The sequence below is a fragment of the Cyclopterus lumpus genome, chromosome 6, assembly GCF_009769545.1.
Source record: "Cyclopterus lumpus isolate fCycLum1 chromosome 6, fCycLum1.pri, whole genome shotgun sequence".
Lineage (NCBI taxonomy): Eukaryota > Metazoa > Chordata > Actinopteri > Perciformes > Cyclopteridae > Cyclopterus > Cyclopterus lumpus.
This window is the reverse complement of record NC_046971.1, coordinates 6,264,954-6,325,901: the sequence shown is the minus strand read 5'-3', so window position 1 is coordinate 6,325,901 and position 60,948 is coordinate 6,264,954. Positions and strand designations below refer to the sequence as shown.

Sequence of the window (60,948 nt, the reverse complement as noted above, 5' to 3'; positions counted from 1 at the left end):
AATACAAATATTTCAACAACATAGAAACACATCCAAATAACCCTTTATGAGTTGTACAATATTTGTACATGTTAAATGTCCTTTTTATCGTTATTTTGACTTCAAGTGAATAGACTGATGCTGAAGATGCTGCACTTTAATCGCAGAGGCCGTACCACGAAGAGTACTTGTGCAACATTTAGGTGGGTTAACTTGTGTTTATATTTGTGTTCATGGACATTTACCTTTTTTTACTGACTCCCCCGATCATCTGTTGAATAGAATTCAATAAAACAGGAACAACTTGTGAATTTCCCAGCACAGTTTGACTCTATATCTTTCTTGTTAGTTTCCTAACAAGAAATAATATCAGGCATTTCTTTTATTAGCCTATTTTTTTTTTGTATTATAAAAAGTAAACAATAGAGGAATATAAAGCGTACGCGATACAAATATAAATGCGTGTGGTATATGTATTCAGCTCTTGGATGTATAAATATACATACAAAAGTAAAATGTAAGTTATGTAAGAGCAAAAATAAACAAAGAAAAACATTCACACAGATAATTTGCATCTGTTTTAAATGTCACATTTAACAGAAACAATATTTGTTTTATGTCACGTCATGAGGTGTCTGGATTAAACTTCACGAGTCGCAGAATTTACAAGCTGCACTTTAACGCCCCATGGAACGCACGCAGTCACAGGTACGCTTCCAGGCCTCTGATTGGACGACGGACTGTCAGTTCAGGAGCACGTCTGTCAAACTCAACCAATCAGCTCGCGTCTTGTTGGCCAGTGCATCGGTTCGCCGGTCGGCTTTTTTTTCTTTTCTTTTTTTTATCTCGCAGGTTTTTAGCAGCTGAGGGGAAAGAAGAAGAAAAAAGGAAAAAAAAAAAAAAAGGGGAAGCAACTGGCCGAAGGGGCAGCATCGGCGGCGCGGTGCTATGGACCTCAGGGACAATGTCGAGACAGGGGAGACGGAAAACAACCCGGAGCCCTTCTACGTGCCGATTCCCGACGACGTGCCGTACAAGAGGGAGCAGGAGAAGCTGTCGGGGGTCGTCAAAAACGTCCACAGAAAACTGCGCAGGAAATACAGAGAGGGTAAGAAGCAGCCTCCGTGGGCCCCTCCGTCTCTCTCTGGCCCCGCAGCCGAGTGGCTAACACTCAACGTCAGCTCTTCGTTACTAAATTAAACCCCTTTTCTGTGGATATTAATTCACATAGAGACAACTTAACGCGCTCGGTAGTGGTGCTACTCCGAGCTAACGGCCTCGTTTTGAGTCTAGTTCGCTGTTACGGAGGCAGCAGACCGCAGCGAGGGTTGCAATCAGCAAGCGAGGCCTTTTTTTCTTCTTTTTTTTTTTTAAAGCTACTTAACAATAACATTTGGGCTTCTTACACTGGAGATGTCATATAGCCGTTTTATTAAATTAAGTCACGTGTGTAAACATGTATGTATCTCTCTTCTAAAACCATTTTCATTTGGTGTAGCATAGGTTACCAGTATCTATACTATCTGCTGGCAATAAATGACTTATTATTGGCAATAAATGATAACACTTATGGCCTGAACAAACATTTGTGCAACTTTTACATCCATATTATCTTTATTTCTAAGTATTGGGGTTATTCTGAAGTAGAGCACATTTCTCATTGCTTGGGAAATCAAAGTGCCCCCTGAGTACATAAGAGATGGATGTTTTTACTCTTTATTTCAACTTTTTTTTTAGAGGCATATTCTCCAGTTATTTCTCATAAATAAAGTAAAGATCCAAACTGAGAGGATACCACCTCCAGGACATATTTACTTCTGCTTTTACAATTAGGGGGAAGTACAAAAAATATGTTGCTTCGTGGGCGAAGATGATACTGTTTCTGTAAAACTGTGATTTCTCTGACAAAATGTTCCTCTTTGGGGGGGGGATGTAGGTCCTGATGCCCTCATCCGTCTTCACTCAGCGAGCCCACAAATATTTGCAAATAAAATGAGCAAGTCTGTAATCGAACCAGCTGCATTTTGTATTTTGCATCTTGTATCCGGATACAAGATGCAAAACAAAATGCAGCTTCATTCTCATTCTTTAATTCCCTCGTGTGCTTGTGTCCACAGTGACTGAAAGGAAAATCATGTTTGGATCCTTTTTTTCAAGCTGTAAAGATTGTATCAGGTTTAGGAGTTACACAATGTGTGTGTGTGCGTGCAAGACCGGCTTTCTGTCTTATGATTCAATCTGGACAAGATGTAAAATGGGAAGTTTGGGAAAACCCTTTAAAAAATAAATCAGCACGGATGTATGACATGTAGCCAGACTGCTCAATAAATAAACAAACTGACATTTCCCTTTACAGGGATTTATTCCAGCTATGAGCTTGAAGTTGAAGACCGTTTGTAGTTTAAGGTGCCTACCAATGTTGACGTGCCCTTGATTTTAAAGTACCTACACTTCCTACAAAGCTTAACCACACTGCTGTTGTTTACTCATGTTTTCTTTCTGAGGAAATACATGGAGACCGTGTGGGAGGGGAACACTAAAAGACAAGTTCAAAGCGGCGCGTGCAAAATTAGTTAACTTGAGAATAGCATTAGCTTAGAATTATTGCATAATTGGAGCAGAACAACAGCCGACAGTTTATACTGCTTTGATTTTATTTTATTTTTGCAAGGTTAAAAGGCACAAATGTAATTAACTGGGTTGTCTCCTGCTTGAATGCCGGTTTTGTTTTATTTGACTGCCTCTGACTCAAAAACATGCACGTGAGCTGTCCTCAAATCGTAAAGCAAGCGGTAAAAAGAGAAGACAACTTTTACTATTCATCATGTTTCAGTAATATTTATGGTGTTGTCCTGGAACAAACGTTGCCACATTCTCTACTCTCGGTTATGTAAAGCAATGCATTGAGAGATCAGATCTTTCTGTTAATTGTTTTCCCTCTATCCTACTTTTACACTCAGAAATGCCACACAACCACGATGCATTGTTTTTAAATGACGTTGGATCAAGTTCTACTTTGAATCAAACCAAAAAATACCAAGTAAATGAGAATAGTCGTTTGTTTTGGAGACTGGAAGTCGTGCTGCTAGCAGACCTCATGAGTGGTTAATAAGTAAAGCGTGATCTGGTCGGCTTGGCATCGAATCACAGTGGTCATGCTTCTCGAGCGCTGCTGTTTACCACCGCTCTTGTTGTCCTTTTCATTTCTGAAAAATCGGAATCAGAGTTTCTTTTTTTTTGTGGTCATGGGATTTCTCCCTCATCAGTGTGTTTGCCTATGCTCCAGGCTGTAAACTGTGGCAATACGCTAAAGGGCTTTTGCTCGGACTTTATTATAAAAATATTATTATGTGAAATGGCCACTTCTGTGGCGGCGGAGAGGAGTGGATTTTGTAGGCACTGACTGCATCAGCAGTTAATGTGGCTTAAGCTTTCTTCCAAAGGAGTACTGCCACGTTTTGGTGCTCAAGGGGAGGACAAAAGTTGGCAAGTAGGTTGCGAATGTTTGTGGTAACTTGCTGTGGATGAACGTGTCGGACTAATGGGAGATAAAAACAGGACTTCAGCATGATGACATCAGTAGCTTAAGCTAACTTTTAAAGTTTCACCTGACTCTTCCAGGTTTGTGAGGTCTGAGGTTTGTCTTTTTTATTTGTCCGCTCTGTCCTGATGTATTTTTATTTTTTTTAATGAATTTTTTCCTCAGTGGGCGACTTTGACAAGATCTGGCGCGAGCACTGTAAAGATGAGCAGACACTGAGCGAGTACGCCCTCGCTATGAAGAATCTTGCCGACAACCACTGGACCAAAAACTGCGAGGGAGAGGGACGCATCGAATGGTGTCGCAGGTACGGCCGACTGCAGTTTTTTTTTTTTTAAACCCTCGTGACAATGAAGTCTGACTCTTCCAAACCTGCAGGAGGTGCTTTTCACGACGTGTCGCTTTGTCACTTTTGCCGGTGGAGTTTGAGTCGTGTTTTTGATTCTTTCACAGCGTCTGTCAAGAATATTTCTTGGAAGGCGGGATGAAAAGAATGGTAGAAAAGGATGCGAAAAGCGCCATGCTTACCATGGGTCTTACTGCAGATTCTGTAAGTGCCCAACCGTACAGCACCATCCCCAGGTAAACACAGCGCAAGAGCCACTGAACTCTCTTCCATTTCCTAGGATGACAGTGACTGGCCTAAAATTTAAAAATGTGTTTATTATAAAATAGGTGTTTCTTATAAAGAAGCATTTTCAGTAATATTAGCAAAGTATGTGTGGACGTTGCTCTTTATCAAAAGCATTTCTCTATTTGTTTGTTGTGAAAGAAAAAAAAGAGAAGATGATGATGATTTTAACGATGTGGTTGTTACAAGACAAAGAGACACCATTAGACGCAGAAGTCACTTTGTGTTTTGACTTTTTTTTTTTCACTTTTGTGTTGTAGTTCCATCTCTCAGCTGGGGAAAATGCGCCTTCTTGACGTGGGAAGCTGCTTCAACCCTTTCTTAAAGTTTGATGAATTCCTGACAGTTGGTATTGACATAGTGCCTGCAGTTGAGGTACGGGTGCTTATTTTGCTTTTTTTTCGTTATGAATCCTTGATGCAAATAAAATGCACAGGGTTCCTGTCTGGTGATTCAGCGATGGCATTAACAGAGCAATAGCAAGACCGGCAATGACTCATGCAGGGGTATCACTGTTGTGGTTGGACAGTATGTGGGAACCGATTCTGCAGAAAGCGGAACAAAAAGCGCCTCGCATTCTTGCAGCTGCAAAAGATCGTAAATAGGACCATTTTAAAGTGCTGACACTGTCTGTTTCCCCCCCCCCACCATTTTCAGAGTGTGTACAAGTGTGACTTCCTCAACCTTCAGCTCCAGCAGCCTCTCCAGCTGGCGTGCGACGCGGTAGAGGCCTTCCTCCGCCAGCTCCACAACCCCATCGATACGCTGCCTGCTCAGCTTTTCCACGTGGTGGTCTTCTCCCTGCTTCTGTCCTACTTCCCCTCACCGTACCAGCGCTGGATCTGCTGCAAGAAGGCCCACGAGCTGCTGGAGCTGCACGGCCTGCTGCTCATCATCACGCCCGACTCCTCCCACCAAAACCGCCACGCCCTCATGATGCGCAGTTGGCGCGTCGCAGTGGAGTCCCTGGGCTTCAAGCGGTACAAATACGTCAAGTATTCCCACATGCATCTCATCGCCTTCCGTAAGGCGTCTCTGGCCACCACCAGCGACCTGGTGTCCCGCAACTACCCAGAGATGCTCTACATCCCTCAGGACTTCCACTCCAACGAGGAGGAGGAGTGCGGCGACGTCCCCGTGCAGGTGCGCTCCGAGTTTGAGGACGACCAGATGGCGTGGGGCTTCACGGAGCTACCTGACACGCCCTACGACTCAGATTCTGGGGAGAGCCAGAGCAGCTCGGTGCCTGGCTTCCATGAGCTAGAAGACCCCATCCTGCTTCAGAGCTAGGCTCAACCAGCTCCACCCCCCCCCACCACCACTCTCTCCTTTTCTCTACGTAACTGTCACCTCCCCTTCAACTGCTGCGCTGCCAAATTTAAACCTGCTGCATTCTTCTCCCACTTGTCCTCCCTTTCCTCAAAACAATGCAGTTTGCACAGTGCGAAAGCGAGAAGTTTACAGATTATTTTCTCATATCCACACTCCTCTGAGAGTACACACACACACACACACACACACACTCTCACACACAAAGATGGATATATTTTGATAAATATCTAGATTTTTTTAAAAGAGTTGGAAAGTGAATGCCCCTCAGATATCTAAACTCCCTGCTACTTGATTTCCATGCAATCTTCCAATCAGCTTTCAATAACAAAAGTCAGCTTGTCTGCATTCTGTACTCTGCCTTTATTTTAATAAGCTAGTGTGGCAGGCTGCTTGGTACAAAACACAAATGCAGCGACCCCAGCAGTCTGGCAGGAGTTTGATTGCACTGGAAAGACTGAGATGGAAAGACTGGACTGGTACGCTTGCTTCCGTCAGTCATGCAGCTAGACTTTCTGAAAAATCTTGATGTGCGTTTAGTTTTCCAAGACAAAAAAATAAGTTCCTTTTTTTTTTTTTTAGATATATATCTCAAAAAACAGTCAAAACATTGGTGTTGTCCAGTGTAAAGTGTGGCAATGCCATTTTAACTTGCCATCCTCTGAATGATTTGTGTAATCTTTTACAACAAAGTGGTATTTGTAGCATTTTAAACATTTTCAGAACCATAAGGTAGGAGTATTACTAGGTTTACTAATGTGAAACTGTAACTTGTGTTTACTCATTGCGTAACAAGGTACAAGTGCTTCAATGTAGGTATTAGTTGTTTTTTTTTTTTTCTCGCCTCCTCGTTGTCCTCACAAATATTACAACTTAATTATCTCCTGTTAGCTTTCCAATACATTTCTTGTTCTCTAGCAGAAACATAGTACAACACTGTAAGCCAGTGGCCCATATCAAAATGGACTTTAAAGCACCAGTATCCTTTGACACAATTTTGTAACTTCAATGTGAAATTACAGTAAGTACTCTGCCTCCAGAAAAAGGTCGCAGACGATTCACCTTGACGGAAGATATTTGCACTAATTTACTTTTTTTTTTTTTTTTTTTTTGTCAAACCGAAAACCTCTAGAGACGGGTGAGAAACAGTCGATTTTAGCAATAGCAAGCGAGAACAGATCTGAAGACGGCTGTGTCTGACGACGGGAGGTTTTAGCTGAAGACACTACCGGGTGAAACGTTTGGTGCGCGTGTGGTCCGGCCTCTCCCCGAGCGGGCTGAATGTGTGGTTGGATTTGTCCAGTGTGAATGAAAAGAATGAATTTGTGTTGATGTCAGTGGCACTTTATCATTGATCCCAAAGGGGTGTCACAAAATGTAATTATTTTCCTATGATGACCGTTTTACAACCAATATGATGGGCCCGCGAGATAACAGTCGGTCTAAGGTGCCTTCTTTGTTCACACGATGCTGTATGTTGCAAGTGGATTTCCATGCACCTGGAGAAAGTGGAACTCGTACCCTTTTTAAACGGGAAGATATCAAGCTTCTCTGGCCAAATAGTATCTACTAACTGTCCAGTTCTCCTCTATCATATTAATGGCTACCAAGAAACATTTCCAGTGTTGATGTAATGCAGTGTGTTCCCATTCCCATCTCGTTTTCCAGGTAACAAGACAGTTCTCTCTGCTTATATCTTCTCTGCGTTAACCGAAAATAACACAAACACACACACACACACACACTCCCAAAAAAACCTTTCGCAGTACCACACAAATTCAGAATTTTTAAGTTTTGTGATGAATCGGTGCTTTTTGTCTTCCAATGTTTCTTTAGGTGCATTTGAGTTGTTTCATCTTCATTATCAACAATGCAGAACAATGTGTGCTTATAGTATGGTTGTATTTCTCTTTTATAAATGAATGTAAATGTATGGCGCCTGTGTTTTTTTTTTTGTGTATTATACTTTTTAAAATTATTTTTAGGCAGTTGTGAACCAGGAGATTGAGAGGGACATTTATTGACAGGTCTTTTTTAATAGGCAATATAGCAGTTGAAAACATAAATAAAATAGGGACCGATGTATATGGAGCCAGGGTTACTTTGTTATACTGAACACTTGCGTAGTATATCTAGCCGTTAAGGCCATTTTGACACTGGGGCAATGTTGTCTATTTTTCAGGGATTAAAAGTTGACACTTGAAACTTACACTAGTATTTTTACTTGGGTGTAATAAAAGTAAATGACTATTGATAAAATGCAAAAAAAATACAAATATTTAAAGGCAATTTTACAGACTTTCTTATTTCATTATGAAGGTAGGATTGACTTTATTTATTTATTTTTTATCCCGACTATTGCCTTGTTTTCCCCTTTGCTTATTTTATGAGCACAGACTGTTTTTTTTTTTTTACAGTTTTCATGAGTACATTGAGTTTACTCTTCCGGTCATGGGCGTTCTTAACTTTACAGCCACAAACCAAGGTTTTACCCTCGAGGCTTGCCGTAGTCGGCGAAGCCACCCAAGCAAGCATCATGGCGTCTTGTCAACTCCAAACTTTAGACGCAACAAACTTTTTGAGCGGAAAAGTGCTTCACCCTACCGACGGCTGGCTTCGTCTCAGCGCCATTAAAACAAACCTGCATCGGACGTCAGATGACAAGAACACAAACGACGTAAATAATCAACATGTAAATATGTCGGCGTGCTAACTTTGGAAAAGAAAGTATTTAAGCTAGCCCCACTTTCAACAAGTTTGCTAGCTATTTAACTAGCGTGTCATCCCCGGATTTAAAATGTCGTAACGGATAATAAACCGGACTATAACTCATAAAACGTCCTCTTTTGGGGGAGTCTTCCGCGTCAAGATGTGTCGTTTTCTACGCTACTGTGTCAGCCACTGCCTCCGTGCAGCGATGACCCGGCTCGAGGACGTGAACGCAGAGGTGAGCGTGTGGTCGTCCGTCCGGTGGCTCGGCTACCTGTCCAGGCTCAACCTTCTGGTCGCCCTGTGTTTGGGGCTCTACGCCCGGTGGGAGACGACCGCGGAGACCACCCTCCTGGTCGTGTTCGTCCTGACTCTAATCGTTCCAGCGGTAGCGAGCGTGTCGCACTGCTTCACCGGCGCGGAGAGGCTCGGCCTCGGTGGTCTCCACCTGTGGTTCGGTTTCCTGCTCGGGCTGCAGGGTTTCCTCGACAGCCCGGCTCCGCAGGGCGACGCGAAGGCGCGCGCGGCCAACTACCTGCTGCTGGCCAGCGTGGGTTCGAGGACGCTGGCGGCGCTGCTGGAGCGGCTCCTCGGACTCGCCGGGTGCCGGCCCGCCTTCCTCACCTCGGCGGAGCGGCTGGAGCTGGTGGGGTTCGCCGTCGCCAGCACGGCGCTGCCCGTCCGGGACTCCGTGAGCGTGATGGTGCTGCTGGCGGCGCTGGCCGCGGTCATGGTCGCCCTCCGGATGAAGGCGTGCATGGCGCTCCCCAACTTGCTCTGCTTCGGCGGCGTCGCCGGCGCGCTGTTCTTCGAGTCCCTGCACGTCCCCATTAACCCCTTCGCCCTCGCCTGCTTCTTCGGCCGGCTCGTCTGCGACCCTCTGCTGGACGTCTGCTTCAGTGGGCATTCTGTGACCGAGCGCTGGCAGCCGTTCCTGGCGTGGCCGGCCCCGTGGCGCCGGCTGTCCCTCCTCCCTCTGACGGCGGTGGAGGTGACCTTCATCGGTCTGGCTGCCCAGAAGCTGAGAGACCTGGACCGGTGGTACCTGACGATCCCGGCCTTTGTGGTCTGTGCGTTCTTCTGGGCCGCAAGCCACATGGTGTTTGTCATCACGGTGTGGGGCTTTCACACCAAGCTCAGTGAATGCCGGAGGCTGTGCTCGTCCCAGGGTTCAGGGGTCAGCGGCCTGAACAAGGTTATGGCCTCAAAGGGCATGAGACATTTCTGCCTCATCTCTGAGCGCCTGGTGATGTTCTCGCTGTTGTCAACTGTTGCTGTGGCCGCACTTTGTTGGCAGGTAAGGGGGCAAGACAGACGCCGTATACATATATTTTATACTGATCAACTTAATATCACCTATCATAAATATAGTCTGCGGCCAATTTGTGAGCACAACAACAGAATTACAATATTGGGAGCAGTTAATCATTTGGAGGCACACACACATTCTTTGCTGGGTAATTTATTCTTCAGAAAACTACCTGTATACTGCAGTTTCTTTTTATACATGAACGTGACGTTCATCCATGTCCTCTGGAGAGAAACAAATCCTTTGTGGTTCAAAACAGTATTATGTCCATGTAGAATAAAAGAACAAGCTCGCAGTGAGCGGGCATTTTCTTTGTATTGTAAGACCAGCAGTTCTCAACAATGTTTACTTGTGATCCGCTGGTTGCTTACGTCTATGGTTTTTCCATGAATCCACAAGAAAAAGAAAAGTAAAGATTTGAGAAAAGTAATTTAAGATTTTTCTTGCTTTTTATCTTGTGACCCCTGTCGTTTTTCAATGACACGCTGAATGTGTCGTTTTGAGTCCTTTTATCCGAACAATACAACACAATACAATCTCTTCTTATTACTTATTGTCCTCAGCCGAAGTAGCGAATTACAATTCTGCTCAAATGTTTTCGTGGAAATGCAGATTCACGTTCGCAGTTTCTTCCGCAGCGTTTTATTTCTTCCTCGATCTTACTCTTGTGTTTGATTCGTGTCTGTGCTCCGCAGGCCTCCAGCAGCGTCTTTGTGAGCGTCTTCCTGCTCGTCCTGCCTCTGGAGTCTCTGTTTCACGGGCTTTTCCACGAGCTCGGCAACAGCCTCGGAGGAACCTGTGTGGGCTACGCGGTGGTCATCCCCACCAACTTCTGCAGGTTGTGTGTGTGTGTGTGTGTGTGTGTGAAGCACAGCTACTGGGAGCATGGGATTTAGTACTACCTGGGTATTCGTCAATACAACAACGTCCCAGGATATGTGACGGTTCAAAGAGGCAAATCCAAATATGATCCCCAGCTTTAAATCAGCCGTTGTATTGTTTTCTGCGTGTCAAACGCAGTAAGACGTAGCTATTCTGAGCCGTTTCCCAAAGACTGATCCAAGGTTAAAAACATGTCTACAGTTATGTTTTTTTGTTTGCACGCAAATACCACATTCCTGCAACATGCGTTGGCTGAATATTTAAAGAAACCAAAGCGTTGCAAACATTCAGACATTTGTTTCAACCGCGTGTAGACTTTATCAAAAAAAATCTGGGATTTGTCCAAATATTTTTTGTATACGTAGTGCAAATTTAATAAAAAACAAGGGTTTTAATAGACACTAATTTAAACTGTTCATTTACTAATGTGTTTGGCCAAATGTATAATATAACTATGAACATGGCGCCCTTCATACTCAGTTATTTTCATAATTCAAACAATTCAAAAGTGTCCCAGTACAGCTTGCATATGAGGATGTCCGTAATGAAATGTAACCGTTTGGTTTTTATTGACTTGGCCTACGATGAACAGCTACTCCGCCAATTTCTAGAGCCGTGAAGTTACGCATTTGTGGCCAAGATTCAGTCGTGATATTCTTTTGCTTTTTTACTTTTCTCTGACAACCTCAAGGCGAGCGTATTTCCTTTATACAGAGATAAATGGGGGTGTGGCCTGTCAACTTTAGAAAGATTCTGATCCACGGTGGTGAGAACCAAATTGAACGCGTAAGAACATTCCTACGCACGTATCCATGGAGGAGGCCCACTTGTGTTTTCGTAGAGTTGTCTTTGCCTCATCACCTGACCCGTGCTGAATGGAGACATGATCCCTTCTCTGTTTACATCTCTTCTGTCTCTAGTCTTGACGGCCAGCCCATGCTGCTGCCTCCAAGCCAGGTTCACGATCTGAACGAGCGCTCCACAGGCATGTTGAACAAAATACAGCGCTTCTTCGCCTACCACTTCATCGAGACTTTTGGCTGCGACTATTCCTCCAGCGGCGTGACCAAGGAGGCGCTGCAGGCGAAGATCACGGCTTTCTTTGAGCTCCATACGGCAGACGGACCTCGCCACGACACCTACGTGGTCTTCTACAGCGGCCACAGTCACCGCTCCGGAGAGTGGGCGCTGGCGGGTGAGAGGGAACTCAAGTTGACGCAGTTTATTAGAAAGGTTGATTTATATTGATCAATTCAGAGGAAAGTCCATTATAAGTGAGGCTGTACATTTTCATTTTTTAACAATTGTTATCATTTGTTATCAAAGTTGAAGAAAATGGATTAGTTGCAATATTTTTGTCAAGATTAAATATGATATATATAATTTTTAATCTTGACAAAAATATTGCATATATTAAATATAAATATATATTTATTTAATATATGCAATATTTTTGTCAAGATTAAATATATATATATATATATCATTTTTAATCTTGACAAAAATATTGCATATATATAATTATTAATCTTGACAAATATTGCATATTAAATAAATATATATTTATTTAATAAATGCAATATTTGTCCAGATTAAAAATATATATATATATTTTTAATCTTGACAAATATTGTATATTAAATATTTATTTATTATGCAATATTTGTAAAGATTTAAAAAAATATATATATATGTAAAGATTTAAAAAAAAATATATATATATATATATATATATATATGTAATGATTTAAAAAAAAAATATATATATATATATATATATATATATGCAAGATTAAATATAATATATATTACTTTCCTCGTACATAGTTTAGCTCATTGTGATTTTAAATGAGCTGGTCTCTGTGCTCGTCATCAGGAGGAGACAGTCTTCACCTGGATCAGATCCTCGAGTGGTGGAGGGAGAGAAACGGCAGCTTCTGCTCGCGCCTCATCTTTGTGCTCGACTGTGACAACTCGTTGCCGTGGGTGAACGAGGTGCAGAAGGTGGAGGGTCTGTACGTCGCTGTGCAGGGAGCGACGCTCATGCAGGTGACTGACGTCGAGCAGCAGGATCCCCCGCAGCTCGGAGACTTCACCTCTCAGTGGGTGGAGTACAACTGCAACTCAAACAGCAACATACAGTGGTCGGAGAGGGGCAGGGCGGTTTTAGCCACCTACGGCATCTCCAAATACTGGAGCGACTACACTCTGCACCTGCCGACAGGAAGTGACGTTACCAACTACTGGAGCATGTTCTTCCCTCGAGTGACCTACCCAGTGGTGCGGTTGGTGGCTGGCGGGTGGCTGTCCGAGAGTCTGAACGGGCTGGAGCTCTGCGGCAGAGTCCTGCGATACCTGAAGAGGCTCAAACTAAACTGGTATCCACCAGCGACACTGGACACTGGCCAAGGCTTCAAACTGGTCCGCTCATACAAAATATGAATATAAACTATTTCTTTTAAAAGTTTTTTTGGACCTTGAGAATGGGCAGCTATTGGATCGTTAACGTGCGCTAACGTCACTTAGTTACTGATTGGTCGGTCTGGAGTTTCTCTATTTTAGTACCAGCTTTTTTTTATATTCTTTTGCAAATGTTTATATTAATGTGTCTTTGTAGCTGCGATTTAAAGATGTTAACGTCCCTGTCGAAAAGAAATGTCAATGTGGATGAACCTGGGAAAAGTGGCTAAATTTTGCACATGTATGAATCATAGATTTGATTCCACCTTGATTTTAAGAACTTTTGTGCCTTTTACCGTAAAATCACCAAAGAATATTCAGAAGGCCAAGCTTTAAGCTTTTTACCTTTTTAACCATATCTCTTGTTTTGACTGGAATGATTCCCGTTACACTCGTCTGCGCCACACTATGCATTTTAATCTTTGAGTATTCAATGCACTGCTTTTTTTTGTTTTTGTCTGTTGTAACGGCGTGTTGTGATGCTTTGAGGGGTCGTCGTTCTTTTCAAACGCTCTCCTGCTGCTTCAGGGAGTCCAGAGAGTTTAAACTGTGCTGACGAGTGCACTACACACAGCTGTGTGTGAACGACAGTATTCATAAACCCCAGGAATTAAATGCATCACAGGATGAGATCCATTTTCTTCCTGGGGGTTGATCGCAGTTTACTGAGTTATAAAGATGACAAACTATGCAATAAAGGAGTGGGACTTCACTGCTAAAAAATCATGAATGTAACGTGCTCCTCGTTGGATGCATCCTCCAATTAACTAAACCAAAACAGGTTATTACAGGTTTCTGGAACTAGGAAAACAAATCTATCCAATACATAAAAAAAATCAAGTCTATTTGGGGAACACTTTTTTTGTGGGGCCATTATTTCCTAAAGATGTCTTGGAAAGAACTATGCAATTTCTAATTATAGGGAAACTAGACAATTATACTTAAGTTTTACTTTAAAGAACGTCTCCCTTTAAAACACAAGTTAGTATTTATATATCATATATATGTATTTATTTATATCATATGTTGACTTGTATACTTGCCTGGAGACAAATTAAAAATTTAAGACAAATTATATTAGTTGTCATGTTATTATACAAGTTTTCTCGGAAATTAAACTGTAAAATAGATTTTAATTTTTAAACTTGATTGGCATACATGTCCTGTCATATTGGTAAAGTATGTTACTCAACTTTAAAGTGGAGCGCGTGGTTCCCCGGGTTTCACAACAATCTCATCTACAACCAGTTTGCTTTATCAGTGAAATGTGTTTTTAATGAATAAATTATCATTAAAAAAAAAAAAAAAAAAGGTGGAAGAATTATATGCATACCATCACATGACCACAAGATGAAATGCGGTTTGAAAGCGTTTTAAAATCTAAACTGATAATTGCCTCGTGTTGTGATTTGTTAACCAGTTACCGCCTCACGGTATTATGCATCCGAAATGTCACATTTCAAATAATAATGAATGAATGCTTTAGGTATGTTGGGAAAAGTCAAAATGTTGCATGCAAAGTACAGCCTTTCCAAAAGTCCCAATTAACTCAGCGTGCCATTTAAAATGGTCTCTGTATATAACAAGTCATAGTATATTACTTTTTTTGAAGTCATAGTACAACCCTTCCAGAGCCTCTCTAGCGATGGCCGCCTCCGCCAGCACGGAAACACAACGATCCAGCACACTAAACTCAGGTTTTCAGTTTATTTTATTGAAAACATTATAAAATGATGTGGTGCAGCAGCATATTTCAGTTTTTTTTTAAGATCTTTATGATGTTCACATTTACACAAGTTGAAAATGGCTTTTACAGCAAGCTGCAAATGATCATTGTCGAGGAGACAAGAACAGAACAGCCGTCGCCCCCATGTGGCTGCAAGTGGAATTACACTAAAAAAGGAAAAGTCCCTTTTTTAATCTTAATGGGACCGGTTCCTCTTTCGTTCCACCGCTCATTAATGATGTTCAGCTTATGAATTCCATATTTTGTCATTTCAGACCTGATGTGCAAAGGAACCCCCCCCCCTCCCGGCCCAAAAGAGCCTTCAGTAAAGAAAGGAGGGGAACTTTCCCGAACTTCACAAGCAACTGAAGATGCACAAGTCCAAACTTTGACATGTCAGATTAACGTTCATTATTTTTTTTATTTTTTTTACGGGTTTTTAAATTTGCACAGCAATCTGAGAGAGGGAGAAAGATGCCGGGGGAAGCATGAAAATGAGCCGTGCGGAAAACGGCAAACTTTGGTTTGGTGTTCATGGCAAAAAATAAACTGATCCATAAAAATAAAAAAACAACAGGCTCTCTCGTTTGACATTCACGAGAACATTACTATATTATCATAGTTTTACCACAGGACGATTATGGAGCCAGATTCACAGATGGCGTCTACTTGGTCTTCAACTCGGTGGGATGAAGCCACTGGGACACAACAAGTGGCACACAGGAGTTTACAGCCGATCCTCTAAACAGCCACGAGACCCGAACAGGACGAAGACGAAAGCTTTCTGGGACACAGAATATCCAACCGGGCTAAAACGCACTATTTATATTTTCAGTTGGACTTCAGCGATACTTTTTTTTTTTTTTTTTTAAGCATTTGTAACATTTTAGGCTGCAACTAGCTAATCTTCGCTTAATCTAGAGATTATTTTCTAAACTAATTTTGTCAATGTAAAAAAAAAAAAAAAAGTTTAAAAAAAAATGGACAATGGCCATTTAAATGATCTAGTCGTCCTCAAATATCGCGTTTGATTTTCAGTCAACTAATTGATACATTTAACAACGACGTAATTGAAAAATAACTGAGAGACATTGAGGTCTCACATTTTGGACACAAGTACATTTGGTTTGAACGGGCTGACCTCAAAAGATTTTTTGGAAAATAAAACGGTATGCTGACATGATCCCGATGGCTTTGGGGACTCTGCTCGAGTTGAAATGAAAAGGAATCCAAAATGCCTCCCAAACCAAAACACAGCTAAACCTAAACCTAAACCCCCCCCTCTGATGAAAAGACTGGTTTTGGTTTCAGCTCATTCAGACGGCGCAGAGCTGAATGACAATGAGATCTTTAATACGTGTTAAATAAAAGAAGCATTTGGCATTAAAGATATTTTACCTTCACGGCCTGTAGTGACTTAAATCAGCCCTCTGTTATTCAACCCTGTAACAGTGGAACGTCCGTTACTTTTGCTGTATTTTGATCGTCTTTCTAGAAGTGTGATTGTCGTGGATGTGTTCGTTAAGAGTGCTGCAGATTCCTCAGTGCCTCACGTCACAAAAAGGAAAAGAGTACAATCTAGTGTTCATAATCGATTCACCCTAAAGAAATAACAAAAAAACATCGACAAATAACACCCAAACTGTACCCCATATATCAAGTATAATCAGCAGTTAAATAACTAGAATATGGTACATATTGATTTTGCTTTTCTTAGCCAGAGGGGAGATAAAAGGCTTTGGCCAGTTGTTCCTTTCCTTGAGGAACTGAGCGAGGACCCCCAGCAGTCACAAGGACCTCCGGGCTCAGTTCTTCCAGGAATGAGAAACTGAACTGTAAACAAAACCTAAGAAAAATAACAACTATCATGAAGCAAGTTACATTATTGTAGCCAAAATCCCAGGTTGACACTGAACATCAGTTACCTACACCTACAGAATACTCCCCTTTGTCCTCATCTGCACCGACGCGAGGGCGCATAACGAAGCATATTTACAGTGGCGGCCATGTTTCTGCAATCAACGTGTGCAACCAGGATGAAATCTAAAACTGCCGTCTATCGTTGGTCACAAGTCTATCTACTTCCCTGGTCACCTGTAGCCCTCCTTCTACTACTTCCTCCATCTTTGATTCAACGCTTTTGTTTTTCTCCTTTCCTCATGACCAGACGTCCAAAAATAATGTTTTAATAACCCAAAAAAATGTGTCCGTGTGTAATCCACCCACCCCCCCACAAAAAAAAATGCTCTTAAAAATTAGAATGAGGTAAATCCCTGTAGTAAGAAAATTCTCTGAAAGAAAAAAAAAAAAGAAATTGCACCTTCCAACCCCCGCCTCTGTTGAGTGACTACGTCATGGAGGCACAACGAAAAGGTCAACACAGCACAAACATGTGTCCATCCGTTTGGCTCTACGCGTGTCTTTGAGTCACAAATCTCCTTCAGTCATCTCCCCCTCCACACACACACATCAAACCTCGTCTTCCCCCCCCCCCCCTCAGTTGCACCTGACCGTCCGGTTACGACTCCGCCCACACCCACCCCCCTCCTCCTCCTCCTCCTCCTCCTCCTCCTCCTCCTCAGGACTTCCTCTGCCGCACCGTCTCCGAGCTGCCGTTCAGTTTGCTCCGCCCGGACGGGGTGGCTGTGCTGCCGTTGCCCAGAGGACGGTCCCGGTCCGCGGGGACTTCCTGTTTGCGTTGACGGGTCTCTTTGTAGCGGAGCGTGATGTCCCTGAGAGAAGATTGAAGAAGGAAGGAGGACACGCCGTGAATAGAAAACCAACTTTGGGAACAGTTCCTCCCGACTGGTCTCTGTTCCTCCTCATTTAAAAAAAAATAAAACACATGAGTATGATTTAACTTGTGCTATGACAATAAATGTACTTCCTCTCAAAAGATAATGAGCTCCCTCGCCTTCTCTCTTAACAATTAATTACATCTCTTTTCCACAACGTTCTCTTTTCACCATAAAGTGCATCACCGTGGAGAAAAGACGGACATCTTCTCTACGCTGATTGCAATCATCAAATATCGTTGTCCGTGTCTTTGGGGGATAATCCACAACAAAACTTTGATTTACTTCATTGCATGAAAAGTCAGATTTTGCAGCCTCTCTTGGACGCGGCAGTCCTGTTTATGTCTTTTATGTATTCCCAGATCAAGATGAGGGTCAGTTTGACCTCCTTAATGCTCCGGATGAGACTCTCAGTTGATGGAGGAGTGAAACATCCCCACAATACTCACCTCGGTCTGCTGATGCTAACGCCTCGTATTAGATAAGAGAGGCACACCTCAACAACTGGGTCAAATAGTATTTGCAGATAACTCTGGTGTGCGTTTGTTTCATGCTGCTTGATCAGACAGAATGAATATTTACCTTTAAAAAAAATAAATAAACAAAAAACACCATAATCTTCATAGGGGGTAGAGCCAGCATTCATGTAACCAAACAACAAAACAAAAGACATTCAAACTATTGGCAAATAGGATTTCACCAAGGTCTGAGTAATGCATGCTTTAGTGCCCGACGCCCTGCACTGGTTTTCATGCTGACTGGCACGTGTGTGAGGTGTGCAAACATTTCCTTTTTCTCTTTCTTTCTTTCACTGCGCTCCTCCTGACTGTTTTCTGCATTACTTAACCGACTCCTGCTGATGTGAAGGGAAATGCTCAAAATTAAAAAGATGACAAAATTCACCACAGCAAAAGAATTTTTTTTTTTTTTAAATTGAAAAAGTGCCATGCGGGAGAAGGACCCATGTGGAGTAATATCTGTGTAGTCGAGTGGATCCCAGAGATCTTCTGAATATAACTATGGATCCAAAACAGTGATGATTGAGAGGGGAAATAAAACAGAATACAACACTGCTGACAGAAGGGAGCCTCTCTCCTATACCTACCTCACCGGACACGGACATTACTGCTGAGCATGGGCAGGAAGAAGAAAGGGGGAGGGAGGATTGGGGGAGGAGAAAATAGACCAGAAGCTTAACATGCTGGGGGAATGGCTATGCTCAACAGGAACACTACTCAACATAAAGGGGGAAAGATATATTGCTGCATGAGGTCATGAGGAAAACAATGCATTTAATAAATCCCATTGGATGGGATCAAAAGCACATGAAGTTCATGTTCATGAAATTAAATTTATATTGTGACTAAACTGTATTTTTTGCAATGCAACAGGTTATTTATTGAAGCCAGTGTTGCCGGCCTGTAATAACATTTAAACCCGAAGTGTGTTAAAGGTTTCTTTATGAAAAAGTTTTAATCTATATCACCCTTTCTCTTCCTGTGTTGCACACTTTGCATGGCTGCTATAATATGCACTGACATATCAATTTTAAACTAAATCTGGATTATTACATTTCATATTTACAGACCAATGGCTCATTTGCACCAAAAATGTCTTTACCTGAATCGAATGAGCACAGAGTTTTATAATTTACATGACCTACGTCTTCACAGTAGGCTTAACCTCCCCCCCCCCCGCCCCCCAGTGTAGTACCCCAGCCCACTTCTTACCGGAAGAAGAAGCGCCATACGGTCCAGCCGAAGATGAGGACGATTCCTAAGAACCAGCACTGCGTGATGAAGAAGGGGAGGGGCAGCATGATGGTGTTGGGATCGTACTTGACCACAATGAGGAACTCCGTCACGGTGATTGCTGCCACCAGCCACGCCTGCTGGCCGAGCTTCTTGTGGAACTTCCTGCAGGGAAAACAAAACAAAAAAAAAAAAAAATATATATATATATATATATATTTTATTTTTTTTTTTAAATCACAAAGAGTGTCGTTATGGAAAAGTGAGTCGATTGCGAGAACTTGTAACTTGTACTTTTGGAAAAGAAACGACCGAAACTGTTGCGCCTGTCAATTGTTAAAAAAAGGCCAATGCAATAGTGTTTCCATATTTGTCCGACGTGCAGAAAGGCTTGTGATAAGAAGCTCAGCCCATCAGTGAGGTGAATACACTCCCTCAGCTTCCCAAACAACAAGCTCACATGCATACGGATACAAAATGTAGCACCGAACTAGAAATATGAGTTTTAATTGGCCTCCAGAGAACCAGCACCGACTGAACATCCTGATACAGTAATCATAAGCAAATAGTCCCTTTACTGAACACTTAATGGAAGTTATCCGCACTCCTAGGACATATTTTTAACCATTCATCCCCTCGCAGCAGATACGTATTGTTCTCTTTGCTTAGGAATGCAGCGCCGTTAACCTTTTTGACATTTAGTATAAAGTAGGCAGCGAGCACTTCCGTTAACCTGACTTGATGCTGTCCGTGACAAAATAAGACTTGAACAACATCTAGAACTTATTACAGCTCTGCGGTACACTCAAGGGGAATGCCGACAAGCTCCTAATGCAACAAAAGTATCGGTTACGAATCCGCATTGAAGACCAAGTATGGTCGAACGCTTCGACCCGGTAACGAACTCCTGCATTCCTCCTACGGGCATCTCGCCGCTACTCACGGGTCGTCCATGAAGTCGTAGATTTCCCTCATGGCGACGCCTCCGACGTTGACAAAAAAGACCAGGCGGAGCAGCACCAGGTAGTGCTCAGGGGGCATCCACAACACAAACTTCAGGTAGAAGGTGTTCAGCTCCGCCAGGAGGAACTGGGAAAGGAGGAGAGAAAGAAAAAGAAGCAAGTTTTTTTTTTGTTAATTTACGAGCACTGAGAATCTCATTAATTGAAGATAACGGAATAGGACATCACTTGTGTCCTGCACCAGTTGTAGAAGTACATCTTTATTTGGGGGTAGCGACTCATGTTTTGATCAATGAATACTGAGGATTTTTAAAAACAATCAATCAAAAATCCAGAATCCATGTAGGAAAAAGCTGAGCACAAGGTGATGTCTTAAAAAATTACGTTTTAGCTAATATAAGCTTATAAGAGTACTTGCTAAAGTTTCATTTTGTTCATTAGGACAAAAATCTAAATAAATTAAAAAAAATTTAAAAAAGAGATTTTTTACCATAAATATGATGCCTAACACAGCAAGCCAGCGTCGAAGATTTGAAGCGGGCTTCCACTCAAACTTTACCCAACTGTACGGCGTGAACTGGAATGCGATACGCTTTATCTTCCCCCTGGGGGCGGGCACAGAGGAGAGACGGTTAGAAATAAAAATGCACATTAATTTCTCACAGTCTTGGCACTTTATTGAAGTCGGAAAGAGGCGATAACCTCCCCACTATTTCAAATGTCAACATTATATCTGTCACACAATAAGTGTGGCGTTAAGTTCAAGGAATACACTTTGAATAAATTGTTTAAATGTTGTGGTTTGGATAGCCGATAGTGGGTTAATCCCAGTAGCACATTGAATAAGTCGTACTTGTATGTGAGAATGTTCCACAGGCCCTGCCACTGGTAGGGCTTCATCGACAGCCAGGCCAAGGTCTTCATGCCACAGTAGATCCCCAGACCGTTACACACCAACACATCCATGATCCACTAGAGAGAAAAAGAAAAAAAAACCACACACCTCAACTGTGATCCACCTCCACACGTTTGCTAGATTAAACCTTTTCTCAGGTCTGTGTGGGTTGGACAGCAGAAATAGATCTCCTTGACTCTCCCATTAGTGTTTTGTTGCAGGCTGGGAGGGAAAACTCACACTTTGGCATTCTTTTAACACAACTTGGTGTTTGGTTGACCGGAGAAGAGAATCCCAGCGTTGCCCCTCAAACATTAAAGCTTAAAACCTCAAATCTCGTTTCTTAATGTACATCCTCTGAGGCCCCTGAACATTCCTTCTCTTAAAATAAAAAATGCATAAAATATATTGTAGATTACGTACCATGAAGCATAAACGTGTACCGTAATCCATATTTACTGGTAATAAGCAGTTTAAGTCACAATTTAAGTAATTGCCCCGACTTTCTATTGCCGCAGTCTACCTAATGTGTTTTTACAGTCAACAGCCTGTCCTTCTTTAATACCCCACCACTTGTCTGCTAACATCCTATTATGTTGCTCTATTGCGTTATAATAGTGTTGATAACCACTTTAATTGTTTAATTGCACCCATAAATCTCAATAGCAGATTTACAGAACACTGCACCAGCAGTAACAGGATATTAAAAAGTATATATCAAAAGACACTGCTCCACATTGTGTACGGTGACCTTTGCAAACGTGAGCAATGTCGGCGCACGGTGAGAAGGGGTCCAATCCGTCCTGCCGAATAGCTCGTGAGAAAACAAAGCCGAGTCCCAGACACACTGAGAAACTTCTCAGCCTGGTTCACGTCACCCCAATCCTTCGATGTCTGCAACTCAATATGCAACCGTGTTTTGTTGTTGTTTACGTCTACGAGTCATTGTCTGCTCCCACTGTGACTCGCCAGGACTATACTGGGGTTTGTTCACGCCACCATTCTGAGGGGCACTTACTGATTCTTTAGTGAGCAAAGGAGAAGCGGTGCTATTTGTACGTACGTGGTCCCACCAGCACTCCGAGAAGTTAGGTAACTGGTGCTCCAGGCTGTATTCCAGGAACTCGAACATGACGCTGATTATCATACACATCCACCAATCGCGGATCATCAGAGTCTGAGGAAGCAAACGGAGCAAAAGGGGGGGAGGGGGAGTAGGAGGGGGTGAATGACGTGGAGTGGGAGTAGGTCAACAAGGTGCCACAGAGAGAAACTTTTTATACGTTGCGGCAAATGCAAAGAGCATCCCGGCGCTGTCAATAGTTACATACAACAATGCCTCAGTTGCCTATTGCACAGAATATTTTAAACATAGGAATCAGACAAAAAAAATGACATTAATAACACACAAGTTGGTATTTAATGATTAAGATGCTTGCAATCTTAGCGAGTAGGTTCTTCAATATATTGAAAAGTGTGTAATCATTGGCTCAGAGATTGTTGTCATTCCCAGGCCAACAAGACTGGATGGAGCAGGTGAAAATCAGAGAGGCCATTCTTTAATACATTTTTGGACAATAACAGTGTAGTCGAGGTAAATTCTTCATACATACCTTAATATACCATCCCAGGAAGTGAGCGGGAACAAAGCCATCGATCTTGTCCTTTAGAGACACCAACAAGGTCATTTAACACGTTTGTTTTTATCGTGTCAAAGTCTGTACTTTCACACAACATAACAATATTTTCACTATTTTTAAGTGTTTTATAGACCAAGTGAATAATTAATGGAAATAATCATCCGTTGCAGCTCTGCTCTTAACTAGATGTGCTTATGTTCTCATTAAGTACATCTAGTTCACATTGGTAGCAACCAGAAATGAGCACAGCGAGTTCTCGGTCACTGAACACAACAGAACTTGGCTGAGCATCATAAAGCACAGAAAAAAAAGAAAAAAAAAAGCATCCAAATCCAGTTCTCCTGTGTTTTTCCTTTTAAAAACAACATAGTTCAAGATTACATTTATATTCATTTCCTTCCGCCCAAAAACTCCAAATCAGTTTTTTTTTTCCCCAACGAAATATGTGGACAAGATTTGACATTTCTAAAAGGTTATTCACATACGTCGGCTAGTGTGGAGAGTTTGACCCACTCTCAGAGACTGAAATCAGGCCAACAGTAGAGATGTGGTCTGGGTCAATGAGGCGGCAGCAGCAGACTGCTTCGCCACGGGGAGGGAAGGCCCGGTTCTACTGACGGGCTATAACCAGACACAAGCTTCTGGAGCCAGTCAGCACACAGCCACACTAACTATGAGTTTGTGCGTGTGTGTATGAGGGAGAAAGGAGAGAGAGAGAGACAGAGAGAGAGAGAGAGAGAGAGAAAGTGACAGGGGGGAGGAGACAGGGAGGGAGAGCTAGAGTCAAAAGGAGAGTGATTGTGTGAATGGATGAGGGAAAGAAACAGACTCATTTAGGCTGCCATACGATGCGAGATCTGGGTCTTTTTCTTTTCAGTAATAATTGAGGGCAAAGTGTACCACAATATAAATAACACGACCGAGTCGGAAATCTGTGACCTCAACTTAAATAAAACGTCTTACCCAGATGTTGTGGAAGGGGTCGGTGGTGTTGCCCGGGTCGTACATGAGGCAGTTTCCTCCATAGTCGCGCTCCGGGAGGGGAACCCCAAGTTTGGGGTCAATGTACTTCATGAACTGTCGTCCATCGTGCACCGTCTGGATAACGGAGAAGCATAGAAACCATCAGCGCTTATTCTCCCTGAGAAGGAACTTTATCTTTATTTATGAATTACAAAATAAATAATAATTAATTAAATATATATATAAAATCCAGAATCAGTGTTATTGTACATTCACTCTTCACCTCTCACCACAGCATTTACTTTTGAAAGTTTCTTTTTGTTTTTGCTTAATGACACAACTTTGAGGCATGTTAAAGTTTTTAAATGGAAGATTTCACCGAGTTGCACTTTTAAATGTTGCTTGCAATGAGCCAAGAAAGTAGAAGGCTAAAGTATTTAAAACTCTTTTTAACAATGTCCCGGCCTGATTAAGATACAACTGTATTGCTACTTTACAAGGTCCGGCTCAGGGACATTTAAAAAGAGAAAAAAAGAGATGTGGTAGGATCACAGAGATCGGTGCAGCACTCTGAATAGAATCCAGTGTAATCCTGGTTTTAAGATGTCTGCATGTACTCCAACACTCATTTCTCAGGTTGAGCTACTTCATGTTGGTTTGTGGACCCAAATCCATGATCTAAACCAAGAAGTTAATGTGAATAGGAAAATAAATCTGCTGCCTTGTTCTGGGAGTGAAGATTGCGTCACTAAATGTTCCAACACCCCGAGAGAGACGGGCATGTGCTGTAATCGACAGACCTTTTTTAAATTTTGTGTGTGCTGTATGTTTTTCCCCTCCATCGATGAATGTTCATGGTTGAGTGTTTCAGCCCATCAAGGTATTAATGCCATCAACACACCAACCTGGAAGAGGATGAAGATGAGGAACAGCTCATAGACGACAGTGACACAAAGCCAGAACCTCCAGTAAGCTAGAAAAAGAGGGAAAGAAAACAAAAAAAAAAAAAAAAAAAAAAACTCTGTCTTGTTAATATTTCATTAAACTAATCACAACAATCTCAGATAAGCCCAGGATATCGGGACTGTGGCCTTGCAAAATAGATAGCAAAGATAGCGAAAGGGGAGGGCAATAGCGAGTGAGATATGCAGCCGATGGCAGACTTGTAGTCTTCATCCAGAGAGGGAGCCCATCTGGGAATTAATATGACTTCAGTTTTTGTTTCTCTGTTTAAAAAAAAGGCGGCATTGGAAGATTATGTCAGTCCAAATAGAATGTGAGTGATTCTTTATTTGGTCATGTCCGTCCCTTTGACAGACTTTGTTGACTTAATACTGAATGTAATACTGAAGGATTTCACAATGCATGACTTGGTGTGTTTTTCTATTACCAGGACAGCAAATTGCAACAATTGAGTACTACAGTCAGGAGCCATTGCAACAGATAATCTGGCTTCCATTAAAGCTCCATCGGTAGGTTTTCAAAAATAGTGACGTGAAAGGATTATTAATGGGTGTGGTAAAAGCCTGAAGCTATCGTAGCATTACCGCGTTATTAATGACCCACAAACGTGGTTTGAATTAAACGGCCGCTGTCATAGTAATTTCTTGTGAGTCTTTGTGTATAATCTCCCGGAGGGGGGGGGGGGGGGGGGGGGGGGGGGGTCCCTGAGGAGAAGCAGGTTGTAAATCCTAAAGTCCGTCTGGCTCTTTTCCCATTAAACAGATCTGTGGAGTTTCAAGCTGAACAACAACTGGACCTACTTGGCTGGCTCCACAGGTCAGGGAGTATGACGCAATCAGTTAATACACACACACACACACACACACACACACACACACACACACACACACACACACACACACACACACACACACACACACACACACACACACACACACACACACACACACACACACACACACACACACACACACACACACACACACACACACACACACACACACACACACACACACACACACACACACACACACACACACACACACACACACACACACACACACACACACACACACACACACACACACACACACACACACACACACACACACACACACACACACACACACACACACACACACACACACACACACACACACACACACACACACACACACACCAAAAAACACTTGTTTTTCAGTCCACAAAAGGAGAGCTCAAGAAGGCACAAGTAATGCAGCCTAAACTATTGGCTGGTCGCTCCACGCCTCCAATAACCAACAACATTCAGAGCGTGTGTCTCCATTTGACCTCCACACCCTGTTGTCTTCCTTCCTTCCTTCCTTCCTCCCTCCCTTCCTCCCAATCTGAAGTCAGTGGGAACATGTTGTGTGATAGATGAGATGCCTCTTTTGCATAACTGACCTGGTTAAAAACCTAAATAGCAAACTACTTTAATGAACTGCACTTCTATGAATAGAAGCATCCCTTTATAGAATGTAGCAAATTAAAGGAACAGTGTGTCACATTTCAGGGGGAGGGCATCTATTTGAAAGATATGGAATACAATTGTATCGTGTTTTGAGTGTAGGCAGAACTAGGACCAGGATTGTTTCATGCTTGTTGTTGGATGTCCCTTTTTCTGCATGTAAACAGCAGCTCACTGATCTGTGGGAGAGGTTTATGTGTTAAGCCGGGCTCAGAATGCCCTGCTTAAGGGGGTGCATCTTTTTCATGTTGAAACTATTAACAGAGCACCACAGTCCTTTAGATATTACAGTTAAAAGGCCAGTGGAGTCGTCAACAACGGTGACGAAGATGTTCCCCAAGTGCGTTTACTTTGTTCTCTAAGGGGTCTGCTTGGATCCACCCCCTGCCATGAAAACTCTCCACCTCCTTTCCTTTATCCAGATGTCTCCCTTCATTTTCACAATTACATTTAGTGAGCCATTGCCTGTATTGATTGCCTGCACTCAAGAGGATGTTCGTGGTATAGTAGGAGCCAACATGAGTCTAAAATGTTGCTATTGATCGAATGAGTGGAAACGTCGCTCAGGTACTCTTACCCCTCTACACATGATAGGCATGGAGAAACAAATAATACACCATTAACAAGGTCAGAGTCAACATCACCAGCATGATGCACAACAGTGTAAAGTTCCCATCAATTACTGTAATATAATATTTATTTTAAATTTGGTTTACGGCGTGGAATAAAACAAGCTTGACCTACTCAAATTCTTTGAAATTGAACCTGCTTTGCTCCTATTCTGTAGGGTTTAAAAGCTGAGAATTGAGATACTGCACATGGAAGACCGGAAGATGAAATGTTGCCATGAAACTGGGAAAAAGAAGCATTCTTACCCGGGTGTGGTCTGGTGAAGGGTCCATCTTTGGCTTGTGTCACTCCAAAACAGAGAAACACCAGGATGCTCGCCACAATCCCCCTACGGGACCACAATTAGAAACAAAAGGAAGATTCAATTTAAGGTTGCGTTATACGATCCTATTATTAGTGTAGACAAATCCAGTGGCTGATTTATGCGTTGCGCACTCAAGTGCAGCCGCCATTACTGCAGTGGCAGAGTGGAACTGAACTTATGTATGCCGACAGGGAACGCAGAATCGTAGTCTGTGTGAATGGGGAGATTCTTCAGGCTCAAAAACACCAGCCGGAAATTGGTTATGACAATGAATTTGGGGAGAAAATAACATAAAAAAAAAAAAAAAACAATGTGCAAATTTCTGTCTGCATGTTAAAGTGCTTTGTACTGGAGTCGCCAATTAAACCCAGCAGGAATGATGTGCTAGCTGAAGATTTGAATTGTTAAAGAAAAAGAGAAGAAAAAAAAAAAAAATCAGAAGAAATGTTAGACTCTCATTACAGAATACGTAGTACTGGGCCAGCCAGAGATATGCGGGGAAGCAGCTCACCATTGGCCCCTTGTGGCCCTCACTGATTGGCCCTTTATTGGCAAAATGCTGAGAATGTGGTAAAAACATGAGGATTTAATAATAATGGAGATCTAGCCGAATAAAATCAATTTCATGGAGCAGAGGCTTGTGGTTTTTACTTTTTCTCTTTTTTGAAAATAGTCCGTTTGATGTTGAAGCTGCTGGTAACGTTACGGCCCAGAAAAAAAAAAGAAAAAAAAAAGGGGCAGCTGTCTTTTTAAACATTATTATACACTTTACAGCCAGTGCCACAGGATCTGGTGCACAGATGTCTTGGCAAAAAGGGAAATAGAGTGTTATCATCAGGACTACAAGAAAGGTGCCAAAGGTGGCTTGTCTGCTTCCTCCTACAACCTAGTTGTGTTTATATATTACACAAACAATGTCTAAACGTAGATACGAAAGCAGGAAGGGGAAAGTATTGGCACGCCTTTTGATTTGGTGACCCGTTTTAGCAGCTGACCATGGGTAATTACCACCTATTACAATTCCCTCTTAGAGATTAGACCAATCTGAACCTTCTACTGTCAACCTTTAAATCGCTGCTGTGTTGATTTCTGAAAACCAGGACACAAGCCAAGGACGCTGCTCTGAACCTATAAATGAACAGGGGAGGCTTAGCAACTGGACACACAATGTGATTTCAGCTTGTGCTCGCCAACACGGGTGGGAGCATAAGTGTGTGCGATCAAATGATTGTATGTGTGTGTGTAGGTGGGAAAGTGAGTTTTTACGTGACGACAATCGTGTGTCAAAATGAGGGTACAGGTGTGTTAACTAGTGAAAGGGACCGACTAGTAAACACGACTGATTCAAAAATGGACGAGTGTGTCCAACAGTGTAAATGAGCGCACAGTCTGTACATGACCGAGATTTGGACTGTGTGTGTGTGTGTGTGTGTGTGTGTGTGTGTGTGTGTGTGTGTGTGTGTGTGTGTGTGTTCCTCTGCAGGGAAGAAGCTCAAGGGTCTTTAACCGGATGAGCCGGACTACGGTGACGGCAGAACATCCAATTAAGATCGGTCCCGCAATCCCCCTCAAACACCAACACACAATCAGTCTCTCCGCCACATAATGTACGATGCAGCTTGCTTGTACTCGGCCGGCCTTGTGCTATTCCAATTAAACTCCCACACACACACTGTTGCTTAAAAGCAAATGTAGCTTTAAAAAAAAACAAAAATTGAAAGCAGTCCGTGAAGGAACTGGTTATCCACACTTTCAGAGAGAGAGAGAGAGAGAGAGAGAGAGGACCGTCATCAGATCACGAGTGAATCAGACGTCAACTCCTGACCAACGTGAAGTGAGAAAATCTAGGCCAGTTCTAAAATCAATGACTAAAGATGTTTGTGTATGGTCTAATGTTCATGGAGTGACATTAGACCACATCCGAAACATTTCTGACCAAAGTCAATTAAATCCAATGCTTTAAAATCAGTGGCTTTTAAATGTCCACAACGAGTCTTGAATTAATCGCTGACCAACATTAGAGTTTAGGGAATAGAGAAGACCATTAAGTTCATAATTAAAGAAGAATGATCTAAATTTTCCAAAACCCTGCTCTGAAGAAACATCAGCAGAGCTTTCTTCTTCTTCGTATCAATTGTATCCACAACTATAAGGAGCCATAACCAAAAGTAGCCACAGCATGACCCACGTGTGGGGATATTTGTTAAGCCTATTGACATAGAATCTACCCAAAGGATAAATTAATATGGTGACTACTGAGCTTCAAGTACCACCTACTTCAATGTGCCACTTTTTAGTACGGCATGGTACCAGCAAGGGAACCTGGATCACACCTCAGAGACTAGGATAAATGCAGAATGACTATGTTCAGTAAATGTAATGTTCTAGGTTGCATTTGTGTCCTCCGTGTTGAAAGATTACGGCATGATCTCCTCTCCAAACATGACATTCACGCGCCTCCTTTTCATGGTCATCGGGGTTAGGTTTTTTTGTGAAAAGCTCAGCGTGGCCTTGGCAGAGGGCCAAGCTTGGTTCAAGGTGAATGCTACTGAAGGGGTACGAGCTTCCATTTGAGTCAATGGAGTTCAGCACCTCACCCATGTTGCTGCATGGCTTAATGCCAAATGCTTTTCCAGGTGAAGTCTAAAACTGTGGTCCTCATTAGCTGTTTTTTGTTATGCGACCTATTCATCAGGCTTTGAATGTCAGTCTGACACGATACACAGAAGAATGTTGAAATGGGACGAACAAAGAAAGTGGTACATTTCTGTTTATAAATGGCTGGAAAATAAATAAAAATCTAAACCTAGCATGCTTTAAAATTAGAAGAAACATTGATGTTGAGTGCTAATAAAAAAACAAGTCGTCTCTGAAGATAAACAGCAGCCAAAATGATTATTCAGTCCAATCAAAAAGCCTCAGTGGATTTTCTTTGGGCATCCTACTGGTTCCTGCAGGGTTTTTGGCTTTGACGACACAGGAAATGACGAGCACAGGCTACTGACCTCTTAGCGTTGTAGGTCGTGTCCTGGGGGGTTTCTTCCAACAGAGTGACGTAGACCAGAGCACAAGTCAATATGAACAGCACTGTCACAGTGTGGGCTCGCCTGCAGTAAATAAAATTTTAAAAAAGGAGAGGGAGAGAAGAAACAGAGAGTGATATTAATAACATTTATAAAAGGAGGAACATTTGATAAAAGCTAATGGAGGAGAGAAAGAAGCTGATGAATGTCTGAGGTCACCAAAGGTGAATGTTAGCAATATAAATGCACCGTAATTAGAGCGGTGTAATCACTTCAGTCATTGCGAAACAAAGTGTCCTAACAAAGCTTTTAAACATCATGTGCAAGATCCGTCTCTAATGATCAGACTTAAATATAATGACGGGAGTGGAGATGAGATAAAAACAGATCGTTGCTGAGAACATGGGTTACTTACTTCAGCCGAAAATAGTTACAAAACGTGTGTGACGAAACAAAAAAACACAATGGAGATATGAATCAGAACATTTCTTTTCACTTGAATGGAGGAACAGAAGTCAAAAACTGCTTTTGTGTCACTTCGCTGGTGACCTGCCTGAATGTGGACCGTGAAGACCTCAGCAGGGTGTACCTGGACTGTTAACGTAGACACGTTGAACTTAAAGTTTGGAGATGTGAGCCTATGGCCAGCATCATGGCCATAGGCTCACATCTCCAATATCGCCTAACGGCAGGGAACAAACCTGAGGCCTTTGTCGTACGACACTTACACGCTACAGTGGTTCACATATACATCCATGCAATCTGTGGGGCTTTATCTCAACTCAAGGGGAAAAGCTGTCAGAAGAGCATATGATATTTAATAGATTACCCCAGGAGTTATCAAATGGACAGGAGTAATTTTGGGCAAGCTGACAAAATAATTGTGCATATGGCCAAAATCTTCCATCCCGATATAGGTTTAGAGGCCTGTGTCTCAGGAGTAAACCATGGCAACTTTGAAACCTGATGTTTTATTTTTTTGGGGAGTTTTTCCTGATCCGATGTGGGGTCCTGGGATAGGGATGTCGTATGTGTACAGATTGTAAAGCCCTCTGAGGCTAATTTGTAATTTTGGGGCTATACAAAATAAACTGAATTGGTTGGTTTATGTTTTGCAGCTCGTTTGCTCTTTTGTTTTTACAGCTTTTTGCAGTAAACACAGCAGGTGTAGTTTATATCTCTTTTATCACGCTAGCAAAGCAATGCATAAACATGAAACTATATCCCAGAGCATGTTCCGTGACATTTGACTGACACAGCTACCCCCTCTGGAGATTGACAACGGAGTTAAAATGTTGTTTCAGAACACACACATCATTATTTGAGGATAATTACTACAGCAAAAAAGCAGCAGTTTAAAAAAAACAACATTTAGTTTGAGCTCACTGCCATCATACATAACCCTAAAGAACGTCTCCTCCTCTGCTAACCCTTTGGCTCAGAGTCTGAGTCACGGCAACGGCATGCCAGGTGTCATTAGCGTCGTCTCCCTGTTCCATCTCCATGCCCAACCTGGTTGGGAGTCCCAGGGGAGGGCCTGACTCCTCTCTTGCCTGACAACCAGACTGGGAGGAAACAGGCACAGCAGAAATACCAGCCTGGCAAAACTGAGCAGCAGGCTAAACTTAGATTGACCACTAAGGTTGAGGATGAAAGTCCAGATAAAACAGGCTGCAGGTAAATACGGTCCAGTAAGCAACCATATGGCCTCATGTTGGCCTGCAGTGTTGAAATACACTTGTCAAATACATCCATCCATCCATTTTCAATACCGCTTATCCTCATTAGGGTCGCGGGGGCGCTGACATAGGGCGAAGGCAGGGGACACCCTGGACAGGCCGCCAGTCCATCGAGGGCACATGTAGGGACATACAACCATTCACTCTCACATTCACACATATGGGCAATTTAGAGATCAATTAACCTGCAACATGTCTTTGGACTGAACCCACGCTGCCACGGGGAGAACATGCAAACTCCACACAGAAGGACCGCTCCGACCGGGAATTGAACCCGCGGCCCTCTTGCTGTGAGGCGACAGTGCTAGCCACTACACCACCGTGCAGCCCGTTTGTCAAATACAGTTTAAGCTCAATTTTCTTTTACTACTTAACTTAAGAGCTCTTCTCTTTTGACAAAGCGTTTTCAAGACAGTCAGAAATCACTATGCACAAAAGCATTTCTCAGAAGACTCTTAGAAATGAAATGTGTGGGCAGCAATGCTATTTAGGGAAAAATCCAAAGTGGTGTGCCAGCACAACATTTTGCGTCATCAGGCTGACTTCTATTTAAAGGGTTTATCCAAGCTATTCCTCCTTTTCTCAATAAAAAAACAACATAACACTTCCCTCAACTCCAGTATGTGCCAATAGGGCAGATTGCATGCCACATTGTTACCTTCCTAAACCAGGGTGTAGGTTACACCATCAACAAACAGCCTTTTGGCACATCTCAAACACTTGTGAGGCTCATAACAGCACAGCAAGTGAGCTTCTGCACTGACTCCATGATCAGAAATCCAGCGCAAGAAACCAACTTTTCCACACTCACTTCCTCCATTTACATGCTGATGTGTGGTTGACTAACACTTTATTCACAGTTGAGTTAACCATGTTCAGCTCTTTGGGGAAAAATGCACATTGTGGTTTAATTAGGAGGTAGTGGTTGGCCTTAGTCCCTTTTTGACAAGATATAAAACTGCCGAATGTACATTTCTCATGACTTGTGGTGACTAAAAAAGGATGACCTAAGATGCTACACATGTAAAATAAAAAGTACCACCTTTACATGCATGCAATATTAGCCCAGAACTATCCAGGACGCCATATGATTCACAATGGCTCAATTCCAAGTTGACCACAAGGCAAACGGCTACAATCTCCATTATCAGTTCTCGATAACAACAGACTGGGTGTGCCGACCGACCACTGAGAGGCCAAATTCCTTCCCAGCAAACACAAAAAGTCTCATGCAGTATTATCCAGAGATGGTCGAATTGTGACTAAACGGAGCTAGCGTCGGTCAAGATCATTATAGAGTCGCAACACTATGAGACCTGTTAATGTTTCCGGTATTAGACCAACACATATCTAGATGTTAAGGCTATAACATAGTAATGAGATACTCATTAAAGTTTATCTTGTGGAGGAACAGCCTTGTGTGCCGTCAAAGATACTGGATACCTTTGCAGAGTCTTATTGACCCTAGCTTTACACAGACACAGCAGAGATGAGACACACATACCCTGGAGCGACAGGTTGAAGGGCCATGGTGGCTAAACATAAAAAATGTTTAAAAAAGAGGTTGCAGGACAGCATGTTACATCTCTATTGCCTCGGCACATCGCAAACACCTGCATCCTGCACATGCCCAACGCACTCTGTCCGACCGTGTGTATGTGTGTCAGTGGGTGTGTGCAGAACTCACTTCTCCAGTTTACCGCATGGCCAGAATATTTGTCTTGACTTCAAAAAAACGGCGTGGATCTCTTTCTGCTGAAGGTGCAGGTCGGTTATTGCCTTGTCAACAGCAAGCTCTGCGGCTGGATGTGCAATGTAAGCATCCATAACAGCCCGGCAAACATTAGCACAAGCACCCTCAATAACTGGCACCCCCTTTAGACCTCGGTGATTCCTTCCTATCGTTTTACATTTGAACAATTTCACCCAGACACATTTCAGCTCGACAGAGGACTTACCATTTAACTCCCTGTCCATTTGAAGATTGGGAACAAGGTCACAGTATTTGCTGTGATTAATGGAGGTCACCTGCCCCCCCCCCCACCCCGTCTTTCAGTTCACCTTGAAAGCTAAACCAACCTTGTTGTCATTGACATTTCTGCAGGAACTGTGATGTCTGGAGTATTTTTCTTGAAATCAAAAACAAATGACCTCCGACGCCTCCTGCGTTCAAGTATTTGACATTTTGCACCGGTGACATTGTCAAGAAAAGCACTCACCAGAAAAATGTGTTGGTCCCGTCGTCATACACTTCACACTCCGTGTTTCTCCGATGCGTGCTCTCCCTGGACGGCTGCTTCATCACGTTAGCTTTGACGTGTGCGCTCTGACTCGGGCAACCCGACTCGGCCGAGACGTCGTCGTCCGGCTCGGCGGATGTGGCGCACTTGCCGGCGGCGTTGACCGCGGCCAAGCCGCTTCTCTTCGGCTCGGACTTGGTCATTTGGCTTCACCCACCGGCCGCCTTCCTCCTCCTCCTCGGTGCTTTAAACGGATACCGTTTTGTTTTTGTTGGGTGTATCACTGTGCCTGGCTCCCGTGCCAACTCATCCGCGTGTCAGCCCCACCCTAATTGACTATATAAGCACCCTGGGGTAATCAAGAGGGGAAATTCAAAAGGTAAATAAAAGAGAGAATAACCTGAAAATCCAGTTACTGCAGTTGAATCCTCGCAGACCAGCGCGAGGCGCGTCGTTAGCTAGCTAATAACTATTCTCCGACGCCGCCTACTTAAGTTATATCGCCGCTTAAACAAGAACAAGAGAGCAGCACGAGGCACCGCGATTTAAATGTCGTTTAATTGACGGCGAAACTAATTACGACGGCTGCACGAGCGACCAGCGCGGAGTGCTAAACCCGCGTGAGCGACCGTTATGTGTGTTGTGACTCTTCCGACAGAGCTAGCGAAGCTAAGTTAACAGACAAGCTTGTAAAACCACCATTGCTCGAGACACCGTTTTAACAATTCACCTGTGTGAAATGCGTCTTTACATTAGCTATGTGGGAGGTTTTTTTGTCTCCCCCCCATCCCCTAAACTAGCATTACGTACCAGTTGAATTTATGGGATTATGACTGGAGTCCAGATGAGCTCAGGAGCTACTGACGCTAACGTTACATCAGTGCAACCCCATTGGCGCAAAACGCTTGAAATCCGTTTTGCCAGTAGAAAGAACAACAATTAAGAAGTAAACGCCATCATACATCATACTCTGCCTGGTGACTTCCTGACACCGTTCCAACTAAAGAGACTAACCGCTCCAGAGCATCGGCTGGGGCAGGCTACGCTCCAGACACACGTCACGTGGGCACGGAGTGTATTGAACGTCATGGTAACGGCAGCAATAACGCCATATCCGGTGTAGTTTCTTCACAATAAAAGACACTCCTCTTGTCTTGACGTGAATAGCGCATTATTCTGAAATCACAATATTCAACTGGGAAGTCTAACGTCTGCAAACGTTACGCAAATATATTGTCGTGACAGTCAGACCTTTCTGGCGAGTTTAGCTGAGGATTTACAATATTTATTTGTTAACAGTTGGTGAGTTAATATTGCTGCTTTGAAATCCCAAAGTAACAATAGGTGACGTCGACACGCAAGTGTCTTCGTCAACATTTCGCCGTTTAATGGGTTAAACGGCAAAAATCCGTCTCAACATGTTTTGTCTAATTTCTATGTCGTCACTTCCGTTCCGGGCTGCGCTTCATCAGTCGTAATTAGCAGAAAGGTAATTAGACGAGATAAACAAGGAAATGTGCTAAAATAAGGGGAAACAAGTAATTCCTTCAGCAACAACAAAAAGTAGTACATTATTATTTTGTATTATTATTTATTTTTGCAAAAAAAAAGATTTTTTTTAAATAAAAAAGATAATTACCCTGTAATTAAGAACTAATAATAATTAAGAACTAATTCAAGTCATGGTCAAGTTGTACATTTCAGTTTTCTCTAGGATTGATTAAAAAGCTATAAGCTCATCATGTGCTTATAGAGTCCGTTTTTTTTTACAACCAGGCATCCCAACTATTGTTCTTAATTAGTTATTAGATTGTTCTTGGATCATTATTGACCACCCGTGAAGCTATTAATTAGATACATGTTATTAAACATTTTAAAAAGTTGTTTCTTTCTTTCCGGAAACATGATTCTAGCACCTATAGCACAGATGTTCACAATATTTATACTTGAGAAATATAGAGATTCAAAGACTTACTGTACTGTAAGATGCACAAGAGTGGGGTATAAACTCACCCAACGGTCAACAGCTTTCCGTTCTTCAACTATTGTGAAAGAAGCTTTCCAAGCAGTCACTGATGGGCAATCAAAACTTTGTATGTGTTTTAAAAACGAGTGGTGTGGGTGTAGCCTCAGATGCCACCGCCAAATTAAGCTTGTCCAATTGAATTCAGAAGAAAATCCCTCAGCTGACAGCACATGGCAAAACCACCTTTATCTCTGTAACCAGAGAGGCCTGAGGTCAAAAGAAAAAAGATCTTCTGTATTGAAGCATTTTCCTTTTGGAAGACCTAATACTTTTACTCAACTGCATCTCCATAGAAACGGTTTACTCAACTCGGCCTGTTTTACATTACGTTTTACATTCAATTGTGGCCTATGATGGATCGTTAATTATTATTATTGCTATAATAGGATTCAAGTGCTTGTTCACTTGAATCAGCTTTTTCCACATTTTCTGATTTGGGTTCTACACATTGCTTTGTTGTGATTTGTTGACCCTTTGAGCTAATTTTGTGAAAAAGTAAGATAAGGGAAAGAAACGTGTGTGTGTGTGTGTGTGTGTGTGTGTGTGTGTGTGTGTGTGTACACAGCCAAAGGCACTGTTCTCTGCAGTCTGGATGAGGCACACTGAGGCCTGAGAACCATAACGGCCACTCAAGGTCATAAACTGCGAGGATAGAGGATGTGTTGTTGGAAGGGAGAAGCTCCAGGCTGTAAGTATTATGATTATAATGTTTGACTGTATGGCATATAAAACACTTAGCATTCAAAAACAAGAAAAAAACGTGGGTGCTGCCGCTCCATCGTAGACATTTATTGTTACTAAACAAAGAACAGCACGAGGTGTATTGCTCTTTGAATCCCGTAATTACAAAGTAATGTAAAAGCTTTAAACTATACAAATCTGCCCTTTTTACACACCATAAAATGGAGCTAAAAATAATGGCGAGGCACCACTCAAATCTAGTTCAAGGGCGAACGAGACGATAAAGTATATGGCATACAGTCTTATTTTGAAAGGAACAGCATGTGCTGCCTGAACAGTGCATAGCTGCATTCCCATCAGCAGAACGGAATCATTCTGAGAGCTATTTTTAACTATATAAATCATTGTCAGAGCATGTTTTGGCTCTTACTGGATGATTGATTTATAACTGTAGAAACAAATGTATAAAGGTGATTTAAAATGTTAGTTAGAAAGAAGGGTTGCCTTTTTCCTCCAAAAGAAAGCACAACTCTTGGTGGTTAATTCATATTTCTTAGCAAAATAACAAGTTGGTTTTTTTTGAGAGAGAGGCTTTTTCTGTTCTACTTTTGTTGAAAACTATACTATACTACTATAGTAAACGATATTTAAAACAATAAGAGTCCACACAGCTCATTTAAATTACTCTATTTGCTGGTTCTACATTGCGTTGGTTATTATAAGACATTAAAAATGTCACCACCTACATTGTGTTTGTGTGTGTATCCTGTAAATAACTGAGCTCAGTATGTAAATTCATCTGTTTTTCTTTCTGAAGTTTCATCAAACCGGAAGAAAAAATGAAACAATGACACATTGGTTCAGCTCTTTCAGTAGAAAAAGACACGCATAATTTGGCAGAGTGGATAATTAGCGGCTAACTCATCCAGGAAATCACTCCAGCTGGGTGCGTCCAACGACAGGCAACTTCAAGCGTAAAGGCCTCACGCCGGGAAGACTGTTGTATAGGTGTAGCATGTGGTCGAGGGGTCAAATTACCATTCATCCTCCTTCTGAAGGGGGGCCTGTGGTGAGGCCTGCAGCCCCTCTTTAACATCAAAAGGATGAGTTTCGTCAGGTGAGGGTGGGTTTATAGCACCGAAAATGGCTTTCCCAGGTAACAAACACACACACAAAACACATTCAACCACGGCAACCACGTTGGCTGTGTGTTTTAAATACTTCAATTTCAGATGGAATGTCTTTCTTCTTTTTTTTTTCATCATATAAACTTTACAAAATTGTTTTTTTGCACGTGAATAGCGGAAATAAAACATAAAATTGAATTAGAAGAAGCACGGTTAAAAAGAACTACTGTTGGGAGCCTTTTGACGGTCGCTGCAGCACATTGGGACCTCTCGAACATCACCTTCAAATGAATTCAGTCCAAACTTGTTTTCTTTGGTCTGGAGAGCCTGGATCTTTTTTAACTTTGCATTTAGCCCTCTGGGTATGTTAAAGAGCAAGTTATGCAGTTGAGGTATGTGTGTGTGTGTGTGTGTGTGTGTTTAGAGATAAAAGAATCGTACTGCTGCATTTGTCAGAGGGAATCAGGCTGGAGGACATCGCACTAGTTGTCTGATCGTTCTTGCTGCCGCGATGAAAGCTACGAGATGAACCTCCCTTTGAAAGAGCACTTCTGCAGAAGTTCTCCCTGCATTATAACGTCCTTCAAAACACGACCTGATCATATCTGTGCGCCCGAGGAACAGAAGTCCTTCTCCAACTTGTCAAAGTAAATCTGAGACCGGGGTTTGAAACTGAGTAATGAGATGTGACACGTCAGATCATTTTCTCTTCATCGGGTTTGATGTCAGAACAAAAGCACACTTTATTTATATAATTTATTTAAACACTTGTGATTCTGACTGATGAACTGAGGTTCTGTAAATCCTCATGGCCTGTAATACACTGTTTTGATTACAAGGAATATTAATGACATCATAGTGGGCGACTTTAATTAGTAATTTGTGAAATACAATTTGCTCTCTCTCTCTCTCTACATACAAAAGGCCACATTTACAAAAGGCCACATTTAGGTGCGTACCCCTTTTCCACCGCTAGAGGGAGCCAACAAACAAGACATAGAGATTCCTGCCTGCTTTGGGAACGTTTTTCTTTCACGTTTATGTTGAGGGCCAAACATGAAGTATGATCACTAGGTAGGTGGTGACATTATTCATAAGCTCAACTTAAGAGGCCAACCATTTTGATCCTGTCATTTTCATGATTAAAAGAACAGCAACAATCAAAATTATTGATCACTTAAATATGTGTTATTTTTCCATCAGGTGCTGCTCACAACTTTAATGGTGAGAGTCATCTGCAATGTAGCCGCAGCTGAATCACGTGTCCAACCCGCGGGACCGAGCATCACGTGGTGAGAGGGACGTCACTCAGAGAGCACCTGACCTTCAACTCATGGAGGCACACCGCGGCGGACAGTGACACCTTGACGCCCCTCCCCTGGTGGTCTCGCACTTTAAAAGCACGTGACAAATGTGACATCGCGGTGTCACAAGAAGGCGTCCTGTAAAACGGTGCATTGTTTGAGCTGTTGAGCTCACATCATTCTCAGGGTGCGTTTGCGCGTGTAACAAGCTCACGGTGCAGTACCGGATTTGGGCCACTGCGGGTCGCTGTGCACCTATTGTCCACTAATAAGGCGTTGTCTGACTGTCCTGACATTGGATCTACACACTGGAGACTCTGCAGACAATTATTAATGGCATTGTTCTGATTTTAAGGAAAATGTATGGGAGGCCTATTACACACCACCAATAACTAAACCTATATTGTGCATGACCAATACTGAATGATCGATTGCCACCAATCGATGTGTATCCTCTACGCGTAAACACGCACGCACCAGCGGTGACAGCGGGATTGTATCATGGCTGGCAGACTTACTTTTAAAAATTCAAATTCACCATTTAACTTGAATTAAGAATAATCTCTCTAAAAACATAAAGTGGTGTGATCAGTCAGGAACAAGGTCATTTGTTCTGATTCTGCTGAAGAAGAAGAAGAAGAAGAAGAAGAAGAAGAAGAAGAAGAAGAAGAAGAAGAAGAAGAAGAAGAAGAAGAAGAAGAAGAAGAAGAAGAAGAAGAAGAAGAAGAAGAAGAAGCTCATGTTGTGATGAGAGAGCGTAAGAAGAGGGGAGTGTGTGTTGGGATTTATCGGCGAGCGTAACCACGTTTCCTTTCACAGTTGGTTCTATTCTTTTTTTGGCATATCAAAAATAATACAAAAAACGAGAAAAAAACACAATTATGGCAATTTGCAAAGTGGTTAAACAACTGGTTAAGTGTGTTCATGTAACATGAGATGACGATCGATCTCCTGCTAGTCCGTGTATCGAACGCGCAACACGGCAGCGGAAGAAGGAGGAAAATGAAAAAATAATCGATGCACAACCAGCAGCAGTAAATACCAAAAAAGGTGAATCCCCCCCCCCACCCCACACACACACCACCCCACCCCACCACACCACACCCAAAAAAACAACACATCTTCTCCATCAGTCTGACGCTGACATCGAGTCCGCTCAGTATTGTCAGAGGGTTGACTCTCCGGGAGGAAAAAAAGTAAATCGCTGCGCTCTGCTCGGCGCACAGCCAAGTGGGCACCAGGGGCCGACGGGAAATCAGGGTGGGGGTTGGTCGGGTGCGTTCTTGGAGAGGGTTGGACTTAAGGCAACCAATGAGGCGGTCTCCCGAGGTGGCTACGCTGACAGGAGTTGTCCGTCGGTTATATACTCCACGTCTCACCGAGAAGGTACATTTAAACCTAATTCTGTGGCGGAGACGAGAGTGGAGAAAAGAGACGCGCACTTAATGCACGACGACGACTACGACAACAACAACAACAACAACAACAGCAGCAGCAGCAGCTGATACTCTCTCATTGGAGTTCGATCGGCCAAATAGGGCGTCTTATTCTGTGATTTGTGGCGTTCGTTGGCAAGATTTTTTTTTGGAGATGTCCAACGTGCAGTTATCGTGCAGCGCGCTGGAGAGGCTGGTGGCCAGGAGGACCTTCCCTCTCCACAAACGCACGAGCGTCTGCCGCAACCTCTTCGGCCCCGTGGATCACGACGACCTGAGCCGGGAGATGAAAGACAAACTCAGGGAGATTTCCGAACGGGACCAGCAGAGATGGAACTTTAATTTCGAGGCCAACACCCCGCTGGTTGGGGATTACGAGTGGGAAGAGGTGCCCGTGGATACGACCCCGGTTTTTTATAAGGACTCTGTACAGAACGGCAGGACCAGGGCGGCCGAGGCACCCGTCAAGCAGAGGCCCCACTCGGACTCTGTCGTCCCCTCGGAGACGAGCCCCGACATGGATGTACTGGAGCGCCTGGCCGTGCCCGAGAGCAGCAGCAGCAGCAGCAGCAGCGCTCCTTGCCCGGCGGAGGTGAACCAGGAGAACCGCGCAGAGGAGCTCAACTCGGGGAGGCCAGCTCACAGACAAGTTCCGTGTGTGAGACGCAAGAGAACGACGGCCGCGACAGACAACAACACGCACATCACAGGTAAATGACACGAGACCCCTTTAAACGCACCACCCCTGCGGATGTGTGCGCTCTTTGGCTTCGGGGCGCTCGCTCTGTATCCACATTATGCGCGTCGCTCTCCTCCTCGAGTGGATTTTCTTTTCTTTTTTTTTGGGGTGTGTGTGTATTAATTGTTTCCTTCTTCGTTTTTTCCCCACAGACTTCTTCGTGAAACGAAAGAGGGCCGCCGATAAAAAATCGAACGATATGAGCGCTTTCCACCTCTCCAAGTCCCCGATCCCGCTGGAACAAACTCCGCGAAAGAGGATTCGTTGAAGGTACGTGTCGTAGCCTATTATTTATTTGTTATCATTTTTTGTGTGTGTTGGTAATCGTTAAAATCTGGTTTAAATGTGACACTTCAAAAAACGGTGTCAAAATGTGTTTTACTAAGAGGTGCGTTTAAAGCCCACTGATGTTTTATAATCCGTTATTTCTGTGGGGTTTTTTTTTTTCCCCCTGCGTTAATTAAAAATGATTACGTGAGGCCCAAAAAATAATTACATAAAAAATGTTTTTAAAAAAACGCAGGAAGTCTTATCAGAGAGGGGGGTGGGGTGGTGGTGGTGGTGGTGGTGAGGTGGGGGGGGGGGGGGGCAGTAGTAGTGATAGTAGGAGCTGTAGTAACACCCGAGGGTGGGGGAGGGGGGATGTGCGTCACGAAGTGGCGGGAAAAAGGGGCTCTGGTTTAAAGGGTGACGCCCTCCGCCGAAGTTACACTTCCGGTTTCCTCGGAGAGCCGACTCGCGTGTTTTTCTTCGGAACCTTTCTCAGAAAGAAAGAACAATAAAACTAACCTTCAATTCTTTTCTCTTTTTTTCCCCCCCTCAGGTGTATTCTTTTTTTGGGTATATATATATTTTTTTTTTGCACTATTTGCCTGCGCATTTTTTTTTTTTTTTTTTTTGTTGGAGAGGATCAAGACGAGGATGTTTTCTCTCGGTGCTTCTTCGACGCCACACAGAGGAGAAAACAACCGGGGGACGGTGCAGGGAGAAATAAGCCCCGACCGGCCCCGGTTGCTTCGGCTCGACTCGGCTCTTCGGCTCGGCAGCCCGAACAACCTGGACCAGACTCTCAGGACTGAACGGTTTGGAGGAGGAAAGGGGGGGAGGAGAGGAAAGAGAGGACATTTGGACCGAATGACTTCTATCCAGTACAAATGTAGCATCCATTGTTGCTTTTGCATACAGCCACTCGACAGTGTTAAATGTTTTAACATCTGTGCAATCCTTATATTACTTTTAAAAAAAAGAATTGTCTACACTGGCCAAAAGTGTACAGCTTTATAGAGACAATAAGCCTATAATTGTTTATTTCTGTTCCGTTATTTTTTTCCTTCTGTATATGTATATTTTAAGTCTATTCTAACTTATAATTTATTTATGTTTCTTTTTTTATATTTGTTAAATGCCTTGTTGGTTTAGCCAAAGGGCACGCTTTTTATTTTATTATTATTATTTCCCATTTTTGTGTTGTTGTGATGTTTTTTTGCAATCATGTAGCTTAGTAGTCAACACTTGAAAAAAAAAACCCATAGGTTTCTTTGTGTTTCTGAGCCGTTTTTCTTTTTCTTTTGCATACATGTGCCCTAATTATGTCTTGTAAAAGATGAGAATAAAAATATTTTTCACTTCAACTTTAAGCCGATTTGTTGGTGTCTTTTGTCTGGTTAACTTTATCCTTTTGTTTTGAAACTGGATGCAAGGAAAGTTAGTCTTGGAAACTGAGAAAAGAGATATCTGACGTGTGTGTGTGTGCCTCAAGTGGGTTTTGTTGTCAGTCAAGAGAAAGAACAGCAGCCTTCATTTAAATTGCTCTCCTCATAGGCTGCAGCTTAAGAATCACAAATATGATATATTATAGAAAAGGAAGCACAATAAACACCACCGAGGATCCACGCAGTGCTGGTCCCAGACGTTTCGGGCTCCCCGCCTCCCCCGAGGAGGGGGTGAGTGGGGTTGGAGTGTGTGTGTGTGTGGGGTGGGGGGGGGGGGGGGTCGCAGGTACATTACTTTTCATTGAGCTCCGCTTGTATCTGTCTGCCTCTGTGGGCTCATATACCTTGCGGGGGCAAAACGCATTCAGACGTGCAGCCTCGGGCCGCACGGCAGCTGCGGGATATAGGCTGGGATTTAAAGGCCCTTTCGCCCCTCTAAAGAAGCAGCAGCTGCCTTTGGATCCCCGCTTTGTCCGCCACGAAGACACCCCCACATCCACCCGCACTCAACAAGCCCTCTAAAGACCCACTCTCACACACACGCACACACACTGTTTACCCCGCCGTGGATACACCGGGCGTGGAGGCCACCTGCCAGAGCTGGAAAAAGAGAACTACTAGTCTTTGTAATTGTCCTCTTCTATTGAAACAAACCATTCAACAGGTCATACTTGCAAGTTTACCCTTAATTGAAAAGAAGCCAAACGAAGCGGCGTCTGAATGCGCGCGCCGCCTTGTCAGCGTGGATATGGGCATGCGCAGCAAACAAACAACAACAAAAGGAGCACATTTCATAATTTTTTCCTTTACGTTTCTCCACTTTGTTTGAATTGCTTTGACTATGTGACATTAATGTTGTGATGAAAATGGAGACTTTTGATGGCCAGGGGTGACTTTGTCAGCTCCATGCAGCCATAAGCTCTGACGGGCTTGTTCTGATTCCCAACACAAAGCGCTCTGCGGCTCCATTCTTTCCTTTTTGTTGCCATATGGCAAATCCATGTAGACATAGCCAAGACCTATTCAGTCAGCCACAGAATGTCCTGCATCAGAGAACAAAAGGCACTTTGTCTGGCTGCTCTATTGATACGAATGGGCGAAAAAAAAAAAAATATTATAATTAATCTATGGCTATATCCAGCTAATTAACGCCCATATGCCCACGGGGAGCGGCGAGGCCATTCAGTGTAGTTTTAAATTTCTCAATAGTTTACATGTTAAAGACAACAGCTGTTCGTGTGTTACTTTAATGAAGTCCCCGCTATGTTGGATACTGGACACATTCAAGGGCTCAAGTCCCCCCTCAGAGTTAAAGGGGTCATCTGGCTTTATTTGTCTCTACAGCTGTGCAACTATATACAATTTGTCCCAATAAATAGAACTTTAAATCGCATTCGTGCTCTCGAAAAGGTATTGGATGTGAGCCATTGCGGCAGAGGTCATGGGTTGAGGCCTGACATTCAACTCAGTTAAGCTTCTTTCTAAACAGAAGGAGAAAAACATTACATACTGGGGTTTTCAGCAGTACATCATTTTAATCTGACTGTCATGCATAATAATAATAATTGAGATTTGTCTCAAGGAATATGAGCTTCTATATGCCAAAGGCCCTGATGGATGGAATATGTCGCATGACAATTATAACTCAATTCAGCCCCTGCTTGCTGTATGTATGATGGACATAAAGGAAAGAGATGACAGCTAACATATAGACCTCATTAACAAGCCCACTGCAATAGAATATAATTAAACAACCAGCTGCTGATGAGAATCAGCCTTGTGAACCCATCTGACCTCTAACTCAGTTTCGTTTGTCAGTCATCAGTAAAACCATAATAAAATGTAATTCGCTTTGATCAGTATGATAAATAAATATATATATATATATGTATATATATAGGCTGTGGTATGTGTAATATTACCGAGATAGGATAGCTTCAGTGACATACTACAAAAGACCTTTTAATCTGAAAAAAAACAAAAAAAACAGATGAAAGTGAATATTAATAACGTTGCAACTATTTATTTCGTTAAAAGAACACTACTTTATATCCGGACATCATTCATTTCAATTAGATCAAATATAAATTTAAACTTAACAAGTGATGCATGTATTCCGTTTTTTATATTCTACCATCTACTCTGAAACTGAGTGATACAAAACGTGCATAAGAGGAACGAATAAATATCATAAATCCGAATAAATTCGATCCGTTTTCATCACACGAATAAAAGACGTGATGAGTTATGTTAAATAAATAAAAAATGGATCTTAGAAAAATGGATCAAATGAAGTAACAGTGCGTCCTCTGTATACTTGGCTTTGCAGAGCTTGTTATTTCTATATTTCTGCATCACATTGACTGCTAATAAAGTCTCGCCAGTTCTCAGTAAAACGCGTCACTGCTTCCTCAAAAATATGGTTGCTCCTTTATGGCAAGTGGCGCATGGCTTATAGATGCAGCCGTCTTTCGGTGCTACGTGCAAATGTGACGACTACAAATATATAATTTCGGAGACAGAAGCTTAAATTGGCATTTTTCCTCTCAAAAAAAACCCAACAATTGAGACTGCAATTAAATATAGAAAAAGGAGGAAAATCAGCCAAGGGGAATTAGCATTTTCTATGACCATCTGGCATCGGCGCAGGCGACGGGGAACAAAGGGGAGCTGGATGGAGAGGAGAGGCGAGTGTGCCATCGCATTGACCTGCAAATGAGGCTTTGTCACCGAGTTAAAGCTCCCTGACCCCCTTTTACCCCCCTCGCCACACACAAAAAAAAGACTTCTTTTTTTAACCTATAGCGTAACAAATGGGGGGGGGGGGGGGGGGGGGGGGTCTGAGTGTGTTTAGGAGCTGCAGATCAAAACAATTATTGAAAAAGAGCAAACATGGCATATGTCCTGCATTGTCGAGGCGAGAATTAAAGTCTTCGTTCAAATCAAACCTGTTTCCGATATCAATTCCATACATTTTCCTCAATTAACAGGTGAGTTATTAAAGAAAACCAAAAGGCCCGATTAAGCTGATTACTTATCATCGCTATACATGATCTTTAATTGTTTTAAGGAATCAAATAACGCAAATGACTGGAACTCAAGCTGAGGATATTGTGGATATTGCAAGTGTATGGCCTTTGACCTCTCTACTTTACGCATCAAAAGGCCTCTTTTTAATTTTTCTTTGAGGCTTTTCTTGCACATGCATATAGCTTTCGATTTAACGTCACTATTAATAAACATCATAAAAGATGTGTTTCCCCCCTCGTTTTGCCTTGACGCTTGCGCCCTGATTCAGTGACTTAAAGTGCGTGTGTGTGTGCAGAGGGTGTTTTGGAGGGGTGTGTGTGTGTGTGTGTGTGGGGAGGGGGGGGGGGGGGGGGGGGGTTTGTTGGATTGGTGGACACCTGGGACCCCCCCCCCCCAATCACCCTCCTCTATACACTGAAATGGGCAGGAGGCCCACGTGTTTGCATAAAGGTGATTGTATCCGGAGGAGGGGTCTGCTATCTCTTTCTCTCTCTCTTTCACTCTCTCTCTTTCTCTCTCTTTCACTCTCTCTCTTTCGCTCTCTCTCGCTCTCTCTTCCTCTCTGTTGTGTTTGTGTGTTTCTCTCATCCCCCCTCTCTCTTTCCGTGCCAGTCTCTCTCCCCCTCTCTCTCTCTCTCTCTCTCTCTTTTACAAATATGTCCCCTCTCAAAAGTAAATATTGAGGTAATTACATCATTTGACCGACGAATATTTCACAGGACAGCGGAGGAAGAATTTTAGATGTTGTTTATGATGATATTATAGGATTGTGATGTTACAATAACACCAATGTTGATTAATAAATACTCTGTATTTATGGAGACCACAGCAGCTTCAGTATTATCACTTTACTCTTAGAATATGTCAAATATTTTCGACAGAGACCCATTTTATAGACATTTTGTAGGTCACCGTATTTTTGTTTTGGGTTCTTCTATAGAAGCAGACGTGCCCCAATGTATTTATTTTTTTCCTTCTTCTTCTTCTCCCTCCTCCCGGGCCCTTTTTCCTCTTGACATCCACTCAGTATTCATGCCCGTGGACAACAAAGAGCACGGCTCAATCCACGCAGGAGCCGGTGTGACAGGGAACTCGTGGCAGCTTTTCACATATCTTCTTTCTGTCTCCTCCTTTTCTTTGCATCGCGACTTTGGTCTCGGTTGGACCGGGGGGGTAATCAGCCCCCCACCTCAATCTCTAATTCACTTTGCTCTCCGCACGCATCAAGGGGATCGGGCACCGGCCATGAAGAAAAGTAGATCCTTTACAATGTTTCACAACGTGACGGAACGAGCAGCTTAATGTCTCAACCTTTACTGTATTAGAAAGTGGATGTAATTGTTCTTTTATATTTCCTTTTAAATACGTATTTGAAACCCTTTGCTGTTATTATGAATGCATGGGCATTTAATAAACAATACATTGAGAGTTTTTTCTTTCTTTTCTGCGTTATGTTATAATTAACGCTTTTATAATCTTTGGACCAACCTGCTCTTTTTTTTTTCATTTCAGCAACATGTAGATTGAGGATTCTGTGGGCTTTGCATTTTGGAAGAATTATTGACCTGCATATTTGGAGAGATCGATGCATGCACACTGCAACATTTTTATTTTTAAAAATGCAAGTTTTAACAAGTAATTTGGTCCCATATCGACCAGTGTTGTGTTAAAACAGGTGTATCTTGCCTAGTAGGCATATTGATATGTACCTCTCTGCCTCAAAGACATTAATTACAACAGAGGCCATTCTTAAAATAAAAATAAAAATAAGATTCAACACTTGACCCTTTGACTTATACGATCGACATTTCTTCCAGTGTAAAGACCATCAATTAAAGGCCCGTCTATTCTGTCCGACAGGCAGTTTTTCCTGCCTGAGGAGGTGAAGAGGTCATCGAGGTCTATTGATTTGGCGCCAAGCAGCACCAGATTCCTTCTTCCTCCTTCCAACACAGAAACATCCAAAATGCCCCAAAAAGTGTTCAAAAAATAGTTCACACTGACAAAAATATGACCTCAAGTTAAAGTCAGAGACATACACTCAAAGTCTTTCAAATTTGCTCTGAATGCAGACACACACACACACACACACACACACACACACCCACACACACCGCTGAATGGAATGACCGCATCACTATGGTTCTTTTAATCTGATTATAAGTCAACATGTTTTCCTGTTTAATAAGGTCTATAGGCTCAGGATTTGAATGCATTGTTGTGCTATATATTATACACTGTGTGTGTGTCCGATCATTTGAAACAGCAATATATTCAGACCCCGTTAAAAAGTTCATCCACACACATTTCTACAGCACCCGCATGAGAGATTACAGCGACAGCTTATCGTCAATTAAAGAAGCGACGTGTCAATGTGCCGAGCAGGAAAACGTATTGCGAAAGTCAACACGTGTTTTTTTTCCACCTCACTCTATATCAACACTGAACCAACAACATCAGCTGAAGGACCTGCTCGTTTATGTGAGCAAGTGTCTAAGCTGACCAAGTGTCCTTGAGAAAGACACTGATTCCTGTTTGATTGATCCTGTAGCTGACCCTGAGCTGCAGTCACACAAACACCATCAATAGATTGCCATCAACATATGGTGTGTGTGTGTGTGTGTGTGTGTCTTTACTTTGCATTCCCACAGAGGACACACACCAATACATCCAGTGTAGCTATGTGACTATTGAATGCCTTAACAACATATTTGTCAGGGGAATTTTCCACCCAACAGAAAGTCTATAGGCAACTTTGAAAAGGTCTAAACAAGTGTCCCGTGTTATGTCCTGGTATAGCTCCACCTAGATATTACATAGCAGCATTTATAAAAGTATTCAACATGTTACTTTTGTTAGCGAATGCCTCATTTTTCCTCTTTATAAGGAGAGTTTGGCTCGGGAGAAAACCGAATTCTAACATTTTTTGAAGCTGACGTTGAAGCGGACTGTGAAGGACTTAATCCCGTCGTCCGTGACGGGCGGGTGGCGTGTTGAGACAAGCTGTCAGAGCAGCGGCTCGCGCTCAGTCAAACAACGACCCACTGTGACCCCCCCTTTTGAGTCTCACGCATACTGTACATGTCAAAAACTGCATAGCTCCACTCGCGAGTGATGGCTTTACAACCGGAGAACCATATGAGTCTCCGCGGGGGAAGGTGCATGCCTCATTGTGGCGGTAATTGGACAGAGAGGAGAGAGGAGGGGACACAGATAGTTGCGATGACACTTGAGAAATGAGCTCTAACTCCATCCCAGCGCCAGTCCTGACAGCCAGAGTCCTCCACCTCCATTCTTATACGCTCTCCCTTTGTCCGGGCCCTTTTCAGCCCCCCTGAACCAAACCTGTTCCCCTTCACATCCCTTCTCACATGGGATGCGAAGTCCTCTGTTGAGCGGCTGCTGTCTCTGTTCTATCTGTCCATCCATCCATCTCTGACGCCTCTCCTCCTCGCTCCTTCTCCTTCTCCTCCCTGTCCCTCTCTCTATTGGGCAGAGCCGTTTTCTTCTCCTTCAATCATCTTGGCTCATAAAACTCGGGGAGGAGGGCTAGCAGGCGGTGTTTTCAGGGCTGGCTTCACCGCTATGGGTGCACTGACTCGGACTGATGCTATTCACGCCTCACATTTGCTCGCCAGGTCCCATGAAAAGGGGATGGCCACGGCAGCCTTTATGGGCCGCGCAACAAAGGACCATCATTCATCAGGCTGCATAGCACCGAGGAGCGTCGGAGTTCGGGTTCATACCGCTAGCCCTCAGCTGCGTGCGTCCGCTGCGAAACGCGGTCGCAAACTTGCACAGAGTCGCAGAAAAAGTCGACGACGCGAAGCTGACGTGTCGGAAAAAAAGATTCCGCGTCGCTTTGTTGACGGAAAGTTCAATTTGCTCTTGACGTTTGAATATTCACATGGCGCTGATGGTCCGTGTGTGTGTGTGTGTGTGTGCGACACAAAGAGAGGCCGACGTGCATTATGTCCTCGCGTCTGGTGGCGATATAGATTTATAGCCGTACTCCCAGGTCACCGAGCCACTATTAATCTTCACCTTTCCTTGGCTGTTCCTTCACATAGGGCCAGAAGCTTTAGAGGCCCCTGTTGGCAGCTCTCAACAATACCCAGAATGCCGCAGGGCCTTGTCAGGCTATCCTAATTTGTGGCTGCGGTCCTGGGGTTGAATTCAGCCGCCGTTGGCTGCTTGACCCGCTGTATTCTGCTGGCGGATTAGCAACATCTTTTAGTCTCCATGCAGGGCAACGCCAATGAGCTGATACACAGCCTGCAATTACACAGCAGGAAAGGCCTGTTTAGACACACACATGCAACACACGCACACACACAATAATGTTAATGGATGGTTAGATGGTAAGAGAAGGGAAAGAGAAGCAGTTGAAGTGGCGGTAGGGCGCTTTGAAGAAGACTTAAGAAATGGAGATGGAGACTGAAGGGATAAGAGAAACTGTCTCACTGTGTGTTTTGGGGTTTTGTACTTACACAGTGGGCATTCAGCCTACATTGTATACATGGAAATCAATGTATCGAGGGGCTAAGCAGCAGCTTATCATCATAGAGCTGGCACTGTACCCCATCAAAGCATCAGAATGCCAACAGATGCCTAAAAAAAAGAAGATGGAAATGGCCCAATCTTTTCAATTCAGATCTCCAACGTGTTATTCAGAGTGTGTGAACGTGCAGTGTCTTGGATTTTTTGTAAAGAAGATATACAGCACTGTTGGCAAGTGTGTGATACTGTAGTAATGTAAAGAAAGCGAAGCTCCAATGTCTTTTGACTACAATTGATCGTCTGCATAACGCTTTTTTTGTAAAGATTGTTTTGTAAATTAAGATTCAATAAATTGGGCAATTACCAGGGCGCAAAGGGAGGTACGTTGAACATGTTTTGCATGTGGTGACGACAAGTGATGTAGCACACTGAGTACACACAGAACTTTCACTCTGGAGACGGCTCTGGAGAACATTGTTTCAAAACGTTAAGCAAGACAGTCCACCAAGGTACTTTATTTAAGTTAGTTACATTATTAAAGGTGTTAGGCCTCGTTCTTAAGTTATTACTCAAACACGAACCATGATATTTATTTCTATCCTTAACCAAGTAGTTTTGTTGCCTAAAACTAATCACTTGGCTGATATAAGACATATTTTATTATATATATATATATATTTTTTTTTTTGGGTACAGAAACGCCATTTAAAGTATCCTGTTTGCAGAAATATGCAATGGCGACTGTATTGGGAATGGCCCAAAGAGTTTCATTTTTGAAAGTCTAGAATCCAGCATCTAATCTATCCAAGTGACTACATTAATTAGTAATCTTTTTCAAATCTGTTTCTTGCAAGAAATCAATTTAGATTGCTTTGAAAAATACATATTAAAGAATTTGACTGGCTCAGGTTGCAGTCAATTATTCCTTTTGTTTATATTCATATCTTCTGCCAGTATTGTATTATGTGTTATTATTTATTAGGATGGACAGCTCCCATGGATTGTTTTTCCACCCTTGTCTTCTGGACTAGATTGTGTATCGTTAAGTGAAAAATGTGTATTCATGAAAGTTTTCCACGTGGAATTGTTTGATGCAACTTTTCCTATTCGTCAAGTCAACACAATTATGTCAGGTTTCATCTACAATACTGCAGGTCAGACTGCAGTGGAAGTGGACGTCGCAGCAGAAGTTGTGGTACCACATGCAGCAGTGTTGTAACTTCCACTGAAACAATATCATTCATTGAGAAAAGCTTTTAAGTAACAAAGACAGGACCAAAATAAAATGCACGAGTAAGTTCTCCAGAACAGATAAATTAGCACAATGTCACCTCTGAGTAAAACAAAAGCGCTCCGCACAGATAACAACAGGCAGATACGCGGCAGGTCAAGCGCAGATCAGAACTGGCGAGCGGCTGCACAGCATCTCACAATGCACACAAAGCCTCCAACGATGGGAAGAAGGGAAAATTGGCAAACCTAACATGGTCCCCTGCCATCATCCCTCGCTCCCCTCCCTCTGTTTCACAAACAGATGCTATGTTCCGTGAAGACACTTTCAGCTGCACAAGAATGGGACGAAAATGTGTGTTGACAATGACGGTGGTGGGGACTGGAGGGCATAAAAAAAGAAACGTAGTCAAAATCGGCAGCGCCTCGAGTTGACAATATATATATATATATATATATATGCACAAACCCCTCTCTAGGAATATGACCTATCGCTATGGAAACACAGCACCACCCCTCCCCATTACTATTACTATAGTATACACAGGCACGCACGCTCTTGTCAGCTGCAGGCCAGGCGCTGTCTGAGCCCAGATGGTGGTGAACTGCATAACTCACTTATCTGTCTCTGGCCTCTAAAGGAATGCTTAAAGACCTCTCCAATTCCCAGCGGACGTCACCAAAAAGAGAGAGAGAGAGGGAGAGGTACGCCATCTGCTCCCAGCCCCCTTTTCCTGTCCGTCCCCAAATTTCATCCCCCCTATTTCTCACCTTCAACCCCCCACCCCTCACCCCACCCCCCCAAAAAAAAAAACCTCCTCGTGATCCCTGAGCCATTCCCAGAGAGGATGGGAAAGGGCGCACAGGGGAAGAATCTGCGTCAATTGATTTGTTAAGTGCAATATATGAGCGTGTGACCCCTTGGCAACAGAGATTATCAATGTTCACTGCTTCAATTTAAGGAGGCATGGATTAGTGAAAGTATCCAGCATTTCATAGAAGAGAAGTACAAACTTTCAGGAAAAAAATCGAATAGTTTTTTGCCTAACAGATTATTTTTTTCTTGATGCATTTCATCTCGAGAGCCCCACGTTTGGAAGCACTGATGAAGATATTGCGTAATCGCTGTTTTTCCGCACACCCTCTGCTCTCCAGCTGTCTACCAGCTTTGACTCATTTAAGAAGAAAAAAGGTGACATCAGTAAGATGTGCGGGAATCCTAAACCAAGTTACGGAAGATTTAACTTCCCATCTATCTGACCAGGAACCTCTTTTTTGGACCTAATTTGAGTGGAATTATGGCATTCTCGACTAGCATATTCCTCGCACATGTTTCTTCGTGACATTTCTGGAGCGACAGAGAAAAAAAACCGAAAAGAAAACGATTGTATTCTCAGTACTGCGAAAAAACAACAACAACAACCTGAAAATGTATATTATATTTGTGAAATTGCCTCGGTGAAGCTTTTTGGTTTAATTCTAAAACGTGGCTTGTTTTAATGTCGTCATTGTGCACTTTGTTTTCATACATGTCTCGTATGAAAAAACATCTGACGAACAGACATTTGTTGTACAAATAAGTACAAGCTACCCTGTTTCTTCTGCTCACAAGACAGTGCTTCAACACAAAACCTCGGCACAAAGACAGACTGCATATGACAGTACAAACCAAGGGTCACTGGGTTCAGTCTATACAACCGTCTGTGCAGCAGTCTTCTCATCGCTCCGGGTGGTTTGCTGACTGGGGCCTTTCAATTTGTCTTTTCTCCATTTAAAACATACTGGAAATACATGTTTTAAGTGGCTGTGTAATTGCAAATTAGTTGCATACAAAAGGCATTTTAATGTAATAAATGCATCTTATGTTTGCGTTGTCAGTTGCTTCAAGTGTAACGTTGTTTTGCTGCGGGAAAGAAAGAGATGTAAGTACTCCAAATAAAAGAGAATTGAAACGAAAACTCAAAAAGAAAAGAGGGTTGGAAAGGCACCAGCATGTGTTTGCCTTCATCACAGTGCCAACTCTACTCTCACTCTTTAAGCCCCCCAATTAAACAGCACACCCTTCTCCACCTTGCTGCACTGTTTTAAAGAGGCGAAATCTGGCGAGTCCTCCACCACCCACTGAGTCAAGTGTGGCTCAGGTGTGCGTGTGCGCGCCACATGTTGCCCGTGTGCATGCCGGTGTGTGTGTGGTCCGGAGTCCAGTCGGCGTAAGCACAATCAGATGGCTTTCTCGGTCTTGTACGCGCCTGCGTGTGCACACACACAGAAGACAATACATGTGGCGGGTTTTCCACAAGCGGTGAGAAAGGAAACGACCGCGAAAGAGAGGGAGACAACAAAAAAAGTGTGTGTGTGTGTGTGAGAGAGAGAGGGAGAGAAAAGAGGAAGGATAAGAGAGGAGATAAGGCAGCAGAGTTACTGGAGTCGTACTGGAAAATACAAGTAAGTGGGCTATTGATAGGAGGTAAAAACATCTTCATGTACGTAAGAGGACCAGAAGTAAGAATAGAAGTGCTGACCTGCAGCGTGCTGCACAATTATCTTACATTTGTACCATGCGACGTCCGCTGAATACAATTTAGTATATAAATGAATATAGTTTTAGTTGCCATTGGGACAAGAGCCATGTGATTTCAAAATGTAGAGAGCAGATGTCCAGGACAGATTCGTGCTGGCGGACAGACGGTGAGTGGCGAGCGCGATGAAACTGGGTGTGACAGTTGGATTGTCAGTTTCAGACGAGTCATCGTATAAGTTTTTTTTTCTTTCCAGGGGCGATTCCTACAGTTTCTCAAAATGGTCGTTCAACAATCCCAGACAGGAGGCAGGAGCAAGACAGTTGAAGGCTTTCCACTTTCATTCTTTACCTTTGAGATCAGGTTGATATGATGGGACAACATTTAACGCTGGATACATCTTTACATTGCACAAATGTTTCATCTTCATCACCAGAGATCTCTGGGAGTAAAAAAAAAGTTACCAAACAACAAATTTGGACTTGAAGAATGTTGCAATAATATTTTCCCCCATTAAATTGCTTTGTCTCAGTAACCGCAACAGGATCAGTAAAAGAAAAAATCCTGTTTTATCACATTTTAAACAAGCTGAATCTTCCAACGCCCCACTGTTCTCACAGGAGATTCGACAACATTTTCCCGTGTGTGAAAAGCATCGCGTGTACGACGGTTAAAGGCTGAGTAAAGGCTCGGGGTCACGGCATAAGTCTTCCACAAGTCTAGACAAGCACTTCCATCGTGTGGCCTCCCAGCACCACCAGCTCAGAGCGACTTTCCGTCAGCCTCCGACAAAACGCGTGGAACAAATGGCACCAGCCAAATGGAGAGGCAATAAGGCGAGGGGCCCTCTGTGAAGTGTGTGTGTGTGTGTGTGTCTGAGCGTGCGTGTGTTGATAAAGTGAACCCAAGCAGACAGGACGTGGTGTGTGTGGATTTTGCAGAGTGAATGGTGATTGTGTATTTTCAAAAGAGAGGGGGTGTCTCCCTGTGTGAGAGTGAATGTCGGAGCCCTCTGTGAGTGAGGGCGTGTGTGTGTGTGTGCGTGTGTGTGTGTGTGTGTGCGTATGTGTGTGTGTGTGTGTGTGTCACAACAGGCCAAAGTGGTTGAGAAAGAGCAGTCTGTCGGTTCAAGTATGCCCCCATGTGACCGATGTGAGAATTAGAAGGTCGAGACGGAGGGATGGCAGACTTCTGGGTTCTTCCACACCGTCAAGTTCACTGCAATTGCTTCTTTTTTTATTGCCCACGTGTTATGTTTGATAATGTTCAGCTTCTGCTGATGTAATTATAGTCTGATGTAAATACAGATGGGGTACAAATGAAAGGACAAACCAATAAAAAGTGTCTTGGTAAAGTCTCGGGCCACAAGCTCGTTGGCAAGTCTTTGAAACGCTGCGGAAGGGATGAGCAGTATTTCAATTATTATTATTTCCAAATGAATATTCCCTCATTTGGTCTTTTGACGATGGTGGCAGAGAACGCTGGTCTAACGTTAAATCTCAGATGTTAAGCCAGGTTGAGAACTGGAGGCCGTGAAGGTCATAGGATAATAATTGGACTATTTTGTGAGCCTTTGTGCCCGATATGGAAACATCTTCCGACATATGAATTCAGGTTTTAGCTTCAATGTTTCAGTTGTCAAGGCAAATTGTGTCGTTTGACTCAAGATTGTTAAAATCTGACACCGCACCATTGGACGCCGTCATTCATCTGCGTCTTTGCAAATCAAAAGGTTACTTGTCGATTGGTTTAGCCACAAACATTCGAAAACCTTGTGGCTAGTTGGCAGGCTGGAGTTGGTCTGAGTGATCCGCTGGATGAGGTGGAAGTCCAAGTTCAGAAATGCATTTTTATTTCTTTGTAGACTTTGTGTTTGAGCTTGTTTTACCCGTCTCGTGGGGACACCGTCACGTTGTTGGGACTCGCCTTCCTTATCGGAAAAAAACAAAATGCACGCCACCCATAATGTAAATCATTACATTTCAGGGCAAAGACTTGGTTGAAGAGTCCTTCTGTTTGGACTAAATTCGCCGGAGGTGTAAATGTGAGTGTGAATGGTTATGTGTTATATGAGCCCTGAGATGGACTGGCGACCTGTCCAGGGTGAACCCCGCCTTCGCCCTATGTCAGCTGGGATCGGCTCCAGCACCCCGTGACCCTAAAGAGGATCCGCGGTTCGGATAATGGAATGGAACTTACACACAACATGGAAAGACAAGAACAAAGGGAGCTCTCCTTTGGGTGAAGTGATTGCAAGTTGTGATCCAGGCAGGAGTCAAGACGTGGGACGATGTGAAAAGGGGGTCGCTCGTGAACCTACAGAAAAATCAGCTGAATCGCAACTCTAAAAACACTGAACGCTGCCTGCTCGGCAAACAACCGACGCTGAACCTTAAAGATTGAAGATGCATGCACTTCAGCTCTACACAATGGTGCAACGTTTCCCTATGTTTGTTCCCTCGGAGTGGAATGTGTCTTCACAGTGGATCAGACGCTTTGACTCTTTAGTGGCCGAGTGGCTTGTTGACCGTCTCAGGACCACATCCAATCACCGCTTTGGCTGCATCCGAGAGGATTTTCACCCCTTTGAGGAAAGTACCCCAACAAACAAAGAAGGAGAGTGTTGGGATTTTAAAGCCCCAAACATGAAACGGTCAGCGAGTCCTCGAGAGACACTTGCAAGACAGACAAGAGGGGAGGCGAGCAGAGTAAGCAAACAAAGCCATCGGGACTGAGATATCGTGGGTTTATCTTGTGTTGTGAAAACACAAATCAGCCTTTTTTTTTTGTTTGACTCTCTCTTTATCAGATGGCTGTAATGAGCTGCCTTCTGAGTAGTTCAATACAAGGCTTTATGATCAGAGGACACTGTTATCTTCAGCAGAAAACTTCAAAACGAACAACAACAAACACGCCCCGGGAGCCTATTTTTAGGATAGTGATTCAGCTCCCAGACGGATCGTTCGGCGTTATCAAGACATTATCCTTTCAATTCTCACGGATTCTTTTATCTCTTTCACCAAAAACCTTCCGTGGTGGAAAAAAAAAAAAAACGTCCAGTCGCTCGTTGCTTCTGCGGATGGAAATAAATAAATCATGTCTATTAAACTCTTTGATCTGCCCACAACGTCACATCTGGGCTGTGATCTGACATCAGCGCAGAGGCCTGTGTCAGATGTGGGCCCCAATTAGCTAGCGGGGCTGGTTCCCCGCCTCCCACCCCTCCCCATTCTGAGCAGAGACACACAGAAGAAGAAAAAAAACTGTACTAATTGCGCTTGGCTGCTCTTTATGAAGTTGGAAGTCGTGTCGCTCGCTGTCACGCCCACCTCCTTCACTCTAGAGTTGCTCTGAGGCGTCAACCACACACCATAAACACCGCCCAGGCTGGATTTGTGGTCCCTGCGATCAAAGTCACAAATGGGGATGACAGGTCTGGAGCTGCATGATGTGTGTGTGTGTGTGTGTGTGTGTGTGTGTGTGTGTGTGTGTGAAAAAGAGAGAGAGGAGGTAATGTCGTTCTTTATGATTGTAACCGCTGCACAGCTTGAACATGACGATAATGGTCAAGCCTCTGACGCACTCTGTGTGTGTGTGTGTGTGTGCCAACAGTGCATGTGCAACAGTTGCCAGTCATGTATGTTTCAGCTAAATGTAAAAGCTATATGCACTCCTGGTAGAAAACATCAATACCATCCCTATAAAAGTGTACCATGAGGTAAAAACTATAAAAACTATCCCGTTTTAATTTCTCCTCTGATCCCATAAATAGATGAAACAGGAAGCAACGTGTACAACAACATACCTTTTAACTGCAACATTGGTGTGCCTCAGGGATCAATACTGGGCCCTATTTTGTTAAGCTTGTTGATTAATGACCTTACTTTAGTCTCCCTATCTGTCAAAATCCAAATATATGTTGATGACACAGTTCTTTATGTGCATGCTAAAAACAAACAATAAGATGAAAACAAACTAACCGCATCCATAGCCCATGTATCAGATTGGTAGAGCAACTCTTGTTCACACCTGCACAGTGTGTGTGTTCTTTATAGGAAACCCACAGAGACTCACCGACCTGATGCTTTTGTTAAAGGAGAGAAGCTCATGGTGGTAAACGATTTAAAAAATCTTGAAATAATCCTAGATAAAAAAATCTGACATTTAAAAAAAAGTGTGCTAAAAAAGTTTCAATGCACACAACCTGGCTAACTTTAGGCATATAAAACCATATACCGAAACCATAACAGAAGCAGCCAAACTCGTTATGCATGCTCTGATCTTTTCCCACCTGACATGTTGTTTTACAAGCTGGTCACAAGCAAGCATGACAACTCTGAAACTGATTGAGTCCCTCTACAAACAGACACTAAAAAAAAAAACACTTGACACTTGGCCAATCGCTATCACCATTGCAATGTAGTTCAAAAGTACAATCTATTGAATTGTGAGAGTTTTAAACATTTTGCAGGCGCTTTGCCTCATCGTTATTGTTGGGCCTCCCACACTGAATCAGCTCATGATGCAGAAGGCTAGTAGCAGCAAGGTATCAAGGGCAAATACCAGAAGGGACTGTGTTGTACAATACAGACGTAGCACGTTTGGGCAGTCAGAGCCACCGACTGCTGAAAAAAGTCTTCCTATTGAGTTGAGAGAGCACTAGTTACCCAACCTTTAAAGAAAAACTAGACGGCTTAAAGCTAACCAAACCTGCATTCATCTCTGGCAGTGCCATTTTATTATCTAATTGTTTTTACAAATCTTCTTATTTTGTAATATATTTCTGTATTTTATTATATTGAATAGTAGTGTGCTGTACAGTGTTTGCTGGTGAACTGTACTGATAATATCAGGCCACTACATTTAAATAACCTTCCCAGGGACTACAGAGGAAACATAGTTCTCTAGCTAACAATGGCACATTTACATTGAGGTGGAAACTGACATTTTTGATTAATGTGCACTGCGACTGGAAAAACATGATTTTTTTTTTTTTAAACGATAAACCAGCCCTAGCGCTGTGGGAGATGGGTCTGGCGAGTATGCGACTGCTTACCGATGTAAGTTCGAGCAGCGAAACAAAATTAACATAATAACGCCGTGAGACATCTTTGTGAGAGAGACAAATATGATATGAATCAGCATAATGAGCAGTCACTGTGTCTATCCGGATGTCTATAAGTTGCTCGGTAGTGATCGATGTCGGTTGTCTGAGTGGTCTTTTTAAATTTAGACGTCCGGTCAACTGACAGTGTACAAAAATGTACACTGTCTATTTTCTTTAAACGAGTTCCAGTATTTATATTTAGGAAAGTGCAAGTCTTGTCCAAATGACACAAAACCAAAAGCAGGGATTATGAACAATCAATAATGATGATTAAATGAGTTTTGTCAGAAAGGAAGGGGATGCCAGGACACAGAGAGAATTTGCTCTTAACAAGCACATACAGAAGACACACACACACACACACACACACACACACACACACACGGAGCACAACCTGTCCGTTTTCAGGAAATGCGAGCCTTCACACTGACATTTTCTCACAGTGTTATCTTCAACATCAGTCTGAGGACACTGAGTTAAAGAGCACTGCACGTTCATATTCCTCCCTTTTTCACGTCGGTTCCGGTTCCCTTATTGTTGCCTTTTGTCCTTTTCTTTTCCTTCTTCCCGTTTCTCATTCTTCATTTTAGTGTTCGTTCCTCCTCCATATCTTCTCTGCTTCCACTTCTTCTCACTCCCTCCTCATCCTCCGCCTCGTGCTCCGACCCCTTCATGTACTCACGCCAGTCAACCCATTTCTAGTCAGCGTTGTTTCGTTTGACTTCATTCTCTCGCTCTTCTCTTCTTTTCTTTCTTCATTTCCTTGTCTCGCTCTTCCTACATTTTGATCTCTTTTTGTTTCCTCTGCCTGCCTGTCTCTTCTTCTTCCTCTTCTTCCTCATCCATCATTCTCTATCTTTTTTTTTTTTTTTTCAATCTCACTCTCTCTTACTCTCTCCTTTCCATTTATTATCGCCAGCTGAGAAAAACAGAGGAGTCTTTTGGCCTCGAGCCAGAGCAAACACTGATATCCAACCAGACCCCCCCCCCCCCCCCCCCCCCCCCCCCTCGCTGCTCTCTCTTTCCACTGGCAGCTGTCCATAACTAAGCACACAATGTAACAGAACAGATACACACACACACACACACACTGGAGTGTCCACTGTAGGTGTTTGCTTGGCTGAGATGCCCGACTGTGATTGCAATGGTCTGTCCGCTGCACTACAGCCTGCAGCTGTGGACCTTTCCAGAACTTAGGCTGCAGCCGAGCAGAAACAGCAACAAACTCGGCACGGGCAGAAAATAAACAGACACTTTTAGTCTTTTACATGTCCTCTCCAGTCTTTCTCCCATGCCATTTTATAGAGGATTATCTGGGGGTTTTCTTCAGAGAAAGACTGTAATGGTAGGTGACAGAGAGGCCAGCATTACTGCAGAGTCATTATGTTCCTTCTTTAAAAACTCTGGGGCTATTTTCATATTCTCCCATATCCCATATCTTTCATTGTTCAAACACCTGCACCCATCTGGGTTTTAAACATGTGCACAATATATGTACGGTATATCCAAAATCTTTGGATGTAAAACATTTTTTTTTTATAATGCACACGTCCCCGAAAAAATATTTGTCATCAACA

The 60,948-nt window shown here is 43.0% G+C and overlaps 4 protein-coding genes and 1 long non-coding RNA gene across 9 annotated transcripts; 4 read left to right on the top strand and 1 right to left on the bottom strand.

The window, feature by feature from the left end:
* Positions 1 to 763: 763 nt before the first annotated feature.
* Positions 764 to 7,413, top strand: bmt2 (base methyltransferase of 25S rRNA 2 homolog). Its single transcript, XM_034535874.1, has 5 exons — positions 764 to 1,087; positions 3,686 to 3,827; positions 3,974 to 4,102; positions 4,412 to 4,526; positions 4,809 to 7,413. Exons 1-5 carry the CDS (start codon positions 928 to 930, stop codon positions 5,439 to 5,441), a joined length of 1,179 nt encoding a protein of 392 aa, XP_034391765.1. The 5' UTR covers positions 764 to 927; the 3' UTR covers positions 5,442 to 7,413.
* Positions 7,414 to 7,927: 514 nt separating this feature from the next.
* Positions 7,928 to 14,465, top strand: LOC117732733 (transmembrane protein 168-like). Its single transcript, XM_034535861.1, has 4 exons — positions 7,928 to 9,486; positions 10,194 to 10,336; positions 11,301 to 11,575; positions 12,257 to 14,465. Exons 1-4 carry the CDS (start codon positions 8,350 to 8,352, stop codon positions 12,820 to 12,822), a joined length of 2,121 nt encoding a protein of 706 aa, XP_034391752.1. The 5' UTR covers positions 7,928 to 8,349; the 3' UTR covers positions 12,823 to 14,465.
* Positions 14,466 to 15,880: 1,415 nt separating this feature from the next.
* On the bottom strand, positions 15,881 to 35,031 carry ptdss2 (phosphatidylserine synthase 2). Of its 5 annotated transcripts, none has more exons than XM_034535864.1 (13): positions 34,361 to 35,031; positions 33,940 to 34,204; positions 29,964 to 30,065; positions 26,900 to 26,982; positions 24,478 to 24,545; positions 23,573 to 23,707; positions 22,583 to 22,633; positions 22,033 to 22,146; positions 20,928 to 21,046; positions 20,565 to 20,679; positions 20,056 to 20,201; positions 19,092 to 19,277; positions 15,881 to 17,298 (listed from the first exon to the last, which is right to left on the bottom strand). In XM_034535864.1, exons 2-13 carry the CDS (start codon positions 34,161 to 34,163, stop codon positions 17,145 to 17,147), a joined length of 1,497 nt encoding a protein of 498 aa, XP_034391755.1. In that variant the 5' UTR covers positions 34,164 to 34,204; positions 34,361 to 35,031; the 3' UTR covers positions 15,881 to 17,144. The 5 variants fall into 5 exon arrangements, with proteins under 5 accessions (XP_034391755.1, XP_034391754.1, XP_034391757.1 ...); XM_034535863.1 differs by having other exon boundaries at positions 33,940 to 34,309; positions 34,771 to 35,031; XM_034535866.1 differs by having other exon boundaries at positions 33,940 to 34,309; positions 34,923 to 35,028.
* A 190-nt stretch (positions 35,032 to 35,221) lies between these two features.
* Positions 35,222 to 39,204, top strand: LOC117732748. Its single transcript, XR_004609620.1, has 3 exons — positions 35,222 to 35,449; positions 36,552 to 36,674; positions 38,998 to 39,204. It is a non-coding gene; the product is annotated as an uncharacterized LOC117732748 (long non-coding RNA).
* A 1,078-nt stretch (positions 39,205 to 40,282) lies between these two features.
* On the top strand, positions 40,283 to 42,910 carry cdkn1cb (cyclin-dependent kinase inhibitor 1Cb). The gene is made up of 3 exons (XM_034535892.1): positions 40,283 to 41,244; positions 41,426 to 41,543; positions 42,097 to 42,910. Exons 1-2 carry the CDS (start codon positions 40,689 to 40,691, stop codon positions 41,539 to 41,541), a joined length of 672 nt encoding a protein of 223 aa, XP_034391783.1. The 5' UTR covers positions 40,283 to 40,688; the 3' UTR covers positions 41,542 to 41,543; positions 42,097 to 42,910.
* Positions 42,911 to 60,948: the final 18,038 nt, after the last annotated feature.

Excerpts from the sequence above, each read along its gene's own strand:
- bmt2 (XM_034535874.1), top strand. The coding sequence starts at position 928 with ATGGACCTCAGGGACAATGTCGAGACAGGGGAGACGGAAAACAACCCG. Across the intron at positions 1,088-3,685 it reads GCGCAGGAAATACAGAGAGG|TGGGCGACTTTGACAAGATC; the intron begins GTAAGAAGCAGC and ends TTTTTTCCTCAG. Across the intron at positions 3,828-3,973 it reads CGCATCGAATGGTGTCGCAG|CGTCTGTCAAGAATATTTCT; the intron begins GTACGGCCGACT and ends ATTCTTTCACAG.
- LOC117732733 (XM_034535861.1), top strand. The coding sequence starts at position 8,350 with ATGTGTCGTTTTCTACGCTACTGTGTCAGCCACTGCCTCCGTGCAGCG. Across the intron at positions 10,337-11,300 it reads ATCCCCACCAACTTCTGCAG|TCTTGACGGCCAGCCCATGC; the intron begins GTTGTGTGTGTG and ends TTCTGTCTCTAG. Across the intron at positions 11,576-12,256 it reads CGGAGAGTGGGCGCTGGCGG|GAGGAGACAGTCTTCACCTG; the intron begins GTGAGAGGGAAC and ends GCTCGTCATCAG.
- ptdss2 (XM_034535864.1), bottom strand. The coding sequence starts at position 34,163 with ATGACCAAGTCCGAGCCGAAGAGAAGCGGCTTGGCCGCGGTCAACGCC. Across the intron at positions 30,066-33,939 it reads GGGACCAACACATTTTTCTG|GCGAGCCCACACTGTGACAG; the intron begins GTGAGTGCTTTT and ends TATTTACTGCAG. Across the intron at positions 24,546-26,899 it reads CTTCACCAGACCACACCCGG|CTTACTGGAGGTTCTGGCTT; the intron begins GTAAGAATGCTT and ends CTCTTTTTCTAG.
- cdkn1cb (XM_034535892.1), top strand. The coding sequence starts at position 40,689 with ATGTCCAACGTGCAGTTATCGTGCAGCGCGCTGGAGAGGCTGGTGGCC. Across the intron at positions 41,245-41,425 it reads CAACAACACGCACATCACAG|ACTTCTTCGTGAAACGAAAG; the intron begins GTAAATGACACG and ends TTTTCCCCACAG.